Here is a 72,089-nt window from a genome sequence, read left to right on the forward strand (position 1 = left end):
TTATGATTGTGTTCTAAGCATTCTTTATATATTCTGTACACAGTTCCCAAAATATCAATTTGAGGGAAAATATTGGAATGACCAAAATATTACTTTTTATAACAATATCTAGTATATTATCCTAGGTTATTTGTTGGCATATGATTTTCATAGTAGTCTCTAACAAGCTTATGTATTTCCATGGTATCAGCTATATATCTCCTCTTTCATTTCTGGTTTTGTTTATTTGTGTCCTTTTACCTTTTTTCTTAGTAAGTTTAGCTAAAGTTGTGCCAATTTGGCTCACCTTCTCAAAAAATGAGGTCTCACTTTCATTGAGCTTTTCTATTGTCTTATTTATCTCCATTTTATTTTTTCCACTTTGTTTTTGTGATTTCCTTCCTTCTGTTTTCTTTTGGTCATAGTTGTCTTTGAGGTATAAAGTGAAGTTGTTTCTGAGATCTATTTCTTAATATCTGCATTTATTGTTATAAGTTTCCATCCAAAAACTACTTTTGCAACAGCCTCTATGTGCTGCTGTGTTGGGATTCTGGTGTCATTTCTTTTAAATTATCCCCAAATTAATTCCTTATTCCCCTTTTTAAATTTTATTCCACTGTTTGGACCTCCAGTACAGTGTTGGATAGAAGTGGGAACAGTTGACATCTTTGTGTTACCATCATCCTCAGGGAGAAAGATTTTAATATTTCATCATTAAGTAGGAAATTGGCTGTACGTTTTTTGTGCATTACCTTTCCAAGTTAAGAAAATTTCCTTCTAACTTTAGTTTTTGCTATGTGTTTTTATCATGAATAGATGTTTAAATAAAACAAATTTTGTCCTAATCTATTATAATAAACTTGCGATTTTTTTTCCCACCTAAATATATTTTGTGGTATTTAAATTGATAAAAACATTACTTTCAGATAATGCAGAAGCAAAGGCAAGAGAATACTGGATCAAGATCTCTTTTGAGGGAAGTAAAAGAAAGCCTGACACAGCACAATTAAAGCTGATACACAAAATCGTTTCATATCTAGTTTTGGCAAAGTTTCTCCACAATCAAAACATTACACAGCGCTGAAATAATTCTCTGACTCACTATTTGACACACAGAAGTTTTTAAAATGGGAAACTTAAAAATAAATAAATTAAACAAACAAGACACTTAAGTTATATCACAGCTTATCAGTTGCTCCTTAGTTTCTTATTTTAGAGTCCTTGGTGTGGCCTTCAACTGGTAATACAAGGCTAACAAAACCATTACAGTTTGCATTTTGAAAAAAGAACACTATGGCTTTTGTAAAGTAAGAGTTGTGTTTCCATGAAGAACAATTATGCTATCAGGTTTCCTTATGTCAAGCTTGTAAGTGTGTGCTTTATGTTTTAACGCAATAATGGTTTTTTTTTATGAATTTCACATATATCATGAATGGAAATTTTAAAACTTTAATAATCACATATATCTATAAAAGTGCATATATGTTTACCCATCTATATATGTTTTCCATTAAAATAAAATAGATGCTGAAATTCTTTTGATAAATACTTGACTAGTATACAATAAATTGTTATAAGTTGTTGAAAAGATAATATCATTACTCAATTCTCCTTACAATGTTAAAATAGTCAGATATTTATGTATCTGTACAACGGAAGGAGAATAATTGTGGAAAAATATAGGTATGCATAATTTTAAAATAAGAAATATATTTCTGAGATTCTTTGTGCTCTGTTCTAGAGAATATCTTTCCTAAATATGAAATAAATATCCTACATGTATCTCTTGTGCTTTCTTTTTATAGGTATGTCTTTTTTATTAACATACAATGTATTATTTGCTTCAGGGGAGATATGTCTTTAACTACTAAAACTGACTTTCATGTTACACAATAATTTCAGGCCCCATCTTTAATACATTTGCAAAGCTCTCAGAGGCCTATGCTTATACACAGGTAATATAGTACTAACCACAAAATAACAAAGGAAATTTCCAAAACAGATTTAAAATGATTTTAATACATCGTAACTTGATTGTTCTAGCAAGGAAAATTAACTAATGTTATGCCATGGGTGTAGACAGGTATTTTGGAATAGTAACATTAATCCATATGTCTTATTTGTAAAGCACAACTTTGATATCATCTTTTGTCTATTGTCATTTCCAAACCCCATAAAACAAGCCTGTTTTCTCCTTAGACTATCCCAAATCTCTAAAACCCATGGTATTCTCTTATATAGCAGTGAGTCCCTCCAGGCAAGGGCTGTTATCTAAAATGGATGAAATAGGGGCACCTGAGTGGCTCAGTGGGTTAAAGCCTCTGCTTTCAGCTCAGGTCATGATCCCAGAGTCCTGGGATCGAGCCCCACATCGGGCTCTCTGCTCGGAAGCGAGCCTCCTTCCCTTCTTCTCTCTCTGCCTGCCTCTCTGCCTACTTGTGATCTCTGTCTGTCAAATAAATAATAAATAAATAAATAAAAATAAAATAAAATGGATGAAATACGGTCTTAACTAAATCTCTCTAGAAATGAACCAAGAAAAATTAGGTTCTCTTTCTGAGAACAAGGGGAGGGCAGGTAAGAATCAAGAGTGTTCTGGCCATGACTGAAAACTATTCTCCTGGTTCTCACCCTTTTCTTCTTGTCATGAGCATGATTCATACCTGACTTCCAGGACAACAGAACCAGTGATTCCCACTTTGTTAGGGAAATGATACAGATACTCATAATCAAGATGGAAAGTTACACTGAATTGCAATCTGAGAATTGGGGAAACAAGCATTTTATATCCTCCACGCCTCCCACAACACTCCTGTCTTCAAACATGGTGAGTGGACTGCAGTCTGTATTTCTGAGAATGCCATAAACAATTCATATACATTCAAAGCCTCTACTTTATCTTTATGCCTTAAAAAAAAAAAAGAAAAGAAAAAATCCTGTCTCTAGTGTCCCTTTTGTGTTCCTTTAATACCTTAGTTTCTGGATAGCAGGCAGTGAGCTGAAAGCAGTCTGGTCCAGGTGTTCAGGATCTTAGTTAAAAAACAAAGTCTATATGTACATGCCCAACCTTCAATTTCTAAGTCCCATGATACCTGTACTAATGTATTGAGTGTCTAAGAAAAATGTCCTATGTATCCTAAAGGGATAGTACAAACATTAGAGACACAGACGCTTATGTAACAATCAAGCTAACCTTTATGGGAGGAGGAAGAGTGGAAGCTTTCCAGTCTTACTGCTATATGATGATACTTAAGTGAATTATTACATATGCACATGTGTGTGTGTGCACACATGTGTGAGGACATACTTAATGGAGAGGAACTGAACACAAATTTTAGTAGAAGTGAGTGATTTTAATATTGTCGAGTTTTCTTTCCATGTGAGTATTCCTTGAAGGGCACATGGTAAAAGCTCTTACATAGAATGTTTTAGTCCCTGACACATCCACCCATTGCTTCTTTTATTCACTTATTTTTTAATGTCTCTAATTCAATAACATCACTGAGCACTTAATCATCTCCAAGTCAGGGTAGTGAGCAAGAAAGAAATTAAACATCATGAACTTTGAAAACTTTATGCTAGATCAAACAACTCAGAGGCAGAGAGCTACATATTGTGTTATTCCATTTATATGAAATATTAAGAATAGGCAAATCCTAGAAGAGAAAGTAATTTCTTGCTGCCATGGACAGGGTGAAGGACGTGAATGCTTAAAATGTATTGGGTCTTTTGGGGAGATGACTAAAATATCCTGGAATTACATAGTGGTGAGGATTGCACAGTACTGTGAAGGTACTAAAAGTCACTGAATAGTACATTGAACATCATTAAAATCGTAAATTTGGGGGCTCCTGGGTGGCTCAGGTGTTTAAGCATCTGACTGTTGGTTTGGGCAAATGGGTTGTGACCTCATGGTTCTTGAGATAAAGCCCTGCCACAGGCTCTGTGCTCTGTGGGGAGTCCGCCTGAAGATTGCCTCCCTCTACCCCTCCCTCCGTTCGTGTTCTCTCTTTCTCTCTCTAATACAAGTAAATCTTTTAAAACGGTGAATTTCATATTAATTGACTTTTATGACAATTTTTAAAAAGTTACAAAGCTCTCTTGCTGAGATTCAGCTGGGGTTTTTTCGTTTTGCTTTGTTTTGCTTTATTTAACTGTTTTTGTGCAGGGTAGTTTTTCTTTTTTAAGATTTTTTAAAATCTATTCTTTGGAGAGAGAATGAAAGTGTGTGAGAGCACGAAGAGTGGACAGAGTCAGGCATCAGAGGGAGAGGGAATAGCAGGCTCCCCCCTGAACAGGATACCCTGACAGTGGACTGGATTCCCAGGACCTCGGGATCATGACCTGAGGCAAAGACAGATGCTTAACCGACCCACACAGGTGCCCCTGTGCAGTGCAGTTTTTGTTTTTGGTTTTTGGAATAAAACTTCCTCCCCCCCCCTCATTTTAAATTTTAAATTCATGTAGCCAACATACAGTATTGTTAGTTTTTGGTTTAGTGTTCAATGATTCATTAGTTAGTGTAACACCCAGTGCTCACCATATCAGAGCTCCTCCTCAATGCCCATCACCCAGTTAGTTACCCTCTCCCCCCTCCATCTCCCTTTCTACAACCTTCAGTTTGTTTCCTGTAGTCAAGAGTCTCTATACTTTGGCTCCCTCTCTGCTTTCTTCCCATTCAGTTTTTTTGCTCCCTTCTCATATGATCCTCTGAGCTATTTCTTATAGTCCACATATGGGTGAAACTGTATGATAATTGTCTTTCTCTGATTGACTTATTTCATTTAGTATAATCCCCTCCAGTTCCATCCATGTCAATGTAAATGGTAGGTGTTCATCCTTTCTGAAGGCTGAGTAATATTCCTTTGTGTATATGAACCACATCTTCTTTATGCATTCAACCATTGAAGGACATCTCATCTCCTTCCACAGTTTGGCAATTGTGGACATTGCTTCTATGAACACCAGGGTGCAGGCAGTAGGAATTTTAATGGGTTTACCATACATCTGTTCCCACGGGCTTCTACACATAAGTTTATGAAATATACCTCAACCAATGAAGATGTTACTTGAAAGACACATACCCAGTGCAGGTTCATTGAGTCAACAATAGGGCTAATACCTTATGCTTCTACACCTATGCTTACATTCACTAAGATCTTGGTTTTTTTGTTCATTTGCCCAACATGGGGCTTTAACTCATGACCATGAGATAAGCTGAGATCAAGAGACAGACACACAACCATGGACCCACCCAAATGCCCCAGATCTTAATGAAACATATGTAGTTGAAATAGAGTTTATATGTAGTGTATATAAACTGCATTCCTTATGTTGTACCATTTGTTCCCATAACTTCTTCATTCCATAACTTTAAGCCTTTATCTCCCACCCTCCTTCACCCATTTGGCTGATCTGCCACCTTCTTGCCCTCTGACAACTATCAGTTTGTCTTCTGTATTTATGGGTCTGATTCTGCTGTTTGTTTGTTAATTCTTTGTTTTGTTTTTCTAAGATTCCACACTTAAGTGAAGTCATATGTATTTTTTTTTCCTCAGTCTAACTTATTTCACTTAGAATAATTCCCTCTAAATCCATCCATATTGTCTCAAATGGCACAATCTCATCCTTTTTTATGGCTGCATATTTTCATGTGTGTGTGTATACACACACACATACACACGTACACACACACACACACCCCACATCTTCCATATCCATTTATCTGTCAATGGACATTTAGGTTGTTTCCATAATTTGGCACCTGTAAATAATGCTGCAATATTGGGGCACCTGGATAGGTTAAGCCTCTGCCTTTGGCTCAGGTCATGATCTCAGGTTCCTGGGATTGAGCCCCATATCGGGCTCTCTGCTCAGCAGGGAGCCTGCTTCCCCTTTCTCTCTCTCTGTGCCTGCCTCTGCCTACTTGTGACCTCTGACTGTCAAATAAATAAAATCTTTAAAAAAACAATGCTGCAATAAATATAGGGGTGCATACACCATTCCAATCAGTGTTTTTGTTTTCATTGGGTAAATACCCATAAATGGAATTATTGGATCATATGGAATTTCTGTTTCTAATTTTCGAGGAACCTTCATACTGTTTTATACAGTAGCTCAGCTGTTTTTTTTTTTGTTTTCTGAATAAGCATTCTCCTAATTGCTGCCAACTTTTAATTAGTATCAGGAAGGTGAGAAAGTTGATTTTGACTGTGTTTTTGTCTGTTTTGTTTTGTTTTTAGTTTATCCATTGCTTTTATTAGGGACAACTTCTTAATATTGTTATTTTGCCATTTTCACTTATGTCACTCACAGTTCACTGGTTTTTGTGTGAACACAAGTATTTCTCTGGATGAAATGCTCAGGAGTGTAACTGCTAAATTGCATGATAGTTACAGTACTGCCAAAATATTTTCCAGAGTGGCTGTCCCATTTTATAGTCCTACCAGTAATGTATTAATGATTCAGTTTCTCCGTATTCTTACCAGAATCTCATGTTTTTAGTAGGTTTTATGTTATCCTGTGTCATGGGTGTGTAGTGACATTCTATTTGTTTTAATTTTCATTTGCGTATGGCTAACGATGCTGAAAGTTTTAAAAATTTTTGTTTAAATTAAAATAGTAAACATATTGTGTATTATTAGTTTCAATAGCAGAATTTAGTGATTCATCAGTTGCATATAACACGCAGTTCTCATTACATCAAGTGTACTTTTGATGACCATCACCCAGTTACCCCATTCCCCACTGAACTCCCCTGCAACAACCTACAGTTTGTTCCCTATAGTTGAGGATCTCTTATAGTTTGCCTCCCTCCATTTTTTACCTTATTTTTCCTTCACGTCTGCTATGTTCATCTCTTTTGTTTCTTAAATTCCACATATGAACGAGATCAAATAGTATTTTTTATGTTATCTATTTGCCATTTCTATGTCTTTATCAATGACATGTCTGCTTATATTTTTATCTATTTTAAAATTGGATTTTTTTACCTTTGAGAGTGTGTGTGTGTGTGTGTGTGTGTGTGAGTAATTGTATATGTGTGTTGGTTAGGTCTTGAAATTATTTTTCCCATTCTGTACCTTGTCTTTTCATTCTTTTAATAGGGTGTTTAGCAGAGTAAAATTTTAAAAATTGATATGGTTTAATTTTTCAATTTTTTTTTTTCTTTTTCCATTATGCTTTGGCATCAAGTCTAAGAACTCTGCTTAATTCTGGATCTTGAAGCTTTATCCCATTGTTTTTTGCAACGTTTTACAGCTTCAAATTTTCATCTACATTCACTTTCCATTCTTTTGAATTAATTTGTGTGTAAGGTACAATCAACAATCTTGATTTAGGTCTACAGTGCTCTTAGTTTTCCCTATCAACACCCAACTCTTCCAGCAGGCTGCATTGAAAGGCTGCATTTCCTTTATTGAATTTCTTTTGTTTGTGTGTCAAAAAATCATTTGGGCATATATATGGATGTCTCTTCCTAGGTTTTCATTTCTTTTTTTTTTTAATAATTTATTTATTTATTTGACAGACAGAGATCACAAGTAGACAGAGAGGCAGGCAGAGAGAGAGGAGGGAACAGGCTCCCCGCCAGGCAGAGAGCCTGATGTGGGGCTCGATCCCAGGACCCTGGGATTATGACCTGAGCCGAAGGCAGAGGCTTTAACCCACTGAGCCACCCAGGTGCCCCTAGATTTTCATTTCTGTTCCATTGTTCTTTGTACCTGCCCTCTACCAATACCACAGTCTTGATTATTGGAGCTATGTAAGTCTAGAGATTGCAAAGACTCCTTCCTCATTTCAGTATGTATTTTCAAATGTTTCAGCTATTGTCAGTCCTTTGATGTTCTAAATAAATTTTAGAATAATTTTGTCTATATCAAAAAAAAGTCTTGTCTGGATTTTTATAAGAATTACAACACACCTGTGTATCAAGTTGGGGATAACTTATATCTCTTCATCCATGAATATTATAAGTCCCTTCATTTAGTTGGATTTTTTTTTAATTTCGCTAATTTGCAATGTATAGTTTTGTTTAAAAATACACATATTATTATAATATCTAAAGGGAATTACCATTCCATCTTCTACTTCTATGAGCCTAAGTACATTAAAATACCTCATTTAAATGGGATCATATCAACATTTGTTCTTGTGTGACTGACTTATTTCACTATGCATAATATCCTCAAGGGCTATCCATAATGTAGCATATGAGAGTTTACTTTTTTTTTTAAGATCTTATTTATTTATTTGACAGATAGAAATCACAAGTAGGCGAAGAGGCAGGCAGAGAGAGAGGGAGGAAGCAGGCTCCCTGCTGAGCAGAGAGCCTGATATGGGGCTCTTTCCCAGGACCTTGGGATCATGACCTGAGTCGAAGGCAGAGGCTTTAACCCACTGAGCCACCCAGGTGCCCCAGACAGTTTACTTTTTTTATACCTGAATAATAATGCCTTGTATGTATATACTATATTTCTTTATCTATCCATCTATCCATGGACCTTTAGGTTACTTCTGTATTTTGGATATTTTGAATAGTGCTGCAATAAACCTGAGAGTACATATATGTCATTGAGATCTTATTTTCAGCTTTTTGGGGTAAATACTCAGATGTGGGATTTCTGGATTAGATGGTAATTCTATTTTTAATTTCTTGAGGAACCTCGATGCCATTTTTCATAGTGGCTATACATTTTTTCCTTCCCACTGGCAGTGGACATGGGTTCTAAGTTTTTTACATCCTACCAAAAACTCTTTGTTTAATTGATCTTATAGTTGCCATCCTAACAAGATGAGGAATGATATCTCATTGTGGTTTTGCTTTGCATTCCCCAATGATCAGTGATGTTGAGCATCTTTTCATACCTGTTGGCCATTTGTCTGTCTTCCTATTAAGCAGAAGTGATGAAAATCATAAAATATGTAATGCTTCTGAAGTAAAATAATGAAAATGTTTCAAGTTATGAGGGATACAGAACTGGATTTGCTATTCCTGAGAGAATTATATGAGCCAAGAGAGAGGCCTATTTAATTTGTTACCATGGAAGCCACTGGTGAAATTGACAAAAGCAAATTCAGGTGATGGATGTGATGACAAAAAGACCCATTAGGGGGAGGACGATTTCAAGTTGAGAAAATAAAGGGAAAGATGATGACAACTTGACTTCAAATAATTCCTCAAGAGGGCATGACCCTAGGTTGACCTGAGCACTGGACTCAAGCAACTGTAGGCTCCTCATGCTCTCCCCTGTCCTTGGACTGTGCATCCCACTTACCTTCCTCACACTACCAGCTACCTTAAGGACATGATCTTAAGAGAGTAATGTGCTGCTGAGACCTATGTGTGACGGAACCCAGTTAAGGCCTCTATATAAACTCTTAAGATTCTGGCAGGCAAGTGCAAAGAGCTCATTATCTTGCAGCTACCTGTCTTGTATGTATGTTCCCTTGCTTATTAAAACTGTCACCTCCCAGACTGGAGTGGTCTGGTTCTCTCTTCTGTTTCTGCTTGCCCTCTATGTACAAAAGTCAGTTTATGAACCAACACTTATTCTAGAAGTTTTGAGGGGTCAAGGTGAGCAGAGAACTAGTGTAAAAAGTGGAAGACGGTTATATATATTAGAGGATGGTGTTGTTTTGTAAGATTTTAAAATGTGAAATGGTAAAGAGTTACTAATTAAATAACTAAATGCAATTTGGTGTAGTTTAAACTGGACAGAGCTATCTTTTAGGTTGGACAAAACAATAGAAGAATAACAATTTAATTTATTTGATATTCCTTACAAAATTGGCTTCAGTCATAAGACATTATTATAAAGGTACTATTTCCTCCAGTCTTTCATTTTTTCTTTAATTTATAAGAATTTTAAATATTAGAAAGGGATATTTAATTTTATTTATTAGACTCACAATTGAAGATAAGAGGAAACAAGCTGATTTTTATCCCCTCTCATACTGCTTATAAATCATTATACTGTGTGCTACATTAGGTTAAGAGATCTACCTACCTGAACCCCCAGACTGTGTGCATTCAAAGGTCCTCTTAAAATAGACTAGATATCAGATTAGCCGGTAATAAAAACATGTGTGTATTATGGTTAGGAGACACCTATTCAGTCAAATTCTCTCAGATACCCAGAGACTTAAAAGTCATTACATTAAAGTCTTCATGCATAGGATAATTTATAGCTTCTCTTTCAGGAAGAAGTCATTGAAAAAATATATTTTAGTAGTGATTAAAAGTATATAGCACATATTTTCCAGAGGAAAGAAACAACTGGCTCTCAATGTAGGAATTATAATAGCTATTTGGAAACAGGAAACTCTGACTTTATTTTTTAGAGAAAGTGGGCTAATTAGGGTTTGTTCAAAGATATATATTCCTTCTCACAGGACTGAGAAGGGAAAAATTCATAGAAATATTGGTTGGCAGGCCTGTTGAGAGTCTCAAGACATGTATTTATAAATGCATCACTCATGCCAGAATAGAGTTTCCTGAAATATTTAAAACCTGTTGCATAAACAGAATCTCCTCTCTGACATGGAAATGTCCTTTTTTCTTTTTTAATGTCTTCTTCATATGCCTTGGGGTTTGATGTCCTTAGAACCTGAAAGGATCCTTATGACACAGTGTCATATCTGCTTGGTTTTCACTCCTTAGACAATAGGGTTCATAGTGGGAAACAAGGGCAGATAAATATTGGCCACAATGATGTGGCAAGATGGAGGGATTATGTGGCCCCCAAAGCGGTGGGAAAAGAAGGAGAAAAAGGCTACACTGTAGGAGAAAACAGATGTGGGCAAGACAGGTGCTGAAGGCCTTCTGTCGAGCATCTGCTGAAGAGAGGCTGAGCACTGCCCGGAGGATCATGGTGTAGGAGACTGTGATGCACAGAATGTCAAAGCCCCCAATCACGAGGGCAACAGTCAAACCACAGATGGCATTGACCTTGACATTGCCGCAGCACAATTTGGCTACAGACGTGTGGTCACAGTAAGTGTGGGGAATTATATTCCCTCTGCAGTAAGGCAGGTGCTTGGTGAGGACAGTGAAGGGAATGATGAGCAACACTGCTCTCAGGAAAGTAGCAAGCCCGACTTTTGCAATGATGGGATTGGTGAGGATAGTAGAGTAACACAGTGGGTAGCAGATAGCCACATAACGGTCCAGAGCCATAAGCATGAGCACCCCAGAATCCATCCCTGTGAAGATGTGGATGAAGAACATCTGGACCAGACATTCACCAAAGCCAATTTCCTTGAGATGAAACCAGAAGATGTAGAGAGCTTTAGGAATTGTACTAGAGCACATGGCAATATCAGTTAGGGAAACCATGGCTAGAAAGTAATACATAGGTCTGTGCAATGAATCCTCATAGTGGATGAGGTAGAGCAGCCCACAATTCCCTACCATGGCCACCACATACATGGAGCAGAATGGGAAGGAAATCCACATGTGTATATCTTCCAGGCCTGGGACTCCACTAAGAATGAATGAGGCTGGGTTCCAGTTTGTTTAATTCAACATTATTAGCATGATCAATTAGGCCTAGAATTCATGTGTGTTTTCTAGAGTAAGAAAAAGAGAAGAAAAAGTGTACTTTATGGCAACTGTCCTCCTCTCACAACACATGTCTTAAAATCCCATAGTGCATTTTAATGATCAACCAAATTTTCTGAGAGTCAGGGATTAGGGTTTCTTCATTTCGTATATAGTTGTTTGTTAATTAAAGTATCTAGTCATCTAACAAATTCTTATTAAGCAATCCAAGTTCTCACCACAGATGCTGATCTTATTTTTAAGATCCTAATCGTCATAAATTTATAATCAAGTATAACTTTGTTATGACTTCTCTTGGGAATTTTGGTTAGAATATCTTACTTACCTACCTATTAATAACTGTATGTGTCTCCCTAGATGTGGTCTCAAAAAGACTTCTTTGGTTACATCACTAATGACCCAACAGATATGATTATTTTATATTCTTATTGTTACCTGATGGCCAATAATAATTTTATACTACTAAGGTACTCTTTGAAGCATTTGTAAATGTAAAATCATTTATTCCCTGATGGAGCTTAGAGTCTCTCAACTCAGTAAAATGTTTAATTCGCTCCTCTCTCTTTTTTTTTTAATTCGTTTATTTGTTTGTTTGTTTTTTTCCCATTTTATTTATTTTTTCAGCGTAACAATATTCATTCTTTTTGCACAACACCCAGTGCTCCATGTAAAACGTGCCCTCCCCATTACCCACCACCTGTTCCCCCAACCTCCCACCCCTGACCCTTCAAAACCCTCAGGTTGTTTTTCAGAGTCCATAGTCACTTATGGTTCGCCTCCCCTTCCAAATTTTTTTTTTTTTAATAAACATATAATGTATTTTTATCCCCAGGGGTACAGGTCTGTGAATCGCCAGGTTTACACACTTCACAGCACTCACGATAGCACTTACCCTCCCCAATGTCCATAGCCCCCTCCCCTCTCCCAATCCCACCTCCCCCCAGCAACCCCCAGTTTGTTTTGTGAGATTAAGAGTCATTTATGGTTTGTCTCCCTCCCAATCCCATCTTGTTTCATTTATTCTTCTCCTATCCCCCTACCCCCCCCATGTTGCTTCTCCATGTCCTCATTATTTACAGCATAACAGTGTTCATTGTTTTGGCATCACACCCAGTGCTCCATGCAGTACGTGCCCTCCCTATTACCCACCACCTGGTTCCTCAACCTCCCCCCCCCTTCAAAACCCTTTGGTTGTTTCTCAGAGTCCATAGTCTCTCATGGTTCATCTCCCCTTCCAGTTTAAGACATCTCATTTTTGTCCTTTACCTAGTCTATATGCATTTATAGGGATGCTTTACTTTTATATTCAGAATAAACTTCCAATTAAACCTAGAGAACAGCTAATGCTGCTTCTCATACTGAATCTATCAATGGTAACAAATCACTTCTCTCCTTCTTTCTAACAGTCTTCCTATTTTTCCGTCACACATTGCCCTCTGAGATTATCTGGTATCTGTGGCAAAACAGAAAACAAGTAAGTAAAACAAATAGTACCTTCATATTATTATTAATGGCAAGGATACATTTTTCCTCAGTTATGCTAGTTACTCCAGTAATATTTATGATTCAATAAGATGTTGACATCCCCACTTTTTATTATACTCATCTGTTCTTTCTCACTTGGTTTACATTTTTCCCGAACATGAGCAATGGACTCATTTTACTTGGGTTCTAGTGGGAGCTAATATAAATGATAATTAAAATATTTCTAGCCACATACCAAATTCTTTTTTTTTCAAGAAAAAAATTCATTAATCCCAAATTCCATGCTAACAACTAAACTTAATTTTCAAATTAACTAAATGTTGGGGGGTAGATAAATGGCATTTCATTCTTTCATTAATCTCTTTCTTTCTCATAATTATTTACTGAGCACTTTCAATCTGATGATGTGGGGGACCAGACACAGTTTCATCCTTTAGAGAATTCAGAGTTTAATAGAGAGACCAAAGGGCACACAAATAATCACAAGGAACATAAGAAAAAGTGTAATAGAAGTATGTGCAAGGTCTGAAATAAGCACTACATTAGTAAAATGGATGTGCACTTTGGAAGTGTTTGGAGGAGGCATTAGTGATAGTCAGAAAGGACCATGATGAAGAGAAGGTATCTGTTATCTAGTTTGAAGGAAGACAAGGTGTAAGGGAGATATATTCGTAAAAGGAATTCCAGAGGAAAAAAGTCAAAATGTTAAAGTATAGGAATCAAAACAAAAACAAGCAAGCAAACAAAAAGAAATAGAAACAATCAAGTCTGTGAGAATGCACTGGTATGAAGGGAACAAATAATAAACTGGACATTTGCCCAGGAGCTAGCTCATAAAGACTCCTTTAGTTATCCAATATCAAATAGGGAATTCTTGATAATAGAGAGTAAATAACAAAGAATTCACAAGAATACGGAAGCACAGGAGTGAACTCTGTGGTGCCAGAAGACTTACTAAGCTCTGAAAAAGAAGCCTCATCTTGCCCCTCATGAGAATACTCTCCACCACCCAGCCTATCCTCATAAGAGAGGTCAGAAGAAAGATGTGGAAAACTTTGAGATACTGTAGTGTCAACTCAACAGGTAAGTGAAATAGGAATTAATGAGAGATGGAAGCTGATTACAATGGCAGGTAATCATTTAGTTAGTGGACTTCAACAACAAGTAATTTATGGAAGATTTCTGCTTCCTGAAAGGAAAGGAACTCTGGCCACATTTCCCAAACAAGCCAGTTGGTTTCCATTAACCACCTTCCCAGTTATCCTACGATGACCAGAAATTAGAAAAAGTGCCTATCGCTTTAAATAGAATCTTGTCAACTAATATTCTAGAAATTCCCTCAATTTATTAGACAGAACACGTTAACCCCAGAGTTAATTTTTGTAATTTACTTAATCTCCTTGAGGTGTCTTGCTCTTTTAGTGTCTCTAAGATCAGATCAGTACAATAAAAGTAGCATGTTGGTGAAATATACGAATTTTACCCCATCTTTGTAATTCCTAAAGGTATACATGTAGACAACTTATGTAACTTCCTTAAAAAAATAGATTACTTATCCTTTTTAATAAAGATGAAAATACTATCACAAGAGCTAGAGTTCAGAAACCAAATACTGAAATACACATCAAGCCATTTAATTTATGACAAAAGAAACAGATTATGAACAAAAATGGCATTTCCCAGGGGTCCTGGCTAGCTTAGTTTGCAGAGTTTGTGACTCTTGATCTCAGGGACATGAGTTCAAGCCCCAGATCAAGATAGAGCTCACTTAAAAAAAAAAAAAAAGACATTTTCAATAAAAATACCTGACTCAATAGATGTATGTGGGGATAGAAAAGAAACACACCTTGTTCCCTAAATCATGTAACACACAAAAACAGTCTTAGAAAGATATTAGAGCTAAATTATGCAATACAAAACACACATCTTCTTTGGTATGTGGAGTAGGCAAAGATTTGAAAACAGGACACAAAAATGCTACTCATTAAAAAAAGGATTAAATGTTACAGTTGTTTTTTTTTTTGAAAGACATTGCTAAAAGTGAAAAGACAAGCCACAGATGAAGGGAGAATATTTGCCAAGCATAAAGTCAACAAAAATTTCATATTAAATATATGAAATACTCCCACAATAACAATAAAAGGGTGGGAAGGGACTGATTACTTATACATTTCACCAAAGAAGAACAAAAAAATACCAATAAACATGTAAGGACGCACCAACTTTTCTAGTCATTAGGAAAATAAATGGAAATTGCGTCTCTCATGACATAGCAGTGTATATTAAACTAAATAACTCAAATGAAAAAGACTAGAAATAGCAAGTATTGGCAAAAATATGGAACAACTGCTGGTATGATTATAGAGTTGAATTATTTGGGGCTTATCTTGTAATGATGAATATGTATGTGACCATGAGTTCCATTCCTAACAAAAACATGCACCTATTTTTACCAGAACATATCAACAAGAATGTTTATTGCAACATGCTTGTAGTATATTAGTTTTCAAAATCCATAAAATACTTAAATGTCCATTAATATTAGAATTGAGTAAATAAAATCTAGAAGCAGGGATAGAAATTAAGAAAAAACTAAGTACCACTAAATTAAAAACTGAAAATATTTTTCTGGGATTACAAATGCACTTTTTTGATGGATTATTTTTTTTAAAAGACACTAGATAAGCATTCTCTTTATACTCCTCAATTTCCTTTTTATCTGCATAGCTGTAGTCACTAAAACTCGCTTTATGCTTACACAATAATTTAGGTCTCATCTTCAATGTATTTGCAAAACTCTCCAAGATCTAAGTTAAAGATCAACATGTTAGCCACAAACGTAAGCAGTTTTCTTCTTCAAAACAAATTTAAAATAATTTTTATGCATCAGAATTCAATTTCTTCTACAAAGAAGTTTGATTTATATTATGCTAACATGTAGACAGGGTTACTGAAATAGTAATATTAACACATGACTAGCACCAAGCTAATAAAATACAATTTTAAATTACCTGCTCTCTATCCTCATTCTTCACTGCTATAGATAAGAAAACGTGCTTTTGCACTAGACCATGTTCAATTCTTTACATCCATATTTTTCTTTTCATGTGAGTATTATTGACTCCATGTTGTTTTTGCTACCCAAAGTCAAGGAAATAAAGTCACAGCTCAGTCTCTATGGAAAATAATCAAGACAATGACACAATGATTTGGAGGACCACCATGGGAGGGCAGCGAAGAAGCAAGAGGAATCTGGTCATTGATCTAATGGTGGAGAACAGTTTTCTAACTGTACTCTCATTCTTCTTTGTCATGGGAATGATTCTTTTCCAACTTCCACTACTACTGAATAAGGACTCCCAGTTAGACAGAGAAATAGTACAGATGATCATAATCATAATAACGGTATACTGAATTTTAATGCCATATTTGGAAACACACATTTAAGGAGAACACCCAGTCCCGCACAATACTTCTGCCTTCAAGTTGAAATTAAAGATATATTTCTGGAAAAAAATAATAAGTAATTGATATATACTCAAAGATCCTCTCCACGCTATCTTACTGCCTACCAAAAAGAGAAAGAAAAAGGAAATCCTGCCACTATCCCCTCTTTTGTACATCTCTGTACATCCTTAATACCTTACATCCTGGATAGCAAAAGAGTAAGCTGAACGCAGTCTTGTCCAGGTGTTTAGGATCTCATTCAAGGAAAATCTCAATGCAAGAATAAATGTGCATGTGCAGAGCCAACCTCCAAAACTTCCCTGATATCTGTATTATTGCACTGAGCCTTTAAAGGAAAATTTGTGTGGTATGTCCCAAGGGAATATTCCAGAGTACTGGAAACTCACCACAGTGATTGGTGTAGGGACCCTGATAACCTCACTGGGATGAGGAAAAAAAAAACAAGAAATTTCCATTCTTAGTGCCCAAATATGGATATTTGAATAAGTGACAAATCTCATGTGTGTGTTTGTGTGTTAACATGTATGTACAGGAGGGTAGAGAATGAAAGTGAATACCTGTTATTTTTAATTAAAACTAGGAATTATATTTATCACAGATTTATATTTCCTTTTTTTCCCACTGATCAGGGGAAAAATAGGTCAAAAGCTCTTCAGCAGAGAATTTCTTTGATTCACACACTGATTCATTTTCTAATTTCTTTTTTTCATGCATTGTTTCATCTCTTCATTTGATTACTGTTTATTGACAACCTTCTCAGCACCAAGATATGCTAGGAAATATGGAGGCATGGCCCTTCATTTAAAAGCTTAGGTATAAGGGAGGAAAATGGTGACTATTAATGGCAATCTAAAAACGAAAGTCATGAAAAGTTTAGGCTTATTACAACTACATAACAAATTAGGAAAAATTAGATCAATATATATCTCAGCATTTTAGTGATGTTGGTGCTCCTCTCACCAGGGTGTTCCTTGGTAAATGTTGTGCCTTCCAGGCTTGCCCATAGAACACAGTTCCCTGATTACATCTGGCTTTATGTAATAGATCAATTACAGCATACCCACCTCCTTCAACTTGTCATTGTTTCCTCTGCCTGATGACAGGGCAACTCGGGCATTTCCACATTCTCTATGTTTCAAAAACACACTTCGTGTGTGAGTTTGTTTTATATACCAGAATTCTTAATAGTGTCTACAGAAAGCCCTCCAAGTATTGAATTCTTCTTTATCCTGTATGTTCTTCTGACTTACATTCTGGCTTCCTTGATCAATCACCCTTAAATTCCAAAGCGCTGTTTCCTGTTAATACACACTATCTTTCTCTTGCAACTCATTCATATTGTAGTCACATTAAGATTTAACTTTGGCTACCAGGTTGGCAACCTGGAGAAAATAATGACTATATTCTTTTTTTTTTTTTCAATTTTTTAAAATTTCTTTTCAGCGTAACAGTATTCATTGTTTTTGCACCACACCCAGTGCTCCATGCAATACGTGCCCTCCCTATTACCTACCAGCTGGTTCCCCAACCTCCCACCCCACACCCCTTCAAAACCCTCAGGTTGTTTTTCAGAGTCCATAATCTCTCATGGTTCATCTCCCCTTCCAATTTCCCTCAACTCCCTTCTCCTCTCCATCTCCCCATGTCCACCATGTTATTTGTTATGCTCCACAAATAAGTGAAACCATATGATAATTGACTCTCTCTGCTTGACTTATTTCACTCAGCATAATCTCTTCCATTCCCGTCCATGTTGCTACAAAAGTTGGGTATTCATCCTTTCTGATGAAGGCATAATACTCCTTCGTGTATATGGACCAAATCTTCCTTAACCATTCGTCCGCTGAAGGGCATCTTGGCTCTTTCCACAATTTGGCGACGGTGGCCATTGCTGCTATAAACATTGGGGTACAGATGGCCCTTCTTTTCACGACATCTGTATCTTTGGGGTAAATGCACAGTAGTGCAATTGCAGGGTAATAGGGAAGCTCTATTTTTAATTTCTTCAGGAATCTCCACACTGTTCTCCAAAGTGGCTGCACCAACTTGCATTCCCACCAACAGTGTAAGAGGGTTCCCCTTTCTCCACATCCTCTCCAACACATGTCGTTTCCTATCTTGCTAATTTTGGCCATTCTAACTGGTGTCAGGTGATATCTCAATGTGGTTTTGATTTGAATCTCCCTGATGGCTAGTGATGATGAACATTTTTTCATGTGTCTGATAGCCATTTGTATGTCTTCATTGGAGAAGTGTCTGTTCATACCTTCTGCCCATTTTTTGATATGATTATCTGTTTTGTGTGTGTTGAGTTTGAGAAGTTCTTTATAGATCCTGGATATCAACCTTTTGTCTGTACTGTCATTTGCAAATATCTTCTCCCATTCCGTGGGTTGCCTTTTTGTTTTGTTGACTGTTTCCTTTGCTGTGCAGAAGCTTTTGATCTTGATGATCCCAAAAGTTCATTTTCGCTTTTGTTTCCTTTGCCTTTGGAGACATATCTTGAAGGAAGTTGCTGTGGCTGATATCAAAGGATAATGACTATATTCTTGAATGAGCAAGACCTCTTCATTGACTCCCTGCATTACGGTAGCATTAACTCTTACAAATAAAGGGGTAGACCATCTCTGAGGGTTCAGAGTTATGCAGACTCAAATCCTTGGGGGGCATCCATCCAGACACCCAAATGCAATGTTTCAGGGTCCCAGATTTTCTAAAACAGGAAGAAGCCCTTAATATAACAGACCTGTCTTGCTAACTATTCAATGAAAAATGGGTTTTGCAACTCAATTTTCAAGGTCAAATTTACTCTTCAGCTATGTTCTTTAAATTCTTTTTATTTTTTTCAGATTTTTAAAATATTTTATTTTATTTTTTCAGCATTCCATGATACATTGTTTATGCACAACTCCCAGTGCTCCATGCAATATGTGCCCACCATAATACCCACCACTGGGCTCACCGTTTGGTGATTGTGGCCATTGCTGCTACGAACATTGGGGTACAGGTGGCCCTCCTTTTCACTACATCTGTATCTTTGGGGTAAATACCCAATAGCGCAATTGCAGGGTCATAGGGAAGCTCTGTTTTTAATTTCTTAAGGAATGTCCACACTGTTTTCCAAAGTGGCTGCACCAACTTGCATTCCCACCAACAGTGTAAGAGGGTTCCCCTTTCTCCACTTCCTCTCCAACTCTTGTTGTTTCCTGTCTTGTTGATTTTTGGCCATTCTAACTGGTGTAAGGTGGTATCTCAATGTGGTTTTGATTTGAATCTCCCTGATGGCTAATGATGATGAACATTTTTTCACATGTCTGCTAGCCATTTGTATGTCTTCTTTGGAGAAGTGTCTGTTCATGTCTTCTGCCCATTTTTTGACGTGTTTATCTGCTTTATGAGTGTTGAGTTTGAGGAGTTCTTTATAGATCTTGGATATCAACCCTTTGTCTGCAGTGTCATTTGTGAATATTTTCTCCCACCCATGGGTTGCCTCTTTGTCTTGTTGACTGTTTCCCTTGCTGTGCAGAAGCTTTTGATCTTGAAGAAGTTCCAAAAGTTCATTTTTGCTTTTGTTTTCTTTGCCTTTGGAGACATATCTTGAAAGAAGTTGCTGTGGCCGGTGTCAAAAAAGTTACTGCCTATGTTCTCCTCTAGGATTCTGACGGATTCCTGCCTCACGTTGAGGTCCTTTATCCATTTTAGGTTTATCTTTCCATATGGTTTACACATGTTTGAGTTTAATTCTTCTACACTTACATGGCCAATGTTGTGTGTATGTTGTACAGATGGTCAAGTTTCATTCTTCTATACATAGGTGTCCAATTTTCCCAACACCATTTATTAAAGAGACTATCTTTTTTCCACTCTATACTTTTTTCCTGCTTTGTCAAAGATTATTTGACCATAACATTGAGAATCCATATCTGGGCTCTCTACTATGTTCCACTGGTCTGTGTCCGTTTTTATGCCAGTACCATGCTGTCTTGGCGATCACAGCTTTGAAGTAAAGCTTGAAATCAGGCAATGTGATGTCCCAGTTTTGTTTTTCTTTTTCAACATTTCCTTAGAAATTCAGAGTCTCTTCTGGTTCCATACAAATTTTAGGATTGTTTGCTCCAGCTCCTTGAAAAATGCCAGTGGAATTTTGATTGGAATATCTTTGAAAGTATAGATTGCTCTAGGCAGTATAGACACTTTAACGATGTTTATTCTTCCAATCCATGAGCATGGAATGGTCTTCCATCTTTTTTTGTCTTCTTCAATTTCTTTCATGAGTGTTCTGTAGTCCTTGAGTACAGATCCTTTACCTCTTTGGTTAAGTTTATTCCCAAGTATCTTATGGTTCTTGGTGCTATAGTAAATGGAATCAATTCTCTAATTTCCCTTTTTTTGTATTTTCATTGTTAGTGTTTAAGAAAGTAACTAATTTCTGTATATTGATTTTGTATCCTGCCACATCACTGAATGGCTATATGAGTTCTAGTAGTTTGGGGGTGTAGTCTTTAAATGGAAAGCTCCCACTGACATTTCTGAAGATGAGTCTAATCAACACAAAGAGACCTTGGCAAAAGTTGATTCAAACTACAATGGAGTAATGTGTGACTGAACGTCCTGAGCTTCTCAAGGAAACTATATGCCATTAGCCAGATATAAAGTGAGAGGGATTACTCAAAAACCCATGCTGCATGGTGACTGGAATAAATGCTCAAAGATCAAATCTGACAGCTTTGTTTATATTTTCCAAGAGGTAAAAAGCAGCAATATTGCCAAAGCCTCCAACAAAGCTGTCAGCAGGAAAGAAGAGATTTGCATTCTGGTGTGGGGGGTACTTCAGAGCTGTCAAGTGAAGCAACCATTGTCCTCTCTTTGCCTTAATTGCTACTCTTGACATTTCCCTGTATGTTCTATCTATGTATCTTTTTTCCATATTATAATGCTCCACATCTGGCACTTGCTTAGAAGATTGGAATATGAATGTTATGAGACAATAACTATGCTTTCCATCTAGTGTGCTAGTTTTTCTTTGAGAATCAGAGGGCAATTGGTTATGAATGTACTTGCTTATCTTTATAGTACTAAGAATTTGTGAAATTCACTATGTGGAATATAATAAAAAGCTTTTCATGTTCTTTAATACTTACAAGCAGTATATTTTTATACTAGCCTCTCTACCTGATCCTTTTTGTGCATGTAACAGTATTCTGAGTACATTAAACAAGACTACTGAGATTTTGACACTTTTTAAAAGGGGTGAGTAAAAATATGTAAAAACATAGAAGAATTATGTAAAAAGTAAGTAAAAAATACGTATTACAGGGAGAGTGGAAAAAATACCTTATCTTTGAATCTTCTTTCTCATACCAAAGATGTAAACAATTGATACATTTGTTTTAAAACACTAGTTTTAATATCTTATCAGGTAAAGGGCTAGTATCCAAAATCTACAAAGAACTTACCAAACTCAACACCCAAAGAGCAAGAACTGGGCAGAAGATTTGAACAGACATTTCTCCAAAGAAGACATACAAATGGCCAACAGACACATGAAAAATTGCTCAACATCACTCAGCTGGTGCAGCCACTCTGGAGAACACTATGGAGTTCCTCAAAAAGTTGAAAGTAGAACTACCCTATAACCCAGGAATTGCACTACTGGGTATTTACCCAAAAGATACAAATGTAGTGATCCAAAGGAGCATGTGTTCCCGAATGTTTATAGCAGCAATGTCCACAATGGCTAAACTATGGAAAGAACCTTGATGTCCATCAACAGATAAATGGATAAAGAAGATGTGACACACACACACACACACACACACACACACACACACACGAAATATGCAGCCATCAAAAGAAACAAAATCTCTCTGATATAAGGAATTTGAGAGGCAGGAATGGGGGTTGTCAGGGGATAGAGAAGGAAAAAATGAAACAAGATGGGATCAGGAGGGAGAGAAAACACAAGAGACTTTTAATCTCATGAAACAAACTGAGGGTTGCTGGAGGTAGAGGATAGGGATAGGGTGGCTGGGTTATTGATATTGGGGAGGGTATATGCTATGGTGAGTGCTGTGAAACGTGTAAGCCAGATGATTCACAGACCTGTAACCATGGGGAAAACAATACATTATATGTTAAAAAAAATAAAGAACTGTATCTAAGGCTAAAGCCTCTCTTCATCTTCTCCTGCTTCTCCTCCTTCTTCACACCTCATAGCTGTTTTCCTTAATACATCTATTCAATGTCTAATCTTTCTTATAATCTGTTTCTTAGAAGTCCATAACCATTGAGTGATTAAAATGTTATGGTTCTAACAGTGTTATAAGTGGTTCTGAAATTGATCTCCCACTTCACAGTGGCAAGAAGAACCCCAATCTGAGAGGAGAAGGGAACACGGTTAGTTCCTAGCACAAGGTGATGGTGCACTTGCTAAAGAGTTCACCAGTGGTGAAGTGGTAAAATGTCTCTGTGGAGGTACATGCCTTTTCTATTATTTGAAAGAAGTGGTAAGGGTCAGGAGAGGAGAACAATGGCTAGAACCATGGAGTTTACTGGTTATTACTATGTTGTGTTGCAGCCATGTTAAGCAATAATGAGAAAACAATGGCAGTAACAAATAATAAATTTAAGTGTGATAGATTTCAAAGAGTTTGCAGAGACTCATAGCCTGAATTAAAAAGAACACAGCTGTGTAGAAGAATGAAACTTGACCATTCTTTTACATCATACAGAAAGATAAACTCAAAATGGATAAAGGACCTCAATGAGAAGAAGATATGGTCCATATATACTATGGAGTATTATGCCTTCATCAGAAAGATGAATACCCAACTTTTGTATCAATATGGATGGGATAGGAAGAGATTATGCTGAGTGAAATAAGTCAAGTAGAGTCAATTATCTAATTGTTTTGCTTACTTGTGGAGCATAAGGAATAATATGGAGGACATGGGGAGATGGAGAGGAGAAGGGAGTTGGGGGAAATTGGAGGAGGAGATGAACCATGAGAGTCTGTGGACTCTGAGAAACAAACTGAGGGTTTGGAGGGGAGGGAGGTGGGAGGTTGGGTGAACCTGGTGGTGGGTATTATGGCAGGCACATATTGCAAGGAGCACTGGGTATAGTGCATAAACAATGAATTCTGGAACACTGAAAATAAATAAATAAATAAATAAATAAATAAAAATTAAAAAAAAAATGTTAGTGGGAGCCATACCATCCATTTGAAGAACATCCATGATGCTAAAATGCCACTAGACATGGACAACTTCTCTGAAGATAAGCTGGCTGAACACCACTTTCAGAGCTGCTCAGCATGGTCTATTACAGGGGACCGGATCTGGCCCCAAAGTAGTATAACCAGTGGACCCAGACAACTTCTGCGGTCAGAATCTTGGCATCTGTTGTGGTTTTCCTTACAGTGACAGAGCAGAATGGCTTAATTTGGAAATCCATGGTCTGCCCTTCTTACCGCTTCTCATAGTTTTTTCTCTTCCTTGCTGTCTGGAAACTTCCAACTGGTGGTTCTTGAGTAAGTTCCTGAATTTGCAATACTGAGCAACTGTAATATTCAGGTTATCTCTGTTGAAATAACATGTCATATCTGTTTTGTGTCACTGAACATCGTCTTTATCGTGGTCATTCTTATTTAATAAAAACAGCATCTTCTTATATCTTTCATATATGTATACTCTATAGGATATATGATAAATGATATATTTCAAATATATATTTCTTGTTATCTTGTCCTGAAATACATCATCATTAAAGAAAATGGTTTTATGTGTCCATAGGATATTGGGTATGTATTTCTTTATCAGTGTTTAAATGAAAATAAATAAATTCAAGTTTGGGGCACCTGGGTGGCTCAGTGGGTTAAAGCCTCTGCCTTTGGCTCAGGTCATGATCCCAGGATCCTGGGATTGAGCCCTGTATCAGGCTCTCTGCTCAGTGGAGAGCCTGTTTCCCCCCACTCTCTCTGCCTGCCTCCCTGCCTACTTGTGATCTATCTCTGAAATAAATAATTAAAAAATCTTAAAAAAAAATTCAAGTTTCTGCAGGAAGCCAGATTAATAAGGGAGATACTTCACATTATTTTCATTATACCTGAGAACTGATAGAATTTACCTTATATATCTAACTGGAAGGTGAATGACAGCATACAGTGTGCAATAGAGCTGTTAGCATGTGGTAGGCCTATATCCCAACTTAATCCTCATTTTTCCAGAGATAATCCAGAGAACATGCCAACTACTAAATGAAATTCTCTAATCATGAGCTCAGGGGAAACTAGGCCAGATCACAAGGAAATTCATGCTATTAGGGTAAGTCTTATTTCTGCTCTTCGTCTTGGAAAAGACAAGAAAATTTTCAGGGCAAGATTTTCCCTGGGATAAATACCCTGCATCTGCCTCCTGGTCTACAGACATCTTTATTTCTGTCCATTAGGAACCTGCATCCCACCCGCTCACACTCCCCACAGGAGAAATGGTTCTGTAGGTAAAGCTTGTGAGTCAGTCAGGATCCTGGTAAGAAATCAAAGGCACACACAAATGTGAATCTGAGGAGAATTTCATGAAGTTGCCATTAACTGAGTTGTAGGTGAGGTTAAGGCAACAAAAATGGATGTTGAAAAAAAAAAAGTAGCTGATTGGTTCCTGGAGACCAGTGTAATGACTTGATCACTTCCTGGTCCTGAAGGGGAGAGAATATTTTTTAAAAATGTTCTCAGATTCCACCTGGGTGGCTCAGTCAGTTATGTGTCTGACTCTTGATATTGGCTCAGGACATAATGCTAGGGATGTGAGATAGCAATGGGTTACCCACTGCGTGTGTCCCTACTCTCTTTACCTCTCCCTCTGCCCCTCCACCCTGCTTGCATGCTTTTTCTCTCTCTCTCTCTCAAAAAGAAATTTTTTTAAAGAAAAAAACAACCTTTAAAAATATTCTTTGAAAAACCATACAAGCTGTAGCTATCGCTGGTGAGAAGCCTGGCAAGGGCTTCAGGAGCTGGGAGAAGAATAAAAAACCCAAACTCTTGGTACAACCTCACCAGATGTTAGAAAACAAAGGATCATGGGTTGCACATTATATGAATCCTGGGCTCCAGGGTGCAGATGGTCCACAAAGAACAGAGAGCAGACCTGGAGAGCCAGATGGAGTGAAAGATAAATCCTTCTGTGCATTTGTTTCTCTCTCTTTCTCCCTTTCTCTCTGTCTCTTATTGTCTTTTCCCTCTCTTTGTCTTCTCTCCCCTCTTACCTACCTACCTATGTATTTGATCCTCTCACATTCTGTTTATTCACGTTTGGTCATCATTCCCTATTCAATCCGGAGCCCCATCATAGGTTGATTTGGCTTTGCTAATCTGAACTATTTTCTCTTTCTGCCTCTGCACGCACATTATTGGAAAGAAACTTGTTCAGGCATATAGACATTGGTCCCAAGTGACAACTATCAATAAACAATCATGATCTGTAACTCACATCCCACTCACTTATTTCCTTGGATGTGTGTATTACTATATATATTTATTTCAGATGGGAGATACAAATCATAAATTCTACTTTTTTTTAAAAGATTTTATTTATTTATTTGAGAGACAGAGAGCACAAGCAGGCAGAGAAGCAGGCAGAGAGAGAGGAGGAAGCAGGCTCCCTGAGGAGCAGAAAGCCCGATGTGGGACTCGATCCGAGGACCCTGGGATCATGACCTAAGCCGAAGGCAGAGGCTTTAACCCACTGAGCCACATAGGCGCCCCATAAATTCTACTTTTTATTCCATTTGATTAGTTTGGCAGGAAGTCCTTCCTTTTCTCACATATATTCAGCTCTTGAGAATATTTTGGACTACTGTGAATTTTTTTTGAAGATTTTATGTATTTGAGAGACAGAGATAGTGAGAGAGAGCAAGAGCAGGGAGGAGAAGGAGAAGGAAGCTCCCCGATGAGCAAGGAGCCTGATGCCAGGCTCAATCTGAGGATCCCGTGATCATGACTGGGGCTGAAGGCAGATGCTTAACCAACAGGGTCACCCAAGTGCCCTGTGAATTTTTTTTTATTCAGTTATTCATTTTATTCATTTATTCATTTTCATTCATTTATTCATTATTCAGAATGTTTTATAATGTTGTTTTCAGGTGCTTTTACAAAGTAAAAAAGATATCTCAAAGGCATTTACTTTCCCCATCATATTGGAAGTTCTAATATCCATTTTAGAAGAAGCCAAGGTTCCTGTGTATCATGCAGAAGGTCTTTGGTGCCTTGTGTTCTTTTCTAGGCTCAAACATAACACGTTTTGGAAGCTTGCCCTGAGTTCTTTAGTCCTAAGTGCATAAACTATAGGGTTGAGGGAAGGGGGGATGATGTTGTGCAGCACATTGAGTAGAACTGGAATCAAAGGAGCTTTCGGTTCTGCCAAGTGAGTTACTGAAACCACAACAACAGCTGTGTAGAAGAAGAGAATAAGGATCAGATGGGAGCTACAAGTGCTCAGAGCTTTGGATGCGGCTTCAGCCGAGTTCAGTCTAAGTACAGAGCACAGAATCAAAGTGTATGACAATATTATGAGACCTAGATCACTTCCCATTCCAATCCATGCCAGAACCAACTGGCAGATGCTGTTTGGCCTCCTGTCATCACAAGCCAGGCTAGTGACCCCAAGGTTAGAGCACAGGCAATGCTCAATCTCATTCCTGGAGCAGTAATTACGCTGGGATGCAAGCACAGGCACAGGAATGACAAATAAGCCATTTCTAAGTACCATGAACACAGTAGCTTTTAAGATCAAGGCATTGGTGACAATTGATGGGTAGCGAAGAGGGTGACAAATTGCTACATATCTGTCAAAAGCCATACAGAGGAAGATACCAGACTCCATGCCAACAAAGCAGTGAATGGCATAAATCTGAGCAAAGCACTCAGGGAGGCTGATGACCTTGGCATCAAACCAGAAGATGGCCAAGATCTTGGGCATGATGGTGGTGGCCAGGCCCATGTCTACCACAGAGAGAATTCCCAGGAAGTAGTACATAGGCTGCTGAAGGTCAGGGTCCTGGCAAATGGTGATGAGGATGAGGATGTTAGCACCAATGGCTGAGAGGTAGAGTATTGCCAATGGAAAGGAGAGCCAGTGTTGCCAGCTATGAATGCCTGGGAATCCCATCAGGATGAACTCAGAGACCTGGAATTTGGAGCTATTAGAGCCTTTCAGAGATGCAGACATCTTTTCCTAAGAGAAAAAGAAAATGGTTTTCAAAGTTGCCCTCTTTGATCAGAATTATCATAAAACATTATTTTTAAACTGTCTCCATAGTTTGGTGATGTAACAAAATGCATTCTGTAGTCCATTCCCTATAGCCTTTTAAAATAAATGACAAAGATATTCCAGGACTTTGGCAGTAGACGTTAAAATTCCAAGGAACAATTATCATTGTTGACTATTCAGGGAGGATTCGGCATGGATCTCAAATCCCTATTTGCGTTGTCCTCAGCCAGCTCAATTTGGGATCATCACATATATAGGATTTTTGTCATTGTTGTTTTTTTAAACTTTCGTCATCTCTTCAGAAATATTGTGGAATCGAGTGGATGATTTTCTTCATTTTTGTCTCAATCGTGCTTCAAGTTTTTATTAACAACAAGGATATTTTTTTAAAATGTAGAATTATGGAAGATTACATTTTATATCTGCACCATCCCCAGTTGCTATAGATGTTCATTAATATTTTATATCGCCTCCAAAAATGTTATATCATAGACTCTAATAATATACAAACATACATATGGTACATTTTGGAAGAGGAATAACTTCTTTTATGTCCTACCTTGTATGGACTTTTAAGAAGGTCTCAAAAGAATAGCTTGGACAGCGAAATGTTCAGGGCCAAATTTGTCAATTTCAGGAGTCACATAATAGAAAAAAATCATAGAAAAAAATTTTTTGGTTTAGTCTTAGAGAATCTATAAAGGCATATAAGTATATGATTTAGGCACAGGTAATAAGATGATTTTGATTTTAATTAATAAACAAGAATTACTTGTGCATAATATTGAAGACAATGCCACTATATGTTTTGATTGATGTTCAAAACTAGGCTCATCCTTTGTTGGGCTCTTTCGTTGTTTTTCATGTACTTTTTATTCGGTTTAGGAGCCAAATAGCAAAACTGGGAACTAACAAACAAACCTTTCCTATTGGTAAACATCTGTTTCCTTGTCCTGTTGCTTCCTCCCTTTTACTTCACTCAGGCAGCCCATCTTTGAGCTCTGCTTCCGAAGCCTTATATTGTCAAGTTTATTTGCCTTTCTCTGTGATTCGTTCTTCTTGTCAGCAATCTGATCGTCCTAAAACTGGTATTCCGTTTCTTAAAATAATCCATGACCTTACACTTTCTTTCAAATAAAGTTTAAATTCTTTTGTAGCACATGAGGCAGTTATGGAATTATTCCTTCTTTTAAAGTTTTATTACATTCTAGATAGTTAACATAACTGTAATTTTGGCTTCAGAAGTAGAATTTAGTGTTTCATCATATATATATATAGATATATATATCTATATATATATATATATATCTCACCCTGGAATTATTCTTGATATGTTTACTTTTAAATATACGAAAACATATCTGAGAAAGATCAAAATACTCTCATGTTATCACCAACAAAAGATGATTCCTGTTCACAACTGGATAAATGTTTTTTCCAGAAAATTCTTGCTACTTCTATGTTTGAATAAACATGCACTGCCTAATCAAGGAGCAAATCATTCTTTAATGGTAATGTAATTTGATGAACACTAAAGTCATCTAAATGTATTCATAGCAAATTGTGACAAAACAGACACAAAAAGCTTGGAGATGAAGCTGGTTTGACTTTGGACTATTAGGTCATAATTCTGAGGATATCAGCTTCCTAGCTCCATCTTGAGAGTTTGGAAGTGTGTCACCCACTTGATTGTATGAAGCCTGGTACTTTTGCCAAATACTCATGGATAATTACACATCTTCCTATTAAAGACACAGTCTTGTATCTTTGATGTTTCCCCATCACTGATATTAGTGCAAACCAACTAAGAGAAGGAGCAGAATTGAGTCCCCAGAAAGGTAATCGTGTTTTAAATGCTTTTTAGCAGTTAGAGATTAGCAGGACATGGTATGTGATCCTGCTATGGAAAACAGTTAATATATTCTCCCTGAAAATAATCTGGTAGTTTTTTTATAGATGAAATCACTCCTAGAGCACCGTATAATCTTATATTCTCTAATTCTAGCCCTCATCCCCTTAAAAAGTTTCTCCAAACCTCTATTTCCTGCCAGGACAAGGGAAAGAGTCCATCCCTTATACAGGATATTGCCAAGACAACAAAAGAAAAGATTAAGGATGAACCATTGGATACTCTGGGGTTAATCAATGTGATGAAGCCAAGGTTTCAGTACTTAACTGTGGTTATGAGCAGAGACTCACATTCTGAGGTCCTGGCAACGGCAGGGTTTTCCTATCTGGAAAAAAAGACATAACACTGAGAAAGGAGCTTTACACATGAGCTGAGGATGTATTCTCAGCTGACAAGTGGCATAAAAATTATGAGCTCTGGAATTTATGGGGAGTAGTAAACAGCTCAGGGATCTAAGGATAATAGACTTCCCTGGGAGACTTGAAGAGAGAACAGCCCATAGAAAGGGGAGAAATCCTAGGATATTAAATCCCAATAGGTTGGGGGAGGAGATTAATTCAGAGATATGTTTCCTATCAGTAATACCTGAAATCATATATAAGCAGAAAAATATATTCATTTATGAAACCAAAATGGCCCTATAAAAAGTGGGCAACTTTATTAGTGTTTGAATTATTCTTGACTACAACATTTCAAGGGATTCTAAAATCTGTGGTTATGATGTCATGCTTAAAAAAAAAACTCTTAGAAGAGAAAGTATTTATTCACTATATATGGTGTTCTTCTGTGTTTACAAAATATGGTAGGCATAGAATGATCTATAAACTGTCATGGTCCATGTTTACATGGAAACTGTGGTCTAATTTGGACAGGGGGTAAAACACTAAACAAAGAATCTAACATTTCTTTTAACTTCAACTTCTTTGAACTGGGAGAAATGCTTTAATTCAAAAGTACCCAGAGATATGAGAGCATATTAATGAGAATTAAGTTAGTCTTGATGTCAGAGAAGGATTTCCAGAAGAAACACCAGTTTGTACTGAGCATACTTGGAGTAGGTCTTAACTATAGTGTTTGTTTGACTGATGGGGATGAGGGGAAGGGAAAGGATTCCAAGAACTTTGAGATTCTGAAATGAGAGGATCATGTTAAATTCAAGGTAATAGAGAAGCATAAATATGGCTGGAGCCCTAAACTGTGCTAGAAAATGAGATAAGATGTTATATAGAGCTGCTGAGCTAACAATAGAGGCCAGAGACTTATAAGCAAATTTATGCTAAAATCACGAAGGACCACTGAAGTTTTTAAGGAGAATTAAGACCTTGCAGCAATGACAAGACCAAATTATATGTGGCAGGAATAAAAATAAGTAGATCAGGTGAATAGCAGCCATCCAAAGGAGCGATGACTTGGTGTTGAACTAGGATGGGGCAGTGGACAAGAAGAAAAGTGAATAGATTTAGAAGCTATGGTGGAGGTAAAATTGATCATTTCTATGACCGAAGATTAATTCTTTTATTATTTTTAAAATTTTTTCTTTAATTTTTTTTCTTCCCCTTTGAGTAGAGTTTACAGAAAATGTTACACTAGTTTCAGGTATACCACATAGTGATTCAACAAGTCTATACATTATGCTATGCTCACGACAAGTGTAGCTGCTCTGTGTCACTGTACAATGCTACTACAATACCCTTGACTCTGTTCCTTATGCTGTACCTTCTATCCCCATCACTTACTCATTCCATAACTGGAGGCCTGTACCTCCCACTTCCCTTCATCTATTTCACCCAGCCTCCCACTCCCCTCCCCTCTAGCAACAATCAGTTTGTCCTTGTATTTATAGCTCTGATTCTGTTTTTTATTTGTTTATTCGTTTCTTTTTTTTACATTCCGCATATAAAACAAATCGTATGGTATATGTTTTTTCTTTTTCAGACTTGTTTTTCTTCTTCTGATTTGTTTATTTCATGATACCCTCTAAGTCCATCTATGTTGTCTCAAATGGCAAATCTCATTTTTCTTTATGGCTGAGTAATATTCCAGTGTGTGTGTGTGTGTGTGAGACTCTTCATTTCTTTATTCATTTGTCTATAGATGCATACTGAGGTTGCTTCCCTATCTTGGCTATTGTAAATAATGCTGCAGGAAACAGAGTGGTGCATCATATCTTTTACAATTCGTGTTTTCACTTTCTTTGCATGAATACCCAATAGCATAATTATTGAATCATTTGGTATTCTTACATTTTTAATTCTTCAAAGAACCTCTGTACTGTTTGTCAGTGACTCTACCAATTTGCATTTCCATCAACAGTGCAGTGTTCCTCCTGGAGATTTTAGATAACTAATTCATTTTCTTAATAGATCTATGACAACTGTAACTTTACATTCCTTCTTAGATTGCTTGCAGGTTTTTTTTAAGATTTTATTTATTTATGTGACAGAGAGAGAGAGATCTCAAGTAAGCAGAGCAGCAGGCAGGAAGAGATGGGGAAGTAGGCCTCCTGCTGAGCAGAGAGCCTGATGCAGGGCTCAATCCCAGGACCATGAGATCATGACCTGAGCTGAAGGCGGGGCTTTAACCCACTGAGCCACCCAGGTGCCCTGCTTGCAGTGTTTTTAATAGGTGCCTATGTCATCTACATTTTCAGATGTATGGGTAAATTTTCTCTTGACATCCTCTTCTTGTTCACTTTGGTATATGTTTCATATTAGTCTGAGAAGTAAAACTATATTTAAAGCTGGTGGATGTTGTTTACTGTGCAGGTCAGTCAGTTGCTTATGTTCAGATAGTCTATACTATTTATATTTTTATAATTCTCCGCTCTTCAGTTGCTGAGAGGTTATGTTAAGATATCCAACTATGATTTCATTGTGGATTTATCAATTTCCCCTTCTAATCCTATCCACCTCTTTTGTGAGTATGTGTATGTGTGTTGTTTCTATAATGATATTAACCATGTACAAAGTTAGGTATATTTTCCTGTTGGATTGCCATTGTAATCATTATGAAATTTTACATTTTATTACTCCTAATATTTATTGTGTTAAAATCTACTTTGCTGGTTACAACCACACAACCTTTTTCTTATAGTACATTTTATACACACACACACACACACACACAGAGACATATATTCATTTATTTATATATAATGTATATGTTCATATATACTTAATATATATGTAATATCTTCTAAAATAATATAGTTTCTAAGGATATTTTATTTTTCATTTCATTTCCTTTCACTGAATTGCTTAGTCAACTTACATTAATGTAACTACTGACATAATTTTTGTCAAGTTTGCCATTTTCGTATTCTTTTTTACCATGTCCCATCTGTTCTTTCCTTTGTTCCTCTTGCCATTTTTGACCAACCAAATAGGTGGTAATGTTACCCCTATATTTTTCTTCAATGTTAGTTTTGTTATGCCTTCCTATATTTCATTCTGAGCTTCCATCAGGTAATCATTATTCTATATTCTGAATAATAATCTTACTTTAGTATTTCCTCTCAGCATTTGTTTATGTGAATAGGTATTTATTTAATCTCCTTTTTTTTTTTTTACTATGTTATGTTGGTCATCATGTAGTGCTTCATTAGTTTTTGATGTAGTGTTCAATGATTCATTATTTGTATATAACACCCAGTGCTCATTGTAACACGTGCCCTCCTTTATACCCATCACTGGGCTAAACCATCCCCCCACTCTGTTGCCCTCTGAAACCCTCAGATTGTTTCCCAGAGTCCATAGTCCCATGGCTTGTCTCCCCTTCTGATTTTTCTCCCTTCAGTTTTCCCTTCCTTCGTGAGATCAGGTTTCTAAGTTGCAAGTGTTTTTTAGGGACTTCAAAAATATCATTTCATTGCCTTTTGGCTTCCATCGTTTGTATTGAAAAGTTGACCAGCAGTCTAAGGCTGCTTCATTTAATGTTATGTGCAGAGATTATGACTCTGCAGACTCACACCACAGTATATATTCTGAATAAAATATCCCCAGTTCCATAAAGGCCTGCATGTGTGTATATGTACATGTGAGTAAAGATGTTTAGCATAGTATTATCTGTGGTGACAGAGAGTGAAAAACTTAGATATTTATAATCAAGGAATGATTAAGAAAGTAGTCTTCATTGCATGCTAGGAAAGTTTATGAAGTTTATAAAATAATCAGAAGCAAGAAGTGAAGTATACATAATTTTTAAAAATACAATTTTAAAAAATAATGAGTAGAAAGTAAGGAACATACTATTTTAGTGCAATAAAATGGGTATAGGTTTCTAAAATAAACATTTGCAAATGACTTCAGAGTCAGATGTTTAAGAATATATGTCAAACATATGGAAAATGTCAGTGGCCTGAAGATTAGAAGTGAAATAAGATGAAAACAAAAGGCAAAATAAGGAAAGGACATAGAAATAAGAGAATGCCATTAAGAAAAATGTATTATGAAGTTTTCTTCACCTTGAACTTGCACCTGAGCTTCCATGAGTCCATTGCTGAATTAATAAGTTGGGCAGTTATTAGCATAGAATGGCATTTATGTCTATGTGTACTGGAATGCCTAGAGAATGAGTGCAAAATGAAAGAGAGTTGATCCCAGGGATATGCTTGTATAAAGAGATTCAGAGGAAATGGGAAAGCAAATGGAACTCTAAGGAACATTCAGTGAGAATGAAGAATGACTAAGAATGTGTGATGTGTTCCAGAATTCAAGAAAAGAGAGGGTTTCACTACCCAGCAATTGCACTACTGGGTATTTGCCCTAAAAATAAAAATGAAGTGATCTAAAGGGGTATGTGCACCTGAATGTTTATAGCAGCAATGTCCACAATAGCCAAACTATGGAAAGAACCTAGATGTCCATCAAGAGAAGAATGGATAAAGAAGATGTGGTATATATATATACAATGGAATGCTATGCAGCCATCAAAAGAAAAAAATCTTGCCATTTTCAATGATGTCTATGGAACTAGAGGGTATTATGCTGAGTGAAATAAGTCACTCAGAGAAAGACAATTATCATATGATGTCTCTGATGTGAGGAATTTGAGAGACCGGGCTCAGAGTTGTGAGGGGGTAGGTAAGGAAAAAAATGAAACAAGATGTGATCAGGAGGGAGAAAAACCATGAGAGACTCTTAATCATGTGAAACAAACAGGGTTGCTGCGAGATGGGGGTGGTGTAGAGATAGGGTGCCTGGGTTATAGACATTGTGGAGGGTATGTGCCATGGAGTGTGATGAAACTTGTAAGCCAGGTGATTCACATACCTGTACCCCTGGGACAAATAATGCATTATATGTTAATTTTTAAAAAAGAAAGAAAGAAAAGAGAGGGTTTCTAGACAAAGGGACTAATCCATTATATTCAATATTTTTGAGAGATAGGCCAAAATAGGCATAGAGAAGGACCATTGGCATTAGGAATAGGAAGTCATTTGTGAAAGGGACAAAAACAATTTCAATGAAGCAATGAAAGATATTCTGAAGAAAACAAGAAAAGGGTGAGAATTATTTCAAGATGTATAAGTAGGGAAATGAATACTGGTAAACTTTAAAGAAATTTTGTTATCAAGACACAGAAAACTAAAATGTGAAATTCATCAGTGATATTGGTCTGAAATTCTCCTTTTTGGTGGAGTCTTTGCCTGGTTTGGGGATCAGGGTAATGCTGGCTTCATAAAAAGAGCCTGGAAGTTGTCCTTCTGCTTCAATTTTTTGAAACAGCTTCAGGAGAATAGGTGTTATTTCTTCTTTGAAAGTCTGGTAGAATTCCCCAGGGAATCCATCAGGTCCTGGGCTCTTGTTTTTTGGGAGGTTTTCAATCACTACTTCAATCTCGTTACTAGATATTGGCCTATGTCTATACTACCTAGAGCAATCTATACTTTTGATGCCATTCCAATCAAAATTCCACCAGCATTTTTCAAAGAGCTGGAGCAAGTAATCCTAAAATTTGTATGGAATCAGTAGAGACCCTGAATTGCTAAGGAAATGTTGAGAAAGAAAAACAAAACTGGGGGCATCATGTTACCTGATTTCAAGCTTTACTACAAATCTGTGATCACCAAGACAGCACGACACTGGCATAAAAACAGACACATAGACCAGTGGAACAGAGTAGAGAGACCTGATATGGATCCTCAGCTCTATGGTCAAATAATCTTTGAAAAAGTGGGAAAAAATATACAGTGGAAAAAAGACAGTCTCTTCCATAAATGGTGCTGGGAAAATTGGACAGCTATATGTAGAAGAATGAAACTCGACCATTCTCTTACACTGTACACAAATATAAACTCAAAATGGATAAAAGACCTCAACATGAGACAGGAATCCATCAGAATCCTAGAGGAGAACCTAGGTAGTAACCTCTTTGATATCAACCACAAAAATTCTTTCAAGATATGTCTCCAAATGCAAAGGAAACAAAAGCGAAAATGAACTTTTGGGACTTTGTCAAGATCAAAAGTTTCTGCACAGCAAAGTAAACAGTCAACAAAACAAAGAGACAACCCACAGAATGGTAGGAGATATTCACAAATGACAGTACAGACAGAAGGTTGATATCCAGGGTCTACAAAGAACTTCTTAAACTCAACACACAGAAAAACAGATAATCATGTCAAAAAATGGGCAAAAGACATGAACAGACATTTCTCCAATGAAGACATACAAATGGCTATCAGACACATGAAAAAATGTTCATCATCACTAGCTATCAGGGAGATTCAAATTAAAACCACATTGAGATACCACCGGACACCAGTTAGAATGGCCAAAATTAGCAAGACAGGAAACAACGTGTGTTGGAGAGAATGTGGAGAAAGGGGAACCCTCTTACACTGTTGGTGGGAATGCAAGTTAGTGCAGCCACTTTGGAAAACAGTGTGGAGATTCCTGAAGAAATTAAAAATAGAGCTTCCATATGACCCTGCAATTGCACTACTGAGTATTTACCACAAAGATACAGATGTAGTGAAAAGGAGGGCCATCTGTACCCCAATGTTTATAGCAGCAATGGCCACGGTCGTCAAACTCTGGGAAGAACCTAGATGCCCTTCAACAGATGAATGCATAAGGAAGATGTGGTCCATATACACTACAGAGTATTATGCCTCCATCAGAAAGGATGAATACCCAACACTTGTAGCAACATGGACAGGACTGGAAGAGATTATGCTGAGTGAAATAAGTCAAGCAGAGAGAGTCAAGTATCATATGGTTTCACTTATTTGTGGAGCATAACAAATAACATGGAGGACATGGGGAGATGGAGAGGAGAAGTCAGTTAGGGGAAGTTGGAGGGGGAGATGAACCATGAGAGATTGTGGACTATGAAAGGCAATCTGAGGCTTTTGAAGGGGCGGGGGTGGGAGGTCGGGGGATCCAGGTATTGGGTATTGTGGAGGGCACATATTGCATGGAGCACTGGGTGTGGTGCATAAACAATGAATTCTGTTACACTGAAAAGAAATTGTTAAAAAAATGAAAACAAAAAAGAAGAAAGAAAAGAAAAGAGAGCTGATCCTAGAGATATGTTTGTATAAAGAAGTTCAGAGAAACTGGGAAAAGCAAATGGAACTATAAGGAACATTCAGTGAGAATGAAGAAAGACTTAGAATGTATGATGTGTTCTAGAATTCAAGAAAAGTGAGGGTTTCACTGCCCTGTAATCGCACTACTGGGTATTTACCCTAAAAATACAAAATGTAGTGATCTGAAGTGATCTGAAGGGGCACGTGCACCTGAATGCTTATAGCAGCATTGTCCACAATAGCCAATTGTGGCTATTTTTTTTTTTTTACAACAGAATGAATGTACTTGATGCCACTGAATTGTTAATCTAGACATGGTTGAAATGTTAAATTTTGTGTTATGTACATTTCACCACAATTAAGAAAATTTGCATCGCCACATACGGTTAGTGGTGACTGAATTGGACAGGGCAATGCTAAGAATGTTTCCAAGGATGATTCCAACGGCCACCTCAAAACTCACGGTCTTTCAAAAGAGACCAGCGTTCCCCTCCCCGAGTGGGCAGCCACTTGTCCAGGTCAGAAAGCAACTGCCAAGAACGCACTGGACGTTGGTAGGCAGCCAGATGCCAATCTGTCAGCTTTCATCCGGAGGGCTGGAGAGAAGCCATGCATTAGCTGTGCTGCTCTGTGCTGCCTGCACACGCTCGGTGTCTGGGTCCCGGGGGGTTTCCACTCCACCTGTTAGCACCACCACAAAGTCCATCACGTTCCAACCATTCCTTAAGTAAGAGCCTTTATGGAAGGCAAACCCCAGGGCGATGATTTTAATGCCAGACTCGAAACAAAAAATTCCAATGAAGTATGGTTCTGTATCATCCAGTCGTTCAGACACTGGGGTCTTGTCATCATCGGGTAGGTGTTGTTACAAAGCAAGGATAATGCAGTTTGCTATGATGGTGGCTAAAATGATATATTCAAAGGGAGGCCATTCGGTGATCTTTTTGGCGTATTTTCTCACCACGTTGTCCTCGCCGAAGAGGAATAGAGACCGGTTGACCTTGAGGCAGTTCTGTCGGACGGGGGTGGGGTTGTAGAGGGCCATGGTCCGTGCTCTTTACGCCATTGACTGCTTGTATACACACACACACACACACACACACACACACACACACACGCAATGGAATACTACACAGCCATCAAAAGAACAAAATCTTGCCATTTGCAATGATGTGAATGGAACTAGAGGGTATTATGCTGAGTGACATAAATCACTCAGAGAAAGACAATTATCATATGATCTCTCTGATGTGAGGAATTTGAGAGGCAGTGCACAGAGTTGTGACGGGGTAGGTAAGGAAAAAAATGAAAGAAGATGGGATCAGAAGGGAGACAAACCGTAAGAGACTCTTAATCTTGTGAAACAAACTGAGGGTTGCTGGGGGGTAGGGGTGGGGTAGAGATAGGGTGGCTGGGTTATGGACATTGGAGAGGGTATGTGCTACGGTGAGTGCTGTGAAACTTGTAAGCCAGGTGATTCACAGACCTGTACCCCTGGGGCAAATATGTTAATTTTTTAAAAAAGAAAGAAAAGAGAGGGTTTCTAGACAAAGGGACTAATCCAATATATTCAATATTTTTGAGAGATAGGCCAAGATAGGCATAGAGAAGGACCATTGGCTTCAGGAATATGAAGTCATTCGTGAAAGGGACAAAAGCAATTTTAATGAAACAATGAAAGATATTCTGAAGAAAACAAGAAATAGGTAAGAATTATTTCAATATGTATAAGTAGGGATAATGAATACTGGTAGCCTTTAAAGAAATTTTGTCATCAAGATACAGAGAAATAAAATATGAGAAGAGAGTGATTTTGTGACGAACACTAATTTGTTTTAGGCCTTTATAAAATTAAAAAAAAAAAACACTCGAGTTTACATTTCAACAAAACAGAAATTAGTGAGCATAAATTACCAATATCAGAGAAAAGTTATTCTTAGAAGTTGGGCAGGAAAAATCCACTTTGCAGTCTCCTTTATGCTATCTGTGACAATGCTGTAAAAACTATCATTATTTGTAGTTTCTTACTTAATGTTAATTTAGAAAGATATTATACAGAAAATACTCAAGCAATTCTTAGTTCAATTCTCAGCTCGTAAGAAGAAAAGGCACTATTGCTCTCCATAGCCCTGTACTTGTAGAAATACATTTATTGTACTTTGTAGTAGTCATTAATAATTGTCATTAATAAATTTCATAAGTCTCATAACTGTTATTCATAGCTCCTTCAAAACTGCACATTCTTTGAAAGCCATCTTGAAGACAAAAGGAAACCCTCCAGTTGGGAAGGAAGCAACTGCCTGAATGTCTCATGTTAGGAGAGATTTGGTCAGGTACAAGGTCACCAAGGTTCTCCTAAGACCCCAGAGGCTTACACCTCATACACAGAAGACATTCTAGTTTCATGTTTTAAAAATTGCTAAGAAAACAGGATTTTGTGAATAATGAGAATATGCAATATATTTTTTCCAGAGTTAAATACAGTTATCAGTCTAAAAATTCCGCTTACAGTCAAAAAGAAAAAGAATGATTTGGGTCATCTAACCCCAGATAATTAGGTTCACTTGATTCAATTTTCTAGATAATTCTCTCAGCTTCTCATTAGTATTTTTCTCTCTTGGAACCTAATATTACTGAGTCCTGGAGGTAAAGATACACAGAAAACCTGGAGGTAAAAAACTCATGTGGAGGGTGGTGCGGCATGAAAAATTACTTTGGTATTCTGCACAAAATTTAATGGGAATGAACTACTCATCATGCTTACCTGCAAAAATCATATACTTATTCTTGGAAATTTTCCTGCCTAAACAGACAGAAAGAAACATTCTTTCACTTCACATCCCAACCCAGGCAAAAATACCTTTCATTTGCTCTAGGACTTGATGTCCTTAGAACCTGAAGCGATCCTTATGACACAGTCTCGTATCTGCTTGGTTTTCACCCCATAGACAATAGGGTTCATAGTGGGTGGCAAGAGCAGATAAACATTGGCCACAATGATGTGGCAAGATGGAGGGATTGTGTGGCTCCCAAAGCGGTGGGAAAAGAAGGAGAAGAAGGCTGGACTATAGGAGAAAACAATGGCACAGATGTGGGCAGTGCAGGTGCTGAAGGCCTTCTGTCGAGCATCTGCTGAAGAGAGGCTGACCACTGCCCGGAGGATCATGGTGTAGGAGATTGTGATGCACAGGATGTCAAAGCCCCCAATCAGGAGGGCAACCGTCAGACCATAAATGACATTGACCTTGATATTCCCACAGGATAATTTGGCTACAGACATGTGGTCACAGTAGGTGTGGGGAATTATATTCCCTCTGCAGTAGGGCAGGCGCTTGGTGAGGATAGTGAAGGGAATGATGAGGAACACCCCTCTGAAAAAGGTAGAAAGCCCAGCCTTTGCAATAACAGAATTGGTGAGAAAAGTAGAGTAGCTCAGAGGGTAACAGATAGCCACATAGCGGTCCAGGGCCATAAGCATGAGCACCCCAGACTCCATCCCTGTGAAGGTATGGACAAAAAACATCTGGACCAGACACCCATCAAAGCTGATTTCCTTGAAGTAGAACCAGAAGATGCAGAGAGCTTTAGGAATTGTACTAGAGCATATAAAAAGGTCAGTTAGGGAAAGCATAGCTAAAAAATAGTACATTGGCTTGTGCAGGGAGTCCTCATAGAGGATGAGGTAGAGAAGTCCACAATTCCCTACCACAGCCACAGCATACATGGAGCAGAATGGGAAGGAAATCCACATGTGCATGTCCTCCAGTCCTGGGATCCCATTAAGGATGAATGAGGCTGGAGTCAGGTCTGTTTGGTTTAGCATTAACATCATCAAGCTAGGATGATCATTAACCATCTTAGAGAATTTGTGGGTCCTCCTAGATATAAAAGAGAAAATGTCTTGGTAATAGTCACTGTCTTAATTTCTTTTGCCTTTTTTCTTCAAGTTACATTTCAATGGACAAAAAAAACCAATATTTTCTGACTTCCAGGGAATTTGAGTATAAATATTGTTTAAACCAAATAGATTAATTTATATGTGTATTTTTTTATTCATTCATTTATCAATGTAGACAACAAATTGTTTTTAGTGCTTAATACTCACCTAGTTCTTTAATAGGCAAATGGTGCCCATTTATAAAAGACAAAGTTGGTTATTATTTTTCTGAAGCTATTTTAATTAAAAAATATTATTTAAATATTATAACTATACACATATTCCAGAAAAACAAACATGAAAACCCATGGAACTTTAAATAAATCATATCTTGAGAAAAAAATATAGTAATGTCTTTTGCATGTGGGCTTTAGGAAGTTGAAGATAGTGCTAAAAATAGGAGCCAATCACAACACACTTTATCAATCTCTGAATAGCAGGATTCTTCTAAGGAAATAATTGCCTGAGTGAGGGTCAACCTGTTTCTCAAAAATCATACTGACAAGTACCACTGTCAGAATATTTTTTACCCTAAAGATACAAACGTAGTGATCGGAAGGGGCACGTGTACCCAAATGATTATAGCATCAATGTCTACAATAGCCAAACTATGGAAAGAACCTAGATGTCCATCAACAGATGAATGGATAAAGAAGATGTGGTATATATACCCAATGGAATACTATGCAGCCATCAAAAGTAATGAAATCTTGCCATTTGCGACGACGTGGATGAAACTAGAGGGTATCATGCTTAGGGAAATAAGTCAATCGGAGAAAGACAACTATCATATGATCTCCCTGATATGAGGACGTGGAGATGCAACATGGGGGGTTAGTGGGATAGGAGAAGAATAAATGAAACAAGATGGGATTGGGAGGGAGACAAACCATAAGTGACTCTTAATCTCACAAAACAAACTGGGGGTTGCTGGGGGGAGATGGGGTTGGGAGAGGGGGGTGGTTATAGACATTGGGGAGGGTATGCGTTTTGGTGAGTGCTGTGAAGTGTGTAAACCTGGCGATTCACAGACCTGTACCCCGAGGGATAAAAATACATTATATGTTTATGAAAAAAAAAAAAAGAAAGAAAGGATGAATATCCAACTTTTGTAGCAACATGGACGAGACTAGAAGAGATTATGCTGAGTGAAATAAGTCAAATAGAGAGAGTCAAGTATCATATGGTTTCACTTATTTGTGGAGCATAACAAATGACATGGAGGACTTTGGGAGATGGAGAGGAGAAGGATTGAGGGAAATTGGAAGGGGAGGTGAACCATAAGAGACTATGGACTCTGAAAAACAACCTGAGGGTTTTGAAGGGGCAGGGGGTGGGAGGTTGGGGGAACCAGGTGGTGGGTAGTAGGGAGGGCACGTATTGCATGGAGCACTGGGTGTTGTGCAAAAACAATGAATACTGTTACGCTGAAAAAATAAATAAATAAATAAAAATATATTGAAATATAATTTAATTACTATTATTTGGAAAACACAAAAGGAACCTCTAAGAATAAAAATGAATGTAAATGCATAAATCACTATAAAAATATTAAACAAGTGGTATCAATAAAACAGAGAAACCAAAGGATTCCTAAATAAATCAATAAAATGTTAATGTGTCAAAAGGCAGATAAAATGCACTGATTGGGCTATTAGGATAAATTATGTAAATGGCCCTATATAAGTAGAAGTAAATCTGTTAATTTTATATGGAGAAGCAACATGGGGGGTTAGGGGGATAGGAGAAGAATAAATGAAACAAGATGGGATTGGGAGGGAGACAACCCATAAATGACTCTTAATCTCACAAAACAAACTGGGGGTTGCTGGGGGGAGGTGGGATTGGGAGGGGGGAGGGGGCTATGGACATTGGGGAGGGGAGGCGAACCATAAGAGACTATGGACTCTGAAAAACAACCTGAGGGTTTTGAAGGGTCAGGGGTGGGAGATTGGGGGAACAGGTGGTGGGTAATAGGGAGGGCACGTTTTGCATGGAGCACTGGGTGTTGTGCAAAAAGAATGAATACTGTTACGCTGAAAAAAATAAATAAAATGAAAAAAAATGTATATATACGGTATAGAGGTGCATCTCATAAAGAAAACCAAAGAACAAAGTTAAGTAACATACAATGTTCAGAGAAAACACACATAAAATTTGGAGCAGACATATTAATTTCAGATGAAGTAGAAATTACAGAAAAAAAATTGGGCCAGAATTTTTTTTTTGAGAAATTCTAGATAAAAATTATAGGATGACTTTAAAGTTGATTGTTTTAACAATGATAATTCTACTCTCTCTTTGATAATATATTGATAACCTAAATCATGAGAAACACAGAAATCCTCTTATGTAACTTGTTAGTATACAGTAGGTATTTACATTAAGACTTTCCAAATTGACACTTAAATCTGATGAAAGCTCCCATTTTGAAATTATTGCCAATGATTTGATTTTAAGCTAACATATCTGACTTGTTATTAATCTCCAATTTAGACAAATCATCCAAATATGGTAGTGTTGATTATGTGGAGACTAGGACATCTAGGTCCCCTGGAGGACCAAAACTGCAACCCTGAGTTCTTCAGTGTTTTGTATTGTTATTTTTTAAGATTTTATTTTTTTATTTGACAGAGAGAGAGAGAGATCACAAGTAGGCAGAGAGGCAGGCAGAGAGAGGGGAGAAGCAGGCTTCCTGCTGAACAGAGAGCCTGATGTGGGACTGGATCTCTTTTGATCATGATCTCATGAGATCATGACATCAGCCGAAGGCAGAAGCTTTAACCCACTGAGCCACCCAGACACCCCCATCAATGTTTTAAATACACTTAAAAATTGTTTGCAAATGAGTTTACAACATTGCACACTTCAAAGTACTGTCACATATCATTCACAAAAATATAAATTTAAATATATATAGCACAGATAAATATATTACAATGATAGGAATATAAACCTTAGAGGTCATGTTTTAAAAGAACTTCTAGCACTTCTGTACTATTATTCTCTCCTCAAGAAAATACATTTAGTCTGTAAACTTATAACTCTTCCCTGCTATGATCACCTGTCTCCCTCAGTCTGTATCTCCCTGTGCTCTAAATACTCACTTTTGCACCTTCATCTTTAATGTAAGCCAATCTTGACAGTTCTGGGCAATGCTTAATTCCAGGTCTTAATATTTCCTGTATGGTACCTACTATACAGGATATAGTAGTATTACGCTAGTGATAGAAGCTTAAACCAAAGTGACACAATATTAATCACAAATTTAATCTGTTTAAAAAAATTAAATTGTTTCCCACAATCTAATTCATTATCTCTTTCTGGAGAAATTTACTGATATTTCTGTTCCAGGTATAGAGTTAGTGTTTCTGGATATTGCTACACCTCTCCCATCTTTCATAAAGTATAGCCTTCTATACCACTCATTATCAATCCTCATTTCCAAAATCTATAGGCAGTGATCTGTGCCCCATACCCACCACCCCACCTTGTGAGCTGGTTTCAGCCTCTGGATAACCAATGTCGTGGCTGGACTGGTCCTTGTGATTCTTGTGATGACTGCAAGCTGCCTTCAGCAGAAACCATCAGAAAACTTTGAAAGAGAAAATGTTTATTACTTATGAGTCCTGGAAATCATATGGCAAATGAGACCACACAGAGAAGTGAAGACAGGGGAGTGTGTGGGGACCTGGGGATTCGCTTTTATTGAGCTGAGGGTGGGGCCTAGGATATCTCAGGCTCACTCTTTATAAGTGAATTTAAAACATAAGAATGGGAATTTAAAGCACAGCAAGAGAAAGAAACCAAATGGTCAATTATCAGAATCACCAGAGATCTGTAAAACAAAGGAAGTGTGGGTGTTATCTAGTTAGCTGTGTGGCTGGTAATGTGTTTATCTAAGAGCATCTTGGAAGCAGGTCCCTGTCTGAAATGGATGCCTTGGCAATCAAAACTTAAATCAGGCACTTGCATTACAAAGACCAACTGTCAGGAATCATACTACCTCCTCCCACTAAACCATTCCCAATTCTGATGACGAGAAAATAGGTTCCTTCTGGTAAGTAAAGCTACATAATATGTATTGACCTAAAATATATTTTGGTATAAGGAAGAATCTCCAGAGTCTAACTCAAGTAAAATCAGACACTTAAGGAAAAAGGGAAGGCAGTTAGGCAGCAAGAGAAATTTGAATATGGACTCTCATGACCTAGGATTGTTCTTTATGTATTTTCCATTACTCCCTGACATGGGATTGGTCCATTCTTGGTTTCCATTACTCCCAAAGCACATATTCCTCTTCAGTTGTTTATATAGATGCATGGCCATTATGAACACCTAAATGGATTTTTTAATGCCTAAAGTGGGGAATAAATATTTCCAACAGCCCCTGCATCATTGTCTTACATCACTTTCTGACTTGAACCTAGGTAAACAGTAAAACATTTACATCCGTGGGGTGGAAAAAAGCAGTTAGTACCAAACTTAAATCCTTCTTCCTCTTTACCTCTATGTCTAAAATAGAAATTATCTTGTCACTGAACTGAACTGAATATTGTTCTAGTTAAATACCTTAGTTTGGGGAAGGAAAAACAAGGAGATAAAATATATCTGGTCCAATTTTCCAGGAATTTGGTTGTCTGAACATCACAGTCTCTGGGCAAGTTCTTAACTTCTTAATATGAAGACTGTTGACCTGAGCCTGATGTGAAATGTTATATACCCCAAAAGATCCCAAGGGGACATTTCAAAGCTTCAGAGATATAAGCTGGTATTGAAATCAAGCTAACTTTCAGGGACCCGAATAGTAATTGACAAATATCTAAATATGTATCAGTATATATATGTGAATTTATATGTGCATATATATGTATGCATACTATAGATGTGTAGATAGATATGTGAACATATATGTGTGTGTATGCGCATGTAGATAGATACCTGGATATAGATCAGAAATGAGATATTTTAATAGAACCTAATGATTTCATTACCCCAGAGGTTTGACTTCTTTCTTTATGAAGTTTTGCAAAGACCCCAAGGGAACCAAGTTGGATATCATGTGAATTATGTGAGTGATTTACTCACATTTTCATTAAATTATTCTTTTAAAATTACCTTTTAAAATATATTTGTTTGTCTCTCCATTGAAGTAACATTTACCAGTATATATTTTTAAATTTATTAACATAGATATATACCCAGGTATTGCTTTGATGGAAATGGAGTATTATATTACTACACATATATAGTGGTTTTTATAATTAAGAATGGATACTAGCATATTAAATGCTCTTCGAAGGAAGGTTTTTAAGACTCTAAAATATTTGTTAAATAGCTGAACAGAGTTTATTTAAATATTTTTTCTATCATTTGATATTCAAGGTTTTTTTATTTAATAAAAATACTACAATAAATATAATTGTTCATAAATCATATGTGACACTCTTATTTATTTAAATCACAGAGTTATCATTCTGTCATGCCAAGGACAACCTTCAAGAGAGAGAGGGTTTATGAATTTCCAGCAGGGGTTTTGTGTCTCCTTTCCCTGGCATTATGGGGTGACTCCCTTTTCCTTCTAAACAAATGGATGAATGCATGGCCCAATCTATTGGTTTGTGTAAGTGACTGTCCTTTGTAAGTTTAGAGACAGAAGTCAATGACCTCTGGGAGGCCCTTGTAAGAATGCAGAAGAATATTTGGACATTGCTTTTCAGGGAATAATATCCAGGTCAGCTGGAATTAAGTTCATTCCCTAGAGTGTAGAGACAAGAATATATCTATTGAATGAATATTCCAAATTTAGAAATGAAGGGCTATTCCTGACCTATCCTATGCTCCCATCTCTAGATGTCTTATTATTTTGTACCAGAAGATTCTAGGTTTCAAACCCTAGCTCTCCCATTTGCTACTATTGTGGGTATTGGTGAGTCCTCCTTGTTTGGTTTCAAGTGCTAGTGGAGAAAATACAACCTTTATCCAAAAGCATATAAGTACCTGGCAGGTCTACTTTCTTTAACTTGTGACTCTATGTCCTATCTCCTGATCCTTGCAGATGGTAACACAACAGCTATATTGTGAAGTATGAGGTTAGAAATCCACATCTGTTGGATTAGGAGACTGTCAGAAAGTGAGGGAAGTGCCTATGACTAGGCAGAGTCTCTCTAACCTGGGATGGAAGTTAAAGATGCTTGACTAAAACCTCTTTCCAGTCTCAAATACTGAGGATTATTTAATCTTGAAAATCTTCTTTTTTGGTCTTAACTCCATATACCATATACCATAGGATTAAGAGCAGGTGGAAAGAGCAGATAAACCAATAGAATGAGAATATGGAGTGGAACATGGTGGCCAAAGCAATGGGTAAAAAAAGAGAAGTGGGCTGGTGTATAAGAGATTAGGATGACACAAACATGAGAGCCACAGGCCCCCAGGGCCTTGGACAGAGCTTCACGGGATGAAAGATGAAGGACAGCTTGAGCGATAAAGACATAGCAAAGACCAATGCAAAATAAGTCAACCCCAGTGACCAACAGTGCTGATATACACGGTTAGGCCTGGTGTCTCCACATTCTAGCTTCACAACAGCCATGTGCTCACAGTATGTGTGGGGGATTACATGGCTTTGGCAGAAGCTCAAATGCCCAATGAGGAAGGGACATGGAAGCATGAGCATGGAGCCCCACACCATAGCTACCACTCCAATTCCGGCAATGATGGCATCAGTGAGGATAGTAGCATAGCGAAGTGGGTGACAAATGGCCACATAGCGATCAAAGGCCATGGCGAGCAGCACAGTAGACTCCATCATGCAGAAGACATGAATGAAGAACATCTGTGCCAGGCAGGCAGAGGCAGAGATGTGTCCGGATCCACACCAGAGGATGGCCAGGAGCTTGGGAACTGTGGAGAAGGAGGCAGCCAAGTCAATGGTTGAGAGCATGCATAAGAACAAGTACACAGGCTTGTGCAATGCTGGTTCAGTGGCAACAACAACCAGGATGGTGATGTTGCCCACAATTGTGGTTGTGCCCAGGCAGCACACTGGGAGTGAGAGCCACAAGTGAAATTGTTCCAGACCTGGGATGCCCAGGAGAAAGAAAAAAGAAGGGTCCAGATTAGTATGATTAGGAGACTCCATGGGCTGGACAAAGGCTCTGGGCATCTTCTCTGGTCAGAAACCCCCCACAGTATCACATTACCTGAAAAGATAACACAGAACAGAGATGTGAATGAGCCTTGAATGACACTTACTAGATATGAGTGTTGGGCAAATGTTATCAACTGTAAATTAGGATAATAAATGTAAAGTCCTTTAGAGTTGTTAAGAGAATTATATTGGTTAACATTTGTACAGACCTTTGAATAGTACTTTATGCATAATACTTGTTAAATAAAATACATTAATGTGACAAAAAGATTCAAACAGGCATTTAAGGAAATCAGAATTGTCTTCTAGCTAAAGTCTATTGTTGTCAAAGAAAGGTATGAACTTCATCCATTCTTCCCAGGAATATAACACACACACACACACACACACACACACACACACACACACACTCAGTCACTCATACTCTTCTGAGGTACAGGAAAAGATATGGTGGGACTGTTAGTCCAAAACACAATCTGCCTACACAGTTCACTGGGTGGAGTTGGATATTTTTCTTGTTTTCAACCTAGAATGGATTCTGGTTTGGGACCCAGGACTTGGAAATTATTTCTGATATTGTTATCATGGCTGTTTCTATGCCTTCTACTAACCAAGAGAAATTTTCACGTATTCCTGATCAACCTACATTTGCAATTCCGTAAGATGTTCCATGGACCTTCACAGGTCTAGTTTCCACCTCCCAAGATGCTCAAGTTAACCCTTTTTGGACTTCATCCTATTTCTGAAACAGAAACTTCCAACTTCTTACAGTCCACTCTTGGGTTAACCCTTCATTCACATTCTAACTGTGGTTCTTTGTGATTTCAAAGAAAGGATGTAGCCAAATCCTCAATTTCACTCTTCCACCAATCACAAGAAGTGATTTTGTAATTACTTTGACTCATGCCTAGATGGCGATGTCTCATCTTCTGTTGAAGAAAATCTTACACTACTCTTTCTCCCACCTTTCCCATACCTCCCCTCCCTAAGAGGAAACAGCCTATTGTGGGGAGTACTTAAGTTGGAGGAACCATGCAGAACATTTGAAATCATGACGGTAATGAGATAAAAACAAATATCTAGTCATTAAGATAAAAGCTGAGAAATCACTTTAACTAGAAGTTTTCAAAACAGGAATAAGAACTTTACTGCCCAGAAATTTGTTCTATATATTCAACCACAAATATTTAATGTGAGCCTTCTCTTTAATGATCCCTATTCTAGAAACTGGAAAACCAGTACTGGAAAAATCAATACCAAAAAAGCCACTGATTCTAGGATATTTGAGGAGTTAGAAAATAGTTATCACATGGGAATTGAGACCTTGTTACAACTCTTTCTTGCTCCTGTTGTGTATATGTCAGAAGAGAATAGAAGTAAACTCTCCTATTCCTCAATGGACCAGATACTGTGTGTGCATAGTTACTAGAGAAAAAAATCAGGGAAGTTTCACCTTCTGCATGGAAGATCCTTCATTATCATTTAGCTAGGTTTAAGAGAAAAAGAAAGAAAGACAGACAGACAGACAGACAGGAAGGAAGGAAGGAAGGAAGAAAAGAAAAGGAAAGGAAAGAAAAGAAAAGAGAAGAGGAAATCACCAGATAGACCAAACCTGTTAGTAAACAAAATCAACAATTCGTTTTCAGAAATAAGCACTAACAGAAGGAAGAGAGGTTGGTGACAAATGCTATGCTAATCACAGCTCGGGGCCAATAAACCACATAACTTCCACAGAAGGGATATAAACGTAGTTGTTCGTTTTTTCAGAGCAGGTGTATATAAGAGTCTCATTGGTCAAAGGCTCTGTAAGTTTATGCCTTGAGGGGCCAAGATAGCAAAGATCTAAATTTCTGATCAATTTGACCAAGGGCCTTATCTTCCCTAAAGAAAAACATATCAAGGTGAAAGTTTGAGCTTATCTGAAAGTATGACTATTATTGATGTGATTTGTGTTATTTCTCCACCTAATATTCAGGCAAGAATACAATCAGACCTCATGCTTGTCTTGGCATATTCTTTGAAGTGTTAGGATATTTTGGAAGCATAGGAACTTGGAGTTTTTAAAGCAGAAAGTTGTGGTGGTTAAAAAAAAGGGTAGACATTGGAATCCATGAAACTGGAAACAAATCCTTGTATTTGCCTCTTCCTGTCAGTGCTGCCTTGGACAAATAAATTTTCCTCTAAGATCCTATAAATTTTTGACCTGTTTTTTATAATAATAATAATAATAATAATAATAGTTTGTAAGGTTGTTGAAAATCTTAAAAGTACCTTGTATGGTTTGTGGCCCATAGAAGATATCAATAAATGTCATTTACTATTATAATTGCCTTTATTTTAAGACAAAAATGATCTCCTATCCAATACAGAATCCTCACACTGTTTTCTAAGCCATCCAAATTTAGTCTTCGCATGAACATTTATGGCATGAGAACTGTTCAGTTGCAGAGCAAGCTTGCTGATAAAATAAATGTTCTTTATAATTTTTTCTGTGTGCCTTCTGAGGTCACATGGCAATCATTAGAAGATGGAAAATAGCTCCCCTGGTTGCTTTTGGCTAACCTGGGTATACCCAGCACTGTTTTTTATGACACAGATTTGCTTGATGAGCTAATGTGGATTTGGGCTTAGCTGAATGGCTCAACATAGATAATGGAGCTGGAGTCAGATGCAAAAGCAGCAAAGCCTTGCTCACCACACCACCCAGCAACTTAGTTTTTACCAGACATCCCTACAGTTTTCAATTGCCTCACAAATTCACTCACCCACAGCCAGAAGGCTTAACTTACTGATTCTTCAGTGAGGTTGCTTTCTGTGTGTTAGTTAGGTCTCAGACCTATACTTTATGGATTTTTTCTTGTAGAACTTGGACTGAGGACAGATTACCACATTATCACTTGATTAGATTGACTCCTAAATGGCTGGATGTAAGGGAACATTACTTGCAGTTTTTGTGGTTTCTTTCTAAGGGATTCTAACTTTATGCACACCAACACCTTCACAGAGCTCCACACTCTTAATAACTCACCCAGGTTCATCATAGCCCCATCCAATTCACAGGAATGAGTCTGTAGTCTCACAGCACATCCTGTATTAAATAGTTTATGATGTTGATAAATATGTATGACGATTGTTACTCACACTTCAACGTGAACCTGTCCCTCTGACTCAAATCTCTAAGCCAGGTTTTATTGTGACATTAAAGCCAATGCTGTCAGTGAGATAAAAGTTCCAACATCACAATTTGGGGAGAAAACTGGGGATAGAGAAGACTTTCCATGTCTGAAACTGCAACACAGACCAAAGGCTGTCACTTGGTCTGCTGAAGAGCACAGATAAACATGGCCTATTTCTTCCCAGTGAGAACACTGGGCCATGAAAAAGCCCAAAGCAATCATTTTAGAACGTTTGACCATGAACACATTTAAGGTAATCTTTAAGGTCCCAATGATTCCTCTGTCCAATTTCTTGGTGTTGATACAGTGTCTGTCTCTTTCACCAGGTACACACATTTCTCTCAAATGCTTAGTGGGTACTTATTTTTTTGGGGGGGGGTTTGTTTTTAAAGATTTTATTTATTTATTTGACACAGAGAGATCATAAGTAGGCAGAGAGGCAGGCAGAGAGAGTGAGAGGGAAGCAGGCTCCCTGCCGAGCAGAGAACCCGATGTGGGACTTGATCCCAGGACCCTGAGATCATGACCTGAGCCGAAGGCAGCGGCTTAAACCACTGAGCCACCCAGGTGCCCCAGAGTACTTATTTCTTATTAGTGATTTTAGTAATATCATAGTAAATGTCTTGAACTTTCTCCACAATGCCTCCCCTGTTCCTGGTCTGGCTAATATATTACTTGCTTCTTCCTTTGCTGGCATCTCCCTACTCCATTCCTCTTTCTATTTGGCCTAATGCCAAATTAACACTTCTATTATGGGAAGCCTGTTAATTACAACTCTAATTCAGACCACACAGGGATGTTATTCAGCAGAATCCCCTTTCCAGGTCTCTATATATCCTCCCTGGTTTGAAGTAAACTTCTGATCTACCAGTTTCACAGACCCAGTTCTCTTGAGGGCTAAGAAATATCTTTTTCAGACTCTTTCCCTATCCCAAACTCACCTGACTCCAGGACAGCAGAAATGAGAAGGCACAGCAGTTTGGAAGCATCGTCAGAAGTTTGAAAGAGCATTACTAATCTTCCACTCTCAACTCTCTGAATGTTAAGATGAGAAGTTGTTATAATGATGAAAGCTATCTTAAAGGAACCCCAGAAATTTTTTCTTTTTTTTTTTTTCTTAACCTCTTTTTATCCACTTTCTCCCTCCCAAAATTTGGGGTCTCTTCTCATTTGGTTACAGCGCATTTTTGGGGGGTTGTTGCCACCCTTTTAGTATTTTATTTGATCCTTCATATCCTCTTATCTGGACAAAATGACAAGGCAGAAAAAATCACCACAAACAAAAGAACAAGAGGCAGTACCGAAGGCTAGGGACCTAATCAACACAGACATTGGTAATATGTCAGACCAAGAGTTCAGAATGACGTTTCTGAACGTTCTAGCCAGGCTCGAAAAAGGCACGGAAGATATTAGAGAAACCCTCTCTGGAGATATAAAAGCCCTTTCTGGAGAAATTAAAGAACTAAAATCTAACCAAGTTGAAATCAAAAAAGCTATTAATGAGGTGTAATCAAAAATGTAGGCTCTTGGGGCACCTGGGTGGCTCAGTGGGTTAAGCCTCTGCCTTCAGATCAGGTCATGATCTCAGGGTCCTGGGATCAAGCCCTGCATCAGGTTCTCAGCTCAGCAGGGAGCCTGCTTCCTCCTGTGTCTCTGCCTACTTGTGATCTCTCTCTCTCTGTAGAAAATGAATAAAATCTTAAAAAAAAAAATGGAGGATCTCACTGCTAGGATAAATGAGGCAGAAGAAAGAATTAGTGATATAGAAGACCAAATGACAGAGAATAAAGAAGCCAAGCAAAAGAGGGACAATCAGCTACTGGACCATGAGGGGAGAATTAGAGAGACAAGTGACACCATAAGACGAAACAATATTAGAATAATTGGGATTCCAGAAGAAGAAGAAAGAGAGAGGGGAGCAGAAGGTCTATTGGAGTGAAATATTGTAGAGAATTTCCCTCATATGGCATAGGGAACAAGCATCAAAATCCAGGAGATGCAGAGAACCCCCCTCAAAGTCAACAAGAATAGGTCCACACCCCGTCACCTAATAGTAAAATTTACAAGTCTTAGTGACAAAGAGAAAATCCTGAAAGCAGCCCGAGAAAAGAAGTCTGTAACATACAATGGTAAAAATATTAGATTGGCAGCAGACTTATCCACAGAGACCTGGCAGGCCAGAAAGAGCAGGCATGATATATTCAGAGCACTAAATGAGAAAAACATGCAGCCAAGAACACTCTATCCAGCTAGGCTATCATTGAAAATAGAAGGAGAGATAAAAAGCTTCCAGGACAAACAAAAACTGAAAGAATTTGCAAACACCAAACCAGCTCTACAGGAAATATTGAAAGGGGTCCTCTAAGCAAAGAGAGAGCCTAAAAGTAGTAGATCAGAAAGGAACAGAGACAATATACAGTAACAGTCACCTTACAGGCTAATAATGGCACTAAATTCATATCTCTCAATAGTTACCCTGAATGTTAATGGGCTAAATGCCCCAATCAAAAGACACAGGGTATCAGAAGGGACAAAAAAACAAAACCCATCAGTATGTTGCCTACAATAAACTCATTTTAGACACGAAGACACCTCCAGATTTAAAGTGAGGAAGTGGAAAACAATTTACCATGCTAATGGGCATCAGAAGAAAGCTGGGGTGGCAATCCTTATATCAGATCAATTAGATTTTAAGCCAAAGACTCTAATAAGAGATGAGGAAGGACACTATATCCTACTCAAAGGGTCTGTCCAACAAGAAGATCTAAGAATTTTCCATATCTATGCCCCTAATGTGGAAGCAGAAAACTATATCAACCAATTAATAACAAAATCAAAGAAACACATCAATAATAATACAATAATAGCGGGGGACTTTAACACTCCCCTCACTGAAATGGACAGATCACCCAAGCAAAAGATCAACAAGGAAATAAAGGCCTTAAATGACACACTGGACCAGATGGACATCACAGATATATTCAGAACATTTCATCCCAAAGCAACAGCATACACATTCTTCTCTAGTGCACATGGAACCTTCTCCAGAATAGATCACATCTGGGGTCACAAATCAGGTCTCAACCGGTATCAAAAGATTAGGATCATTCCCTGCATATTTTCAGACCACAATGCTCTGAAGCTAGAACTCAATCACAAGAGGAAAGCTGGAAAGAACCCAAATACATGGAGACTAAACAGCATCCTTCTAAAGAATGAATGGGTCAACCAGGAAATTAAAGAAGAATTGAAAAAATTCATGGAAACAAATGATAATGAAAACACAACGGTTCAAAATCTGTGGGACACAGCAAAGGCAGTCCTGAGAGGAAAATATATAGCGGTACAAGCCTTTCTCAAGAAACAAGAAAGGTCTCAAGTACACAACCTAACCCTACACCTAAAGGAGCTGGAGAAAGAACAAGAAAGAAACCCTAAACCCAGCAACAGAAGACAAATCATAAAGATCAGAGCAGAAATCAATGAAATAGAAACCAAAAAAAAAAAAAAATAGAATAAATCAACGAAACTAGGAGCTGGTTCTTTGAAAGAATAATAAGATTGATAAACCCCTGGTCAGACTTATCAAAAAGAAAAGAGAAAGGACCCAAATAAATAAAATCATGAATGAAAGAGGAGAGATCACAACTAACACCAAAGAAATACAGACAAGTATAAGAACATACTATGAGCAACTCTACGCCAACAAATTTGACAATCTGGAAGAAATGGATGCATTCCTAGAGACATATAAACTACAACAACTGAACCAGGAAGAAATAGAAAACCTGAACAGGCCCATAACCAGTAAGGAGATTGAAACAGTCATCAAAAATCTCCAAACAAACAAAAGCCCAGGGCCAGACGGCTTCCCAGGGGAATTCTACTAAACATTTAAAGAAGAGCTAATTCCTATTCTCCTGAAACTGTTCCAAAAAATAGAAATGGAAGGAAAACTTCCAAACTCATTTTATGAGGCCAGCATCATCTTAATTCCAAAACTAGACAAGGATTCCACCAAAAAAGAGAACTACAGACCAATATCCTTGATGAACACAGATGCAAAAATTCTCACCAAAATACTAGCCAATAAGATTCAACAATACATTAAAAGGATTATTCACCACGATCAAGTGGGATTTATTCCAAGGCTGCAGGGTTGGTTCAACATTCGCAAATCAATGAATGTGATAGAACACATTAATAAAAGAAAGAACAAGAACCATATGATACTCTCAATAGATGCTGAAAAAGCATTTGACAAAGTACAGCATCCCTTCCTGATCAAAACTCTTCAAAGTGTAGGGGTAGAGGGCACATACCTCAATATTATCAAAGCCATCTATGAAAAACCCACCGCAAATATCATTCTCAATGGAGAAAAACTGAAAGCTTTTCCGCTATGGTCAGGAACACGGCAGGGATGTCCATTATCACCACTGCTATTCAACATAGTACTAGAAGTCCTAGCCTCAGCAATCAGACAACAAAAAGAAATTAAAGGCATCCAAATTGGTAAAGAAGAAGTCAAACTATCACTCTTCGCAGATGATATGATACTATATGTGGAAAACCCAAAAGACTCCACTCCAAAACTGCTAGAACTTGTACAGGAATTCAGTAAAGTGTCAGGATATAAAATCAATGCACAGAAATCAGTTGCATTTCTCTACACCAACAACAAGACAGAAGAAAGAGAAATTAAGGAGTCAATCCCATTTACAATTGCATCCAAAACTATAAGATACCTAGGAATAAACCTAACCAAAGAGACTAAGAATCTATACGCAGAAAACTATAAAGTACTCATGAAAGAAATTGAGGAAGACACAAAGAAATGGAAAAATGTTCCATGCTCCTGGATTGGAAGAATAAATATTGTGAAAATGTCTATGCTACCTAAAGCAATCTACACATTTAATGCAATCCCTATCAAAATACCATCCATTTTTTTCAAAGAAATGGAACAAATAATCCTCAAATTTCTATGGAACCAGAAAAGACCTCGAATAGCCAAAGGAATATTGAAAAAGAAACCCAACGTTGGTGGCATCACAATTCCGGACTTCAAGCTCTATTACAAAGCTGTCATCATCAAGACAGCATGGTACTGGCACAAAAACAGACACATAGATCAATGGAACAGAATAGAGAGCCCAGAAATAGACCCTCAACTCTATGGTCAACTAATCTTCGACAAAGAAGGAAAGAATGTCCAATGGAAAAAAGACAGCCTCTTCAATAAATGGTGCTGGGAAAATTGGACAGCCACATGCAGAAAAATGAAATTGGACCACTTCCTTACACCACACACGAAAATAGACTCAAAATGGATGAAGGACCTCAATGTGAGAAAGGAATCCATCAAAATCCTTGAGGAGAACGCAGGCAGCAACCTCTTCGACCTCAGCTGCAGCAACATCTTCCTAGGAACATCGGCAAAGGCAAGGGAAGCAAGGGCGAAAATGAACTATTGGGATTTCATCAAGATCAAAAGCTTTTGCACAGCAAAGGAAACAGTTAACAAAACCAAAAGACAACTGACAGAATGGGAGAAGATATTTGCAAACGACATATCAGATAAAGGGCTAGTGTCCAAAATCTATAAGGAACTTAGCAAACTCAACACCCAAAGAACAAACAATCCAATCAAGAAATGGGCAGAGGACATGAACAGACATTTCTGCAAAGAAGACATCCAGATGGCCAACAGACACATGAAAAAGTGCTCCACATCAGTTGGCATCAGGGAAATACAAATCAAAACCACAATGAGATATCACCTCACACCAGTCAGAATGGCTAAAATTAACAAGTCAGGAAATGACAGATGCTGGCGAGGATGCGGAGAAAGGGGAACCCTCCTACACTGTTGGTGGGAATGCAAGCTGGTGCAACCACTCTGGAAAACAGCATGGAGGTTCCTCAAAATGTTGAAAATAGAACTACCCTATGACCCAGCAATTGCACTACTGGGTATTTACCCTAAAGATACAAACATAGTGATCCGAAGGGGCACGTGTACCCGAATGTTTATAGCAGCAATGTCTACAATAGCCAAATTATGGAAAGAACCTAGATGTCCATCAACAGATGAATGGATAAAGAAGATGTGGTATATATACCTAATGGAATACTATGCAGCCATCAAAAGAAATGAAATCTTGCCATTTGCGACGACGTGGATGGAACTAGAGGGTATCATGCTTAGTGAAATAAGTCAATCGGAGAAAGACAACTATCATATGATCTCCCTGATATGAGGACGTGGGGATGCAACATGGGGGGTTAGGGGATAGGAGAAGAATAAATGAAACAAGATGGGATTGGGAGGGAGACAAACCATAAGTGACTCTTAATCTCACAAAACAAACTGGGGGTTGCTGGTGGGAGGTGGTGTTGGGAGAGGGGGAGGGGGTTATGGACATTGGGGAGGGTATGTGCTATGGTGAGTGCTGTGAAGTGTGTAAACCTGGCGATTCACAGACCTGTACCCCTGGGGATAAAAATACATTATATGTTTATAAATAAAAAAAAATTGGAAGGGGAGGTGAACCGTAAGAGACTATGGACTCTGAAAAACAACCTGAGGGTTTTGAAGGGTCAGGGGTGGGAGGTTCAGGGAACAGGTGGTGGGTAATAGGGAGGGCACGTATTGCATGGAGCACTGGGTGTTGTGCAAAAATAATGAATACTGTTACGCTGAAAAAAATAAATAAATTTAAGTCAGGTGATGGAAAAAAAACAAGTAGACTTATATATTAAACATTACCAAACCTAGATCTCCTGGTGTCATTTGCTGAGAATCATTGTGTTTATCTCAGTAAACTGTGTTGTCAGAGAGTTTCTTTGCATTAAATCCATAACCTAGTTTTTTCTGGGTCTAATTCACTCTTGGCCAAGACTTCCAAACACAGAGAGTTTATTTGGTATAGCCTCAACCCTCACATACTTTACTCCATCATGTATCAGAAACGTCTTTCAGATCATGAACAGGTATCTTAAATACCACTTCCCAGAAAACCTGCCCCAGCTATCATCTAGGACCCCAGATTATTCAGGAAGACTTCCAAAAATTATCTTTGCAAAATTACCATCTCTGTTCACAATTTACTGCAGGACGTGGTCTTCTTGTCACCTTCTTAAATACTCCTCTGGTCATTTTCTCTGCTATATTGAAATGGATCTATCCTTGCTGTGGGCAATCCCCACAATTGGACCTGATTTAAATTCTGGTCAGCTGCATACTATTGATCCTAGCTCCCAAGACTCTCTAAGCTAGCAATATTTGAACTTCAGAGTGATTCAGAATTACCTGTAGCTCTCAGTAAAACATAAGTTGCTAGCCCAAACCCCCAGAATTTCTGATTCAATTAATTTGGAGCAGATGGATTTCCAATTAATGCTGATGCAACTGGCTAGGAGATCCATTTTAAGTATCATTGCTCTAAGAAACATAATATCAAAATTTTTGTTTTAAATTTCAATTGGTTGTTTCTCCCGAAATTGCTATGTGATCTGAAGTCCTGATGGGTTCTATCAGACAGTGTAGCTACCACAACCATCTTTAATAAGTCACCTTAAAAACCTAGAGCAGTGCAGGCTTGCAGCAATGTTCCTCTTACAGAAACATTTCCTGAAATATCTTCTTCGCCTACAGCTTAAAGTGCCTCCAGGAAGCCTTCGAATCATCGCACTCTATAGGTAAAAGGAAAAAATAAAAATATGAGGAAGAAGAAATAAATAATTTCTTTCTTTGTTTCCGGCAAACTAGTCTGCAAGTTCTGGGGAAAGTCCCAGGTGGTACATTCTGTGGAAGCTATGATAGCATTGTGGTATGTCAGCTTGGGGAGGCTGAGCTACATTTCCATGAATATTCATTCTAGCATGTTCCATATGGAGTAGTCTTTAGCTAGGGTAAAAAGGTGGGAAGGAAGCAGCAGCCACGGTGTGTCACACATGCACCTCTTGGTGATTCAAACACTCATATAGATGCTACTGTAAATAAATAAATAAATCCTGTAAAGGGATTTCATAGATATACCAACACACCCCAATCAGTTGACTCTAAGTTAGGGGAATTAACCCGAGTGGGCCTCTTAATCACTTGATGGGCCTTAAAGGGGGCTTGGACCTTCCAAGGAGAAAGAGAGACTTGCACTGTGGAAAACAACTTCAGTCCGTACCTGGAGTGGCTCTTGCCTGCTGTGACTTTTCCTTCCTGACCATCTGCCTCATTCATTTCAGACTTCTTGGTCCAGCAAAAAAGCACTATATAAGCCATTCTGCTGAATAGAACTATATCCATATCTACATCTATATCTATATTTATAATCTTACTATGTTTTTCTGTTTGTTTCTGTTTTCAGTTATGTTTTGTTGATTGAAACTTGACTAATACAGAAACTAATGTGTTTTCTTTTTTCATTGTGTTATTGATGTATATCTTCCAGGAATTTGGAGTGTTCAGAAAAGAAAAGTAAAATAAGTATTAGAAATGGAAAACAAGACATAAATCACATATAGCAAATATAAAAGTATTAGATGATGTTACTACAAAAACCTAATGAAAATAGGCATGAAATCTTAAACCAACTATACACTTTTCAATAAAATACAATGGGAAGCAAGTGGTGTCAGGTAATGGCAAGCCAAACAATTAGAAGTATACAATAAATCATGAAAGTTTGGAAGCATTTATAAGTGCTTCTAAAGAAAAACTACTAAGAAATCCACTAGTATCCCTACTCCTTCCATACTGAACACTGTCCTGGAGGTCACAGCCATGCAATCAGAAAGAAAACTAATAATAAAAGGAATAAGAAGGGCACCTGTGTGGCTCAGTCAGTTAAGCATCTGCCTTTGGCTCAGGATCCCAGGTCCCAGGATCCAGGTCCCAGGATTGAGCCCCAGGGCAGGCTTCCTGTTCAACAGGGAGTCAGCTTCCCCGCTCTATCTTCCTCAGCCCCTCTCCCCGGATTGTGCTCACTCTCTCTCAAATAAATAAATAAAATATTAAAAATAAAAATGGAATAAGAAGTGCAAATATTAGTATTTGTGTAAAAATTAGGAGACTCTATAGAGAATTTGTAGAATACTGAGAGTGCAACAAGATTGACATAAAGAAAATCAACATAGATGGAAAAATTTTTTTAATTATGAAGCAATGTAAGAGATTATTAATGAATTTTATATTTGTTACTATATATTATATTTTATTTATATGTGATTAAAGAGAACACCATGCCACGATCTTGGACGAAAGCCTTGACACACTAAAGATGTCTAATCTCCTCAAATGGATACAAAAATTAGATGTAAGCCTAGTTAAAATTCAAAAGGGAATTCTATAGCACTTGTCAAACAGTGACATTTACATGAAAAAATAAAAATTTAATAACCAAGTTTGCAATAACACGGTGAAGAGACTTGATCTACTGAATATAAAGAATTATTAAATAACAATTGTAAAATAATGAAAAGCCCAGAAACAGACCCACACATTTATTAGATATATATGCCATTAATCAGAAAGGATAGGATTACTCATCAGTAGTTGGAGTTGGGTATTTATATATTTTAAAACAGGGAATCCTGGGTAGCTCAGTTGGTTAAGCATCTGCCTTCAGCTCAGGTCATGATTTCCAGTACTGGGATTTGACCCCACAATGGGCTTCCTGCTCAGTGAGGAGTCTGCTTCTCCTCTGTCTTTCCTTCCTGCTCATGTTTTTCTTTTTTTTTTCCTCTCTATCTCTCAAATAAATAATTTTTTTTAATTCAAAAATGTATTTTAAGACATAATGATATGATCATTTCATGATCCATAGACAAAAACATTCTAATGGTTTAACTTCTTAAAATAGTGCAGGCTTATATCTTGATGATCCTGGGCAATTATGAAAAGTAAGGCAAAATGCACATATCATAAATGACACTGGGCAGGGGGACGAAGAAATTACTTTGCCTTTCAGGATTTTTACAGCGGGACTAAGAATCAAATTGACATGAAACAGGTTAACAGGAGAAATCAAATTTAATTATGGTGAAGGCAGAAATGATAAAGTTCTACACAGTGAGAAACTCTAAAATCTCTTGATTATTATCTACATCAAAATTTAAATACTAAACAAAGTATATTGGCTTTAGATATCTTGTGTCATGATAATGCTGTATAACACAGCAACCCAAAACCTAATGGCTTAGGCAGAATAATGCCCCCAAACCCTTAAAAAATGTCTAAGTCCTAATCCATGGAATATTTTAGGTTTCAGGGCAAAGGGCAGTTAAAGTTATAGGTGGAAATAAGGTTGGTCAACAGCTAACCTTGAGACGAGGAGATTATTCTGGATTATCCAAATGGGCTCAATGTAATGAAAAGGGACTTTATAAGTGAAAGAAAAGCCAGAGGGAGAGAACCAGAAAGATTACAGGAAGAAGGACTTACTCTTGCTGGGTTTGAAGATGGAGGAAGGCAGCTAAAAGCCAAGAAATGAGAGTGCCCTCTTGAATCTGGAGAAATCAAGGAAACAGATTCTCTCCTAGATCCTCCAAAAGGAATATAGCCCTGACGACATTTTGATTTTCATCAAAATGATGAAGATCATCCGCTGAGATCCTTCTGGACTCCTGACCACCATAATTACAAAGCAACAGATATGTGTTGTCTTGAGCCTACTAGCCTTCTTCTTATATGGCAGTAGGAAATGAGTACAGCTTAGAACAACATGAATTTTGTTTCAGTTCTACTTCAGTTAGACAAATTCTAAAGTGGCACAGCTGGATGGCTCTGTACATGAGGCAAGCTGTGTTGGCTTGGTTTCAGTATTCAAACTGAATTCATGTGAAGTCATGATAACTCCAAGTGTTTTCATCCTAGAGCTCAGGCTAAGGAGATAGAGGCCACCTGGGGCATGCTTTTCTCAGAATAGATGCACATAGAGAGCCCAGTCCAACCACACAAACACAAAATTTAAATTTCTTTGAGAAGTAATAGGAAATTGTTTCTACCTTAATTTATTCAGGAATTTACCAAGAACTGTAAAGTCATTGGTAACAATAAAGCATGTTGTATTTGAGTTTCTTCCACCACTCTATCCATCTGTATTTGCAACTGAAGGGGAACAGAATTTGTCACTCCAAAACATGCTTTTTTATCCTAGGAATTATTTTATATTGATTATTTTTAAGAAACAGCAGACAGAAGAAAAGTTTTTAAAAAATGAATGGAAGTTACCCTTTTGCAAGAGACATTTACACTTATAAGGGAAATCTCCATCATTTTGGGGTCTCCTTTTCTGTTTCAGGAAGAGAAGGAGGACTCTACATCACTGGCCATTCTTATCAGTGGAGAAGACAATGGTTTGAATCTCCATTAAGAACCTTACCTTCTCTGGGGAGCCTGGCTGGCTCAGTCAGTAGATCATCTGACTCAATATCACGATCCCGAGTTTGAGCCCCATGTTGGGTGCAGAGTTTTCTTAAAACAAAACACAAAAACAAACCCCCAAAACCTTGCTCTTTTTTACTGTACTTTCCCTAATAACCTCCCATAACTGCTTCTCTCCTCCCCCAACCCACCAACAACCTCTTTTGTCTTTCACTGTAAATATTTTTTTAAGACAGTGGGTGGTTCACTTCAGAGAATTACTCAGCTCCCTCAGTCTCCCTCAGTCTCTCCCATGTACACAGGAGATATACATGTTATCAAACTTCTCTTTTTCTCCTGCGAATCTTTTTACTTCAGGGATGCCTCAGCCAAGAACCCAGTATGGTGAAGGGAAAATTATTTTTCTCCCCCACACAACTGTCTGATTTACAGAGACTAACTTCTAACTTCACTAGATTTCTGTTTCTTGTCATGCCTACATATTGCATATTAAAAGACATTTATCTTTATTACATATATGTATTATACATACTTGTGTGTATTATACATATACTTATCACTATATGTATGTATTACATATATACAATTGTTACATCTATTGCAAATTATTTTTTATCCTTTGTATTACAACTGAGATATTATACAAATTTTAGGTTTATTAAGAGGATATGCATGTAAATTCATAATTAAGAATTGCTTAAGGAAATATTCAGATTGAGAGGGATAGAGCCATTACCCTAGAGTAAAGTGTACATTAATACAAAAAGGACAACATCTTCTCCACACCTTCAAGATTTCCACCAAAAATTACAACCATGCCTTCATCATCTCAAAATGAAAATATTACTTAGTATGTTTATCAAAGAGGAAAATAGTTTAATTGCAAAATCAATTTTCTAGGGATTCTTTGGCTTTTTAAGGTAAAAGCATTCCAAAAAGCTGTCCCTGTTTTGACAGAAATGGGAAGAAACACAAATGAATAAATATGAAGACTTACATATTTAAAATGAGTTATTTTTTTAAGATTTTATTTATTTATTTGACAGAGAGAGAGATCACAAGTAGGCAGAGAGCCAGGCAGAAAGAGAGAGAGAGGAAGAAGCATGCTCCCTGCTAAGCAGAGAGTCCAATGCGGGGCTCGATCCCAGGACCCTGGGATCATGACCTGAGCTGAAAGCAGAGGCTTAAACCACTGAGCCACCCGGGTGCCTCTATATTATGAGTTCTGAGATCTTGCTCAGAATCTGTGATCGGCTGCAGCTAATCATGAATGTGTTATCAGATAAAATTTATAAATACTGTCCATGTGTAGTTCCTGGAACACAACTGATCATACATTCATTCAGTGCTTCTCAAGGTGTGGTCCTCAGAACAGTAGTATTAGCATTACCTGGGGACATTTTAGACTCACAAATTACTGGGTCCCTCCCCAGACCCACTGAACACAAATACTGGGGATGAAGCTCAGCAATCTGTGTGTGTGTTTTTGTTTTTAGGATTTTATTTATTTATTTGAGAGAGAGCATGTGAGCAGGGGGAGGGATAGAAGGACAAGCAGACTCCCTGATGAGCAGGAAGCCTGGCATTGGGCTCCAACCCAGGACCCTGAGATCATGATCTGAGCTGAAGTTAGATGCTTAACTGGCTGAAACACCCAGGCATCCCCAATCTGTGTTTTTAAAAGTACCTTGAAAGTTTGAGAACAACTGCTATATTCTTTTCAACATTGGTTGACCAGAGCAATTCATTATGGAGGCAATTGGATACAAAATGACTGTCTTTGGGTCTTCCAAAGTTGTTTCCATCCAGAGAATTCTATTCTGTTTTGATAGGAAATTACCATTTGCTAAATCAGTACTTTGTACTCCTCTTATAATGGCTCAGAGGTACCTGAGTTTCCTCAAAAGTGTTATTGTCTTGTATGAGGAGTATAAACTATTACCTATTTGAGGCCTGGCTTTATTCAGAAGACCCTACGAGAAAGGTTAAAGCTATATCTATAGGCATCCACCAAACAGATGGAAGTCACATAACATCATCATTATGTGAAAACTGGGAGTGGTCAAAATTATCCCTTTTCCCCTGAGAACCACTCTTCAGGTACTGTTGTTCTTTGAATACCAGGCCCAGTGGGATCCCCTAATGAGCTTCTTTTACCTTTCCCTTTTACTTGGTCTTTGAAGAGTTGTAGCTATGCCAAGAGTTCTTGGGTTTTCAAACACTAGAGATCAAAATTTCCCTTAAAAAGTGTGAGAGTTGGGGCGCCTGGGTGGCTCAGTGGGTTAAGCCGCTGCCTTCGGCTTAGGTCATGATCTCAGGGTCCTGGGATCGAGTCCCACATTGGGCTCTCTGCTCAGCAGGGAGCCTGCTTCCCTCTCTCTCTCTCTCTGCCTGCCTCTCCATCTACTTGTGATCTCTCTCTGTCAAATAAATAAATAAAATCTTAAAAAAAAAAGTGTGAGAGTTTTGGCCAACTGGAACAAGAAAGCTTTTATTTTATGTCCTGGGAATAATTTCAAGAGGAGAACTGGAGTAGTCAGGGAGCCCCTCCCCAGGAGCTAAAATCAGCTCAGCATAAAAAAGGAAAAATGGTATGCTATGAAACATGAAATAGGCAAAGTCAAGTTGTGACTTAAAATAACAAGGCTCTGGTTATCAGAAGAGAAGAGAGATAAGAAGAATATAGTAGAACATTTCTAGGTAAATTCTAATTTCAATGATTAAAACTACCCCTAATGCCTTCTATCTGTAGCCCCCACAAGTTTGATTAAACTGTCATTAACTTAGCTAGCCACCCAGCAGCCTCTCCCCCAGATAAATAAAAATACTCCCCCACTTCTAAAAATTGAGCAAGTTTACAGAGTATCTAGAGAGTGAGGGAGTAAAATTCAAGAATCAGATAGTTTTGAAATGATGCAGAAACACTGTCAGATAGGACAAAATAGAGTTGATTTACAAAACCTGGCTCACAATGAGTACTTAATAAATGCAAGTTAAATGAGAGGAATTGCCTAAAGAAAGGAAATTTAGCTAAAGTGCTATACAACAGAACACAGATATGGGCAAGAGCAGAGAAGTGAGGATAGAAGTTTGTCAAGAAAAGAAGAAGGGAATAGGAAAAGCATTTTAGGCTTTAGGAAAAGCATTTAGGCAAAAGGAACTGTTAGTCATGGGCCCACTTCTGACATGTCTCCAGAATTCCATGCAGTTGACATCAAGGTCCCATTGGATTTCTCACTGTTACTTAAATAAACCTAAGCTTTCTAAGTATTGGCAAATTTTAAACCCCTCAGATGTTTCTAATATGCAGCCAGGACTGTGATCCATTCTATTGATTATAAAGTATGAAGATACCAGGGAGAAAAAGAAAAATGGTTGTTTCAGGATATATGTGGTTTAGTATGATTAAAAATAGAAGTTTAAGAAGCAATTATATCTTCACAGATACACATGAAGGCAGGGAGTGGGTGATATGAAGGCATGTGGGGAGAAGGAACAGCAAGGGGAAACACTCTGAGGCAGGAACAGAATTAGCATGCTTATTTAAGAAGGGCAAAATGGTCAAGAGTGAAGTGATCCAGGGGAGAGAGTGGTAGAAGCTTGGAGCTGAAGGGGTGAGCTGAGGCCGAAGGACACTTTGCGTATCATGAGTATCGTGAGTATTCATGATTGAAGTACTTCAAAGTGCCTTGTACATCATGACAAAAACATTTGATTTTATTCCTTATATAATAGGAAGTCTTTGGAAGATTGTAATATCCTGTAACTTATGTTTTTAAAGATAATAGGGCCACCCTACAGGCAATAAGCAATACGTAGGCCAAAGAGAAGCAGAAAGACCAGTGAGTAGATTATTGTAGTGGTACAAGTGAAAACAAAATGTGTATTGGCTAGAATGGTGGTAGTGTAAATGAGAAGTCTCACTGGAAAAGGTAAAGTCAGTTGGCCTAGATAGTAGTATAATTACGGGAACAGGTTTTTAGTCAGTTAGTGTTCAATACCTATATGAAAAGCAAAGGAAATCTTTAATCAGGGATTGTCCTTTAATCAGGTATTGTATAAAAGCAAGAGTAATAGTAATGAATGAATTCAAATTTTTGGACAAGAACTAGAATGAGGCAGGGCTATAGTTTTTCAAATCATACACAAAATATTTTAGTATAAGCAGGCTTTTTAAAGATTTTATTTATTTGTTTGTTTATTTTAACAGATGGAGTGGGAGGAGGGGCAAGGGAGAGGGAGAGAGAAACTTAAGCAGACTCCACGCTGAGCACAAAGCCCCAGACGGGGCTGCTTAAGATTCTCTTTCTCCCTCTCCCTTTGCCCATCCACCCTCTTAAAAAAAAAAAAAAGTGCACCTTTTATGACTACTTTCTGAGGAGAATTATTCCATCTAGTATATTCTACAAAATGCTAGTGACAGTGTTAAACTTCATTTGGGCAAAATGTCTCTTTATGTTATTGTTCCTGGTTTCCTCCCTGCCCCCACATGAACTTTATTAAAAAGATTATCTTCCTTTTAGATGCCTAAGTTTAATACAAATTTCTATCATAATGCAAACATAGGCATACCTACTTCCTATAGGAATCACTAATCATCTCCATGACTACAACAGCTCAAGGGACTTTCTAAATATAATTTTACATGATTATGTTAAGTTCCCTAAAATGTGAGACTATGAGTAGAGGCTATAGGCACAAATTGGATATATAACCTAAAAAATAGATGAAATGGACAACATGTGGGAGATTGGAAAAAAATAGATACAAAGCAGGCAGGTGTTTGTGGAAGGGGTTCTTGCTTTACTGCTTAGAGTGTCTACAGGTCTTTGGAAGGAAAGAGAAATTCTACTAATTCATGATAGGAACTGAAGAATAAAAGAGCCAGTGGGCTCTAATTTGAAGTAAATGCCTCAGGACCAAAGGCAATTCAATAGGGGCACCTGGGTGGCTCAGTGGGTTAAAGCTTCTGTCTTTGGCTCAGGTCATGGTCCCAGGGTCCTGGGATTGAGCCCCGCATCAGGCTCTCTGCTCAGCAGAGAGCCTGCTTCCTTCTTTCCCTCTGCCTGCCTCTCTGTCTGTCAAAAAAAATACATAAAATCTTTAAAAAAAAAAAAGGCAATTCAATATATACATGAACGAGGACTAGTTGTAAATGAAAGAAAGATGCACAATTCATGCAAAAAACTTCAAAGGACTGTTCATCGAATGCATAAATACTTGAAAGCTAGTGGGAAGCAGCCATCTGATGGTGTCCTTATGTAGACAATATATCTTTCACATATTGTCTGAAAAGCAGAGGACCCCAGAAGGAGAAACAGTTTCATGACCAGAGTGTGTGGATCCCTGGAAGAGGGACAACACATAAAAAGAAAAAGAAAAAAAAAACCCTCAAAGGATATTTCCTTCAACAGCTCAGCTCTTCTGCAACAGAGGGTGAGTAAGCATATTTCTTCTCTAATTGGGAAGCTTCCCAATGAGAAGATTATGGATCATGTATCAGATTTTCCCATCTTCTATTCTTACTTAGGACTCCAGAAAAATTTTTTGAAGTGTGGAATTGCTGAACCAGGACAGATAAGAGTGAAGGTCCACCACAATAGCCTCTATACAGAAAAGAATCCCAAAGCTCAGCTCAAAAAGATATGAGTGTGGAAACAATAGAGTTGCTTACAGATATACATGAAGCCAGATCGCAGATTCCATGACCCCAGAGGTATTTTTTCATCTTTCTCTAAGTCCCATCTCAGCAAGTCATGAAAAGCCAAACTCATATAAACAAACCACCATATATATCTCATTGACAGGTAGATGTCTAAACTTGCTTTAACAACCACCAACAGTTTATAACATGCTGATATTCAACCATTCCAGCTTCCTGACCTTCACTTTGATGGGCATACCAGGCTTAGAGTCACACCACTTGTGGTTATCTCTTCCTTTCTTCTCTATGCTTTTGGCTATCCTCATTGGCAATGGTGCTATCCTCTTTCTGCCAGTCACAGAGCCCACACTTCACAGCCCTATGTACCTGTTCCTAGCCTTGCTGATGGTGGCTGACCTCATATCTACTCTGGCTCTGTTGCCCAGGCTCCTCTGCCTCTTCTGTTTCAATGATCGGGACATAACTGCCAATGCCTGTTTCACCCAGATGTTTTTCATCCATGGAGAGGGAGAGAGAACAAGCTGGGGAAACAGCCAGCAAAGGGAGAATCAGGCTTCCTGCTGAGCAAGGAGCCTGACGCATATAATGTATTACTTGTTTCAGGGGTACAGGTCTGTGATTCATCATTCTTACACAAGTCACAGTGCTCACCATAGCAATACCCTCCCCAGTGTCCATCATTCAACCACCCCATCCCTCCCACACCCTCCTCTCCAGCAACCCTCAGTTTGTTTCCTGAGATTAAGAGTCTTTTATGGCTTGTTTTGCTCTCTAGTTTCATCTTGTTTCATTTTTCCATCCCTTCCCCTATGATCCTCGTTCTTGTTTCTCAAATTCTTCATATTAGTGAAATCATATGATAATTATCTTTCTCTGATTGACTTATTTCACTTAACATAATACCCTCTAGTTCCATCCACATCATTGTAAATGGCAAGATTTGGGGGTTTTGATGGCTGCATAATATTCCATCGTGTATTATAGTGATCTGAAGGGGCATGTGCACTTCAATGTTTATAGCAGTAATGTCCACAATATCCAAACTATGGAAAGAATCTAGATGTCCTTCAACAGATAAATGGATAAAGAAGATGAAATTAGTATTTTTGTATTCTTTGTGTAAATACCTAGTAATGCAATTGCTGGATGATAGGGTAGTTTTATTTTTTTAACTTAAATTCAATTACCCAAGTTAATGCATCATTAGTTTTTGATATAATGTTCAATGATTCATTAGTTGTGTATAACACCCAGTGCTCATCACATTATTTTTAACATAATAGTCCGCAGTGCTTTGCATGACCTGTGAGACTACACTTCTGCTGTTTTATTAACTATTTGAATTAGTATTTAAACTCAATTTCTGTCCTCTGGCCTGTATACATTTGAGAAAATATCAAATAGGTAGCTTCTTCCATTGAACTATAATATAAAAATGTTGAGAACTTCCTAATAGTGCCCAAAATGATAAAAGGACTTTTTTTTGCTTTGAACTGTGTGCCTTAAACAAACAAACAAACAAACAAACAAAATAAAGCAATGTCTGTCAAAGCCTGCAGAACAGACCACTGGACAAAGTTCCTCGGTTGGTGGCATATATTCAAAGTATCAATTCTCTGTGTTTTATATATGCATACATGTCTACATACGCATATGGATGCAGATAGAACAGAGTATTGACCTGTTTCACACACTTATTGACATGTAAGATTCCAAGAACAAAGAATACGATATTTTAAAAACAATCAGGCAACATACAACAAGAGACACAGAGTAAATTAATAGATTTGGTTTGCTAATATGAACTCAATAAGCTAAGAAGTTAGAAAGATGCTAGCATATTCTCATGTGTAGTGGTCTACTAAAACAACAGCCACATGACTGAAGTTTTAAGAACAGAACTGCAAAGCAGTGGTACTTTAAGTAGAAGCAGAAAAAATCACCTGAATATTCATCTTAACTCATCGAAGAGATGTTTGGGAAAAGCATATTCAGCCTCATACTATGAAATTGTGTGTCATACAAGCAGAAAAGCAAAAAGCAAAAAACCCGCTGCAAGTAAAAGATGAAAGCTAAATACGTGTCTAGGAATATGGATGGGGGAGTCCTCATTGTGAGAAAGGGAACTATATCCAGATGCTTGTATTTATGCATTAATATTTTAATATAGAAGGTAATTATGAGTAGACATAGCACATGTCTAAAGGACAGACTTTGGGAACTGTCATCACGTTGAAGTAGATGGACAATTTTATACCCAATTGTGTATCCTATGACATTTGATTGCCTTTTTGAGTGCATGTATTATTTTGACAGCAACAACACAACCTGGGATAGCAAACATTAACAACATTCTTATTTAGTTCAGTGTGAAAAAGAAAACTCAGACAAAAATAAGGGTTGAGGAGAGCCATGCACATCATTAGAAGCTCTTTTTAGGAGCCCTTGAAATATTTTTAAGGATTATCTTTAGGGAATATCTGCTTAGGTTACCTGAGTCAGGTGTAACTGTGAAAATTGAGTTAGCATAATAAAGATAGACAAGTTGGTTACTAGAAGTTAGAAAATCCTGATAATAATTCTGTTGGATGTGCTCAAGATGTGAGCTCCCTGTTAATCTCAAAGTCAGTCCATAGGCCTCATGTGAGGCTTCAGTGATATGACTGTTTCAGTAGATAATCTCCATGTCACTCCCTAATGTCCTTGGTCAGACTTCCTATTCAGCCACTTGAGCTATAACCAGTTCCAGGCAGGTGTAATCAGATAATGGACATCAGGTCACACCTAGGACCTGGAGCTCCTTGCCATGGGATTTCCCCAGCTCCATGGCATGGGACAGCCCAACCACCAGATCTGCTGTCATGCCTACACAACTACGAATATCTGGGGTTGAGGACATGAGCCCCACAGGAACCCTGAGCTCCACAGGAGTCAATGGGTAAAATCCTCTCATCTCTCACAGATGACAATTGTGAAATGCGTCTTCTAAGGCTCTACAGCAGGTCCTGCAGGGTTGGACAAAAGTCTCTACTAATCCTGTGCAACTGAATAAAAAATTCCCCGTATTGGCTCTTCCTCTTTTCAGATTTCACTCCACCTGTTTTGTACACTGCATCCCCTGTGATCACTTTTCTAAATAACTTGCCAGTGTTCAAGTTTCTGTCTTAAGCCCTCCTTTCTGGGACACCCAGCTTACATTCCCCAGTGGTGAAAACTCCAGTGCTTCTGTCCCAGGACCTAAGACTCCAGTGAGAGTTGTTCTGTCCCCTAGAGATTTTTAGGAGTTAATTATATACAAAACCATTACACAATCACTGGTATAATGATTTATAATTTACTTGGGGCTTAGGACATCCCCAGACAGAAATCCCTCAGGAAAGATAATGAAAATGAAATGGATTTGGCATTGATTCAGCCCCTAAAGATCTGACAGCCAAGCAGAGAGTGACTTAAATTTGACCAAGATACAAGAACATATGAACATTGTTCTAATTTTTGCATGGCTAGGAACAATTCTACAGGGTTAAGGGTAAACTAGTCAGTTAACATGTTTGTCAACACAACAACACTGCA

General features: G+C 37.8%; 2 protein-coding genes and 2 pseudogenes across 2 annotated transcripts; all 4 read right to left on the reverse strand.

Moving 5' to 3' along the window:
- Window positions 1-10,554: 10,554 nt before the first annotated feature.
- Window positions 10,555-11,515, reverse strand: LOC123949589 (annotated as a pseudogene).
- Window positions 11,516-26,730: 15,215 nt separating this feature from the next.
- LOC123948723 (olfactory receptor 56B1-like) lies at window positions 26,731-27,714 on the reverse strand. The gene has a single exon (XM_046015887.1). It carries the CDS (start codon window positions 27,712-27,714, stop codon window positions 26,731-26,733), a length of 984 nt encoding a protein of 327 aa, XP_045871843.1.
- A 12,357-nt stretch (window positions 27,715-40,071) lies between these two features.
- On the reverse strand, window positions 40,072-41,031 carry LOC123949540 (olfactory receptor 52N4-like). Its single transcript, XM_046017061.1, has one exon. It carries the CDS (start codon window positions 41,029-41,031, stop codon window positions 40,072-40,074), a length of 960 nt encoding a protein of 319 aa, XP_045873017.1.
- A 6,272-nt stretch (window positions 41,032-47,303) lies between these two features.
- On the reverse strand, window positions 47,304-48,304 carry LOC123948724 (annotated as a pseudogene).
- Window positions 48,305-72,089: the final 23,785 nt, after the last annotated feature.

Source organism: Meles meles, chromosome 8 (assembly GCF_922984935.1).
Source record: "Meles meles chromosome 8, mMelMel3.1 paternal haplotype, whole genome shotgun sequence".
NCBI lineage: Eukaryota > Metazoa > Chordata > Mammalia > Carnivora > Mustelidae > Meles > Meles meles.

Coding starts and splice junctions, on each gene's coding strand:
- LOC123948723 (XM_046015887.1), bottom strand. CDS start 27,714: ATGTCTGCATCTCTGAAAGGCTCTAATAGCTCCAAATTCCAGGTCTCT.
- LOC123949540 (XM_046017061.1), bottom strand. CDS start 41,031: ATGATGTTAATGCTAAACCAAACAGACCTGACTCCAGCCTCATTCATC.